The sequence below is a fragment of the Sciurus carolinensis genome, unplaced genomic scaffold, assembly GCF_902686445.1.
Source record: "Sciurus carolinensis unplaced genomic scaffold, mSciCar1.2, whole genome shotgun sequence".
NCBI classification, from domain to species: domain Eukaryota; kingdom Metazoa; phylum Chordata; class Mammalia; order Rodentia; family Sciuridae; genus Sciurus; species Sciurus carolinensis.
In genome coordinates, this window is record NW_025920167.1 from 819,127 (window position 1) to 891,215 (window position 72,089).

Below are 72,089 nucleotides of genomic sequence, written 5' to 3' on the forward strand. Positions count from 1 at the left end.
AGATCCCTGCTAAACATAAGAACAAAATATGCTTTCCCCACCTCTGTAGTGCATCAATGGAGGACATCCATCACAATTAACGAAAGTCTCTACAAGTGTTCCCTTCCTTTTTACACTGGAGCTCCAATGAGAGTTGGAGAGTAGGTGGTAAATTCCCCATTTCTCATGAACAGCTGTCAGCAAAATCTAACATGGATTCTGCCACAAATCCTACCATTTTTTATCATGTCATAAGCATAAACATAAGCATATCTCTGAACTCTCAATGATTCATTTGCCTTCAGTTACACTCAGGCAATGCCTCAAAATGTCTTCAAAGCCTTTGTAAACTCATGGCTCTCTCTTGTTGCTCTCAAGGGGCAGCTGATTAAACATATGCTGATTCATAGCTTTTCTGGCACAAGAACCATGAGACAAGGCATTCTTTAAACTGCAGCACATATACCCATGAACTACCATTTAAATGAGTTGAATTTGGAATATGCATCACTGAACCCAGCTCCTGAAACAAAGACTGCACCACAACATCAGGAATATAAGCAGAAACAGCTCTGCTGAAAGACAAACATGAAGACCCAACCTGAGCAAAATCTGAATATCAATACAGGAGTTTTTCAATAATATCTGAATGTGGGATTGGACTCACTGAGGAGCAAACTTGTTCCACAGGTGTTTGCAAATTTTCAAATGCTTTTCATTTCTTGACTTGCTTCTACTCACCACCAACCTGCAACATGCCTAATGTCTCTGTTTTTTTTTTTTTCAGTGTGAGTACTTGCAATGAATTTTTTTTCTCCTTCCTCTACAAAGCACATTCCAAGTTCCCAGATCCGTGGTAAACATGAGAACAATATACATTTTTCCCACATCCTACAGTGCATCTATTGATGACATTCTTCAAAATTAACAAGAGTTTTCACAAGTGCTTTGTTCCTTTTGATACTGGCACTCCAGTAATAGTGGGAGAGTAGGTGGTAAATTCCCCCATTTCTCCTGAATGCTATCAGTAGTAACTACTATGGATTCAACCCCAAATTCTATCATTTTTCATCAAGTCATATTCAAGCCAATGCACAGTAAACTGACTAAAAATATCAGGGCCAAGTTTGGCTGTCTTTTTTCTTCACATGTTGGTATTCCAGTTGACCTTGTTGTTCATATGGAAATTCCTCTGGTGTGGAAGTCACCTTCATTGGCAGTCTTGGACTTTTTTCCAAAAAGTCTCGAAACTAACAAGAGCCAGTAGGTGTCATTTTGAATTTCCTGCCACTGCAACCTTGTGCACATTGCCTATCAAGAAGAGTTACTGGAAAAAGATGGGTATAGCATACTCATGAGTGAGAAGTAACTTCTGTACTAATGTGATTTGAAAGATGTGAAGGAACACATACTCTTAAGCAATGCATGTGACTTGGGATGCACTGCTCCCTTTGAGGGCAGCTCCCGTCTAAAATGTGTCAATGGAAATTGCTTGCAGGTGAAACTGGTAGTTCTTAAACTGTGTTGATCATGATGAATAAAAGGTTAGTGTGATGGAAGGTAGGCTCTCTCAAAAGTGTGTTTTCTTGATTTTTTTTTTTAATCCATGGTGCTGGGGCTTTGAACCACATTCTTTCTGTTTGCAAAGCAAGCACCCTACCAAATGGGCTATATCATTAGCACTGGGATAGCTCCTTTAAGGTACTTGACTGATCCCCTCAGGTTCTGTGTCTGTGAAGTTCTATGCAGAGGAGCATCCCTTGACAAAGCCAATCAGTGACTAAGGTAATCTTAATTTTCCTTTTCAAAACAATCTTCCAAGTAACCATTTTTCCATGTCAAGAACCACAGTCTAGTCATGTGTCCTGAGGGAAAGAATTATCCTGTCTTTACTTAAGGAGGATACAGGTTGTAGCTGATCCTTGAGCAGAAAATTATATCAGTGATCCATGGAGAACAGGACACAAGGAGAAGCAGGACTATGTCGGTATTAGAATATGCTCAGGTTGTTAATATGAAAGGAGATTTTGGGGATCATTGTCCATTGCCTCCCCATCCATTACATTCACAATCTACTGACACCTTCCTTGATTTCTTTTTCTTATTTTTCTTTTTGGCATTTTACTTTGGAAAATTCTAACCAGCAGAGTGCTGTGCAAAATGTACAAGCCAGTGCTGTTTGTGGATTGTCCCTATCATCTCAGGTAGGGCTGAGGTAGAGAAAGGTGTTCCTTTGGGAAAAGCCAGTTTCTTTCAATGAGGGAATGCCTCATCAACTTAGCCAGATGATGTCAGAAAATATAAACAGGCAAAGGCAAGTGGTGAGGGCTCTCGGTGTCTCGGTTCCCAGGACCCATATTTGCTGGTAGAAAGGAAACATTCCTCATCTAATTTCAATCTTCATCTCAGTATGTTTATAGGTTTTACTCTCAATATTTGTTACAGTGAAATAAGGGCTGAAATTTATATCCTTGATCTCTCAATGATTCAGTTGTACCAGTTCCACTGAGGACAATGCCTCACTTGTTTACCAGTGCTCCTGTGACTTGAGAGCAAAAATTTGAGATCTTCTGTAATCCAGGTGCAAGGGACAGGCATCTGGCTGGTCAGGTGTGAATGACTAGGGGATTCCAGGCTCCTGTTGGAGAACAGTTGGTTTCTCTCTCCAGAGGGTTTTTCCGAGCTTGGGCAACATGGAGTTTGAGGAGTGGCTCTTGTGACCTGGAACCCACACTGCTGATTCTTCATGAGGTCACAGAGAAAAGGCCTGAAAGCACCATGGCATCATGGTTCCCATGACAAACAGAGAGTCTTCTGCCCTGCAGAGAAAAATGGAGTCTTGTTTAAGAGTGCTTTCAAAAAGTGAAATCAGAGTAAGGAGTAAACAACTTGGATGAGAAACCTAGTGGTCTGGCAGTGCCCCTGATCAAGAACAGATAAGCTCTCTGCCCAAAAACATAAAAAAAAAAAAAACTTAAAGACATCTGTTTTCTGCTTTCAAGGCCTGGTTCCTGGCCAGATCCAGATCTGGAGACCAAATGTACTGATGGCACTGAGCCCAGTGGCTCCAGACAATAACTTTATATGTTTACTCCAGTGTATTTAAGAGAGATGAGAAGAACCCAAAGGTGTCAAAACTAATTTCTTTGGTTATGTGTGCTGCGAAATACCCGTGATGTCTCTACAGTTCTGAGTTGGTATGCTACCTGGGATGATTCTTCTTTTGTATATACTTTATGTCTTAGTAAATACTATCTTTTCCTATACAGCTTGTGGTGATACATTCAGCAGATCAGTCCATATAAATTATGTCTGTGCACACCAACGGGAAATACGTTCCTAGACAAATTGGCATAGTCAGCAGGATCCGCTGGGGTACCAAAGCAATGCCATTGTTTAAGAAAAAGGACTGGTTAGATGTGTCATATGTGATATTCCCAGATGGGAAGATGCTCAGTTTAGCTCCTTCACTCTGGAATGGGCCATAGGGACTGGTTTGGGGGAACATTGGGATGTTAAATCATGAACAGCTGATCCCCCTCAAGTGATTGAGGTTTTGCAGACTGTGCCAGTAGATAAAGGCAAAAAAATTTACTGCTATTGCTCATTGAGGATGGGTTATGTTGTCTGCCTATCAGAAAAAGTGCTTGCAGACACAAGATTTATTGTGGGATAAACTAGCTATGGAAAAGTAGCTCTCTGAACTACAAAGTAAATTGACTATGCTGCAATGTCAGAATTTCATTTTGGGAGATCAGGCTCAAAAATTTCAGAATGTAGCTGAGAAGGCTACAGTGTGGTCTGCTAAATAGAAATATGAAAAACAGAAGGGTAAGGTTAAGGCGAATAAAGTAAATGCCATAATTGCTACTGCAAAGACTGATTGGGATCCTGATAAATGGGATGGGGACATTTGGGATGATACTGAGGATGATGATGATGTGAACTGGCATACTTTGGATAATGAGATTCATAAAGGTGATGAGCAGGAATATCCTCCAGTTTTGCAGGCAAAACCTTTATCTAGGAGACATGAAAAAGTTCAGTCCGATGGGAGGTGAGAGTTTTAAATTGTACATGAGGACTCTACACAGCAAGAAATAAATGATATCTTATCAAAGTTTACCCAGAGGTCTAATGAGAAATTGTTGGACTGGATGATTAGAATAACTGATGCTGGTGCTGGTAGTATTCAAATTGATCAAAAAGATGCTTTAAAATTTATAACTATATCTACTATCCATTTGTCCAGATGGCAATACTTGATCACCAGTATACTCAAATATGACCTCCTTATTAGCTTTAGCAGCTACAGGATGTATTACACAATATTCCTCTAATTTTCATGGCCCACTGAAACTAAACCATGGTACACTTTGAGAGATGGAATTTATAGATTCAAGGGAGAAACAGTGAAGACAGCTATTATGATAGGAGCTGCAGATTGTATTTGGCTGGACCTTTAACTGCCCCACAGTGTAAAGCTGTGGTTAGGGCTGCTCCCCCTGCTTAGAAAAATTTGATCATGACTTTACTTCTTGCTAAAATGGGCAACCCTACTGAACAGATTCTGGAAAAAAATGGCTGAGTTATGAGATATTGTGGAAAGGAATTCACCAAAGAAAAAAGATCCAGGAAAAAATGATTCAAAGAATAATGGAGGTAACTGTGTTTCTAGGAAAGAGATGTTTCAAGCATTTTTAAAAGTAGGAGTCAAACCTAAAATGTTAGATGGAATATCAATGAAGGATATGTGACAGATGTACAAGGACAGAGTAAAATGGTTTAATCAAGTAGAGGTAAAGAAAGAAAATGATTCTACTCTTGATCAAAAAATTAACACTTTCCTCTGAGATTCAGGACTGTACCCCTTTGCAGATTTGCAAAAACTGGAATAGAGATTGGGTCAACCTCCAGTATCCAGGATAAAAATAGTTTGAAAAGATTATAGACCTCATGTCCCTATAATAATGTTTTTGAAAAATGGATTCCTACCCATGCCAATGCTCTGGTGGATACTGGAGTGAGGTCTCCTTAATCTGTGGAAGTCCTAATAAATTTAAAGGGGCCCCCATAACAATATCAGGTTTGGGAGGAAGAGAAATTCATGCCAAACAAACTAAAATATGGATGAGTATTGGGAACTTACCTAAACAAAAATATTTTTTTGTAATAGTCTCCATCCCTGAATATGTAATTGGAATAGATATACTTCAAAGAATGTCATTAAAATTGACAAATGAAATATACAGCTTTGCTATTAGAACAATACTTAAAGTAAACTGTTCTGCTGTTATAGTGGGGAAGGTACAAATGCCTCCATTAAAACATTCTGAACCTACTAAAGTGATTACATGTAAACAATATCATATTCCAGGGGGACATAAAGAAATTGAGGATTATATACAAGAATATGTTCAGGCTGGTCATTGGTACTGATAACTAAAGAATGGAATAATCCTATTTGGCCAGTGTGCAAATCTGATGGAATTTGAAGGATAACTGTGGATTATACAGAGTTAAATAAAGTAACTCCTCCTTTACAAGCTGCTGTTCCAGATACCATTACCTTCATAGAATGTATACAATCACATCCTTACCAGGTATGCAACTACATATTATGCAGTTTTAGATTTAGCTAATGCTTTCTTCACTATTCCAATAGATTCTACTCAATGGGAATACTTTGCCTTTATGTGGAAAGGGAGACAATATACTTTTACCCATTTACCTCAAGGATATAAACATAGCCCTACCATTTGTCATAGAATTGTAGCTGAACATTTAGATGACTTTACTAAGGATTCTTCTATTTTTTTAACCCACTATATTGATGATATATTAATACAAGAACAGAATAAAAAACAAGTACAAACCTGCTTGGGACAATTATTAGATCATTTACAACAAAAGAGGTGGAAAATTAACCCAGATGAAATTCAGGGTCCCTCACAAACTGTTAAATTTTTAGGAATTATTTGAAAAATGGGACATCACTCAATATTACCCAAAGCATGTCAAGAAATACTAAATTTTCCAACTCCAACAAATAAAAAAGAAGCACAGAAATTTATTAAATTATTTGGTTTTGGAGAAATCATATCCCTCATTTAGGACAAATACTTCATCCATTATATAAAATAACATGGAAAAAGTATGAATTTGATTGAGGTAATGAACAAGAGCATGACTTTCAGGTAGCTAAGATTGTTATTCAAACAGCTATGGATCTTTGACCAGTGCAGGAAGGGTCCTTAGAATTAATGGTAACAGTAGATGATGACTATACAAATTGGAGTCACTGGCAAATGCAACAGAGGAGAAGAGTTTCTCTAGGATTCTGGTCAAGAAAATTGCCTGAAGCTGGAATACTATATACTCCTTCTGAGCAACAATTATTGGCTGTTATTGGACATTGGTGGATACTGAGCATTTAACAATAAATCATGATGTTGTTATATGACCTTGTATTCCTATCATGACTTGGATATTGAGTAACCCTATATGTCATAAAATTGGACATGCTCAGGAATCAAACAGTATAAAATGGAAATGGTACATACAAAATAAAGCCAAAGCAGTTCCTGCAGGTGTATTACAATTACATAAACTTATGGCAAATTTGCCTGATGCACAATTACATGAAGTGTCTAGTAAAAAACTTATAAAACAATCTCCTGTTAAATATAATAAAGGATATGATAAATTAACACCTACACAACAAGAACATGCATGGTTTACAGATGGATCAGCCAAATATATAGGAAATGAACATTATTGGAGGGCCACAGCTTTTAACCCATCTAATAAAAAGATATTAGAAAAACAGATAAGGGACAAAGTAGTCAATATGCTGAATTATATGCAGTATTCCTGGCTTTACAATATGAAGAGAAAAAGAAATGTCATTTGTTTACAGATTCCTAGGCTATAACAAATGGATTAACTACTTGGTTACCTAAATGGTATAAAAATGATTAAAAAATAAGGGATAAACAATTATGGGGAACAGAAATATAAAACATATTTTAAAATACTTAAATGTACTAAAGTATCTGTGTTTCATGTAGATGCTTATTCTCGGAGAGACACCCCAAATTGAGATGTGTTCCACATCTCCCTTTTTACCACAATAAACTAAATACTTCTACCATTAGCTTTATAGGAATTGCTTTTTTCAGAGCACTAGAGTGCATTATCCCATTTTGAATCACAGTTTATTTTGAAACTGAGTAGGAGTTGTTAAAATTAAAGTATCCAGGATGTAGGTGTTAAAAGCTGATTGAGTTATTTTTATAACTGGTAATTTGCCAGGGTATGCAGCCCCATTCTCTATAATACCTGCAACTTTACATAAAACCACCAAGTCCAATGCCACATTTAAAGGTACTGACCCAGATCAGATTGTTTTATAAGGGAGTAATTGCCTGTGTTTTTCTTGACATACTAGAATTTTATAATCAATCTATAAGCTTTAGTAGTATACAGGATACATCTATTTAAGCTGGTTTCTCTAATAAATGAACTATTACTATGAAAACAAAATTTTGTTATATTATAATATTTATTTTTATAGACACTGTTGACACAAATAATAGATACTTCAAATTGAACAATAAACTAAAATTGAGAAAACAACTCAAAATGGAAAAGGCATTGTCCTTAAAATGATATAATTTCTTTTTTTTTCTTTTACTATTCTAGGACAGTTGCTTTTCTACTTGCCATACTATGCTAATACCAAAGTATCTCTTGATATCTGTAAGACTAATTTTAATTATTTGCTTTAGTAGCTGTTTCTATACCAAATTCTACATGGGTTAATTATTGCAACAGAAGAATGGTGTTGCATCAAGACTTGAACCCACAGAACCTTCTCATTAATGAAAAAGGGGATTTAAAGCTAGCAGATTTGGTATGGAATAATTAAATATTTATAAATTCCTCCAGGTGGTTAGGTATAAAATAACCATTGCCACAATGTGTTATCACTTTCATATGAGTTAGGAAATTTTCTCTGAGCCCACTGAAAAATAATTGACAGAATTTTGTGGGTGGTTTACATTGGTTGGTAGCAACAAATACTAAAAGGTGTGGGTTCCCATGTGTGGCCCATGGACCCAAGTTTTGTATACCCTTTCAGGGAGTGTCCAGCGGTAAAAATATATTTTCAGAAATGCACTAAATGTGGGTTTTTCAAGATGGTGGACTAGAGGGCGGCTGCATTTCACTTTGCTCCAGGACGCATGATTCAAAAGAGGAGATAGTGAGAGACGTGGGACCAACTCAAAGCCGCCGGATGAGTCTCTCCCATTGGGGAGGTGTCCTGGATAGGGCGGTAGCCCCAGAACAAAGGGAACTTTGTGAAGTAGAGTTGCTCAGCGAGACGCCCCTCCCCTCGCTGGAGCGGTAAACACAGACAACTGGGATCATCATAGAGGAGGTAGCTCAGCACAGCGCTTGGACTCAGAGCAACCACTGGGGCTCCCGGAGGCTGCCTGAGGAGGAGCTGTGTGGTGAGCTGTTTGGACTCAGAATGACCGCTTCTGAACACCGGGGGGTTGCCCGGAGGAAGAGGAGGAGCACGGCAGGTCGCTTGGCCTAGGAGTGACTGCATCAGAGCCACAGGCAGTTGCCAGAGTAGGAGCTGTGTGGCGAGCTGTTTGAACTCAGAACGACGACTCCTGAACACCGGTGGCCTGCCTGGTTGCTTGGGCTAGGAGTGACTGCATCAGAGCTACAGGCGGTTGCCAGAGGAGAAGCTGCATGGCGAGCGTTTTGAACTCAGAATGACTGCTTCTGAACACTGGGGGGTTGCCCGGAGGAAGAGGAGAAGTGTGGCAGGTCGCTTGGTCTAGGAGTGACTGCATCAGAGCCACAGGTGGTTGCCAGTGGAGGAGGTGAGTGGTGAGTTGATTGGACTAAAAATGACCGCTCCTGAACACCGGTGGCCTGCCTGGAGGAGGAGCACGGTGGGTCCCTTGGTCTCAGAGGCACCGCTCCTGAACAGCTGGGGGGCTACCCCAAGGAGGAGGAGGAAGAACAGGGCGGGTCACTTGGACTTGGAGTGACTGCCTAGGGCTACAGGCGGTTGGTGGGAGGAGGAGACGTGAAGTGAGTTGCTTGGACTCCTAGTGACTGCGTCAGAAACCGGGCGGCTGTCCAGAGGAGGAGGTGTGTGGCGGGTCTCTGGGTCTCAGAACTATTGTACTGGGTTCCAGGTGGCGGCTCAGAGGGGGGCCGCATAGCCAGGCGAATAGGTGCAGAGCAGGGTCCCAGGACCAGCTTCTTGGGAGAAGAGCCGCACAGAGACACACCTAGCGGTGGAGTGAAGTTTCCAGGACTGTGGGCAGATTCTCTGAGAGAGGCAGCCTAAGGAGACTCCCCTGCGAAGGGTGAGGCTCCCAGGCCCAGGAGGTAGTTCCGGGCCCCTGGGAACATTACAGAGGAAGACAGCCCAGCCCAGGCAGCAGTTTTTGATTGAGGGGAACCTCTGGGAGGGGAACTGACCAGCGAGACGTCCCCACCGAGTGAGTCTTCCCTGCCGGGAGAGGTTTTCCCACAGGGACGGTAAAACCAGAGACACAGGCACAAACAGGCCTTGCCTCAGCCCGCAGTCTAGTTCCCCTTTGGATGACCATTGGTCAACAAGTGGAGACACCTCTGCCCACTATCAGGGAATATATCCCACCTGAGGGTCAACACCCCTAGAGAGGCAGCTTCTTCATGGAGCTCTGCATTATCAACTTCCTCCAAGACTGCAGGCTACTGAAGGACAAGAGGGTATATACTAGCAATCTTCAAGGACATTTTAAGTCAATAGAGGAAATCTGCAATAACTTAATGACCCACTGAAAACAATGGAAGAAAATGCCCCAAACAAATCTAGATGTTACATCAATAAAATCCAATGACAGCATGGCAGAAGAAATGACAGAAAGGCAGTTCAGAATGTACATAATTAAAATGATCAAGGAAGCAAACGATGAGATGAAAGATCAAATGCAGGCATTGAATGATAGCACCAATCGCCAGTTAAAAGAGCAAATTCAGGAAGCAAAAAGATCATTTCAATAAAGAGTTAGAGATATTGAAAAAAACAAACAAACAGAAATCCTTGAAATGAAGGAAACAATAAACCAAATTAAGAACTCCATAGAAAGCATAACCAATAGTATAGAACACCTGGAAGACAGAACTTCAGATACTGAAGACAAAATATTTAACCTCGAAAACAAAGTTGAACAAACAGAGAAGATGTTAATAAATCATGAACAGAATCTGTAAGAACTATGGGATATCATGAAAAGGCCAAATTTGAGAATTATTGGGATTGAGGAAGGCTTAGAGAAACAAACCAAAGGAATGAACAATCTATTCAATGAAATAATATCAGAAAATTTCCCAAATCTGAAGAATGAAATGGAAAATCAAGTCCAAGAGGCTTATAGGACTCCAAATACACAAAATTACAACAGACCCACACCAAGGCACATTATAATGAAAATACCTAACATACAAAATAAAGACAGAATTTTAAAGACTGTGAGAGAAAAGAACCAAATTACATTCAGGGGGAAGCCAATACGGATATCAGCAGATTTTTCAATCCAGACCCTAAAAGCTAGAAGGGCCTGGAACAACATTTTTCAAGCTCTGAAAGAAAATGGATGCCAACCAAAAATCTTATACCCAGCAAAACTTACCTTCAAATTTGACAATGAAATAAAATCATTCCATGATAAACAAAAGCTAAAAGAATTTACAAAAAGAAAGCCAGCATTACAGAACATTCTCAGCAAAATATTCCATTAGGAAGAAATAAAAAAACATAGAAGCAAATCAGCAAAGGGAGGAATTATCCTAAAGGAACTGTCAAATAAAGGAGGAACCAAGATGTGTCAATAAATAAATAAATAAATAAATAAATAAAATTGTAAATATGAATCAAATGACTGGGAATACAAATCATATCTCAATAATAACCCTGAATGTTAATGGCCTGAATTCATCAATCAAAAGACATAGACTGGCAGATTGGATTAAAAAGAAAGATCCAACAATATGTTGCCTGCAAGAGACTCACCTCATAGAAAGAGATACCCATAGACTAAAGGTAAAAGGATGGGGAAAATCATATTATGCACATGGACTCAGCAAAAAAGCTGGAGTATCTATCCTCATTTCAGATAATGTGGAATTCAAGCAAAAACTAATCAGAAGGGATAAAGAAGGACATTACATACTGCTTAAGGGAAGCATAAATCAACAAGATATAACAATCATAAACATGTATGCCCCAAACAGTGGCTCATCAATGTATGTTAAACAAATCCTTCTCAATTTTAGAAACCATATAGACCATAACACAATAATAATAGGTGATTTTAATATGCCTCTCTCTCCACTGGACAGATCTTCCAAAAAAAATTGAACAAAGAAACCATAGATCTCAATAAAAAAAATCAATAATTTAGACTTAACAGACATTTATAGAATATACCATCCAACCAAGAGCGAATACACTTTCTTCTCAGCAGCACATGGATCCTTCTCTAAAATAGACCATATATTATGCCACAAAGCTAATGTCAGCAAATACAAGAAGATAGAGACACTACCTTGTATTCTGCCAGATCATAATGGATTGAAGTTAGAAATAAATGAAAGAGTAAAAAACAGAATCTACTCCAACACCTGGAGATTAAACAATATGCTATTATATGATGAATGGATAACAGAAGATATTAGGAAGGAAATTAAAAGATTCTTAGAGGTATAGGAGAACAAAGAAACATCATATCAAAATCTCTGGGACACTGTGAAAGCAGTACTTAGAGGAAAATTTATCTCATGGAGCCCATTTAAAAAAAGAAGTAAAACTCAACAAATAAATGACCTAACACTATAGCTCAAAGCCCTAGAAAAAGAAGAACAGACCAACACCAAAAGTAGTAGAAGGCAGGAAATAGTTAACCTCAGAGCTGAAATCAACAAAATTGAAACAAAAGAAACAATACAAAAAATTGACAAAATAAATAGTTGGTTCTTCGAAAAAATAAACAAAATTGATAAAACTTTAGCCACACTAACAAAGAGAAGACGAGAGAAAACCCAAATCACTAAAATTCAGAATGAATAAGGAAATATCACAACAGACACAACTGAAATACAAAATATAATTAGAGGCTAGGTTGAAAATCTATACTCCAACAAAATAGAAAATTTCGAAGACACCAACAGGTTTCTAGAGACATATGAAATGCCTAAACTGAATGAGGAGGACATACACTATTTAAGTAGACCAATTTCAAGTAATGAAATAGAAGAAATCATCAAAAGCCTACCAACAAAGAAAAGTCCAGGACCAGATGGGTTCTCAGCCAAGTTCTACAAAACCTTAAAAATAAGAGCTCATTCCAATACTTCTGAAAGTATTCCATAAAATAAAAGAGGAGGGAACACTCCCAAACTCATTCTATGAAGCCAATATTACCCTGATACCTAAACTGAACAGAGACACATCAAGGAAAGAAAATTTCAGACCAATATCCTTAATGAACATCGATGCAAAAATTCTCAACAAAATTTTAGCAAATCGCATACAAAAACATATTAAAAAGATAGTGCACCATGATCAAGTGGGTTTCATCCCAGTGATGCAAGGTTGGTTCAACATCAGGAAATCAATAAATGTAATTCACCATATCAATAGACTTAAACTCAAGAATCACATGATTACTTCAATAGATGCAGAGAAAGCATTTCATAAAATACAGCATCCCTTCATGCTCAAATCACTAGAAAAAATAGGGATGGTGGGAACATTCCTTAACATTGTAAAGGCCATCTATGCTAAGCCCATGGCTAATATCATTCTAAATTGTGAAAAACTGAAAGCATTCCCCATAAAAACTTGAACAAGGCAGGGATGCCCTTTTTCACCACTTGTTTTAAATATCGTCCTTGAAAGTCTAGCCAGAGCAATTAGACAGACTAAAGAAATTAAAGGGATACGAATAGGAAAAGAAGAACTCAAACTATCCCTATTTGCTGATGATATGATTGTATACTTAGAGGAACCAGGAAATTCCACCAGAAAACTTTTTGATCTCATTAGTGAATTCAGTAAAGAAGTGGGATATAAGATCAATGCACATAAATCTAAGGCCTTTTTATACATAAGCGATGAATCTTCAGAAAGAGAAATTAGGAAAACCACCCTATTCACAATAGCATCAAAAAAAAAATACTTGGGAATCAGTCTCACAAAAGAGGTGAAAGACCTCTACAATGAGAACTACAGAACACTAAAGAAAGAAATTAAAGAAATCCTTAGAAGATGGAAAGATCTCCCATGTTCTTGGATAGAAAGAATTAATATTGTCAAAATGGCCATACTACCAAAAGTTCTATAAAGATTTAATGCAATTCCAATTAAAATCCCAATGATGTACCTTACAGAAATGGAGCAAGAAATTATGAAATTCATCTGGAAGAATAAAAAACCCAGAATAGCTAAAGCAATTTTGGCAGAAAGAGTGAAGCAGGGGATATCGCAATACCAGATCTTCAACTCTACTACAAAGCAATAGTAACAAAAACGGCATAGTATTGGCAACAAAATAGAAAGGTGGATCAATGGTACAGAATAGACACGGATACAAACCCAAATAAATACAATTTTCTCATACTAGACAAAGGGGCCAAAAATATGCAATGGAGAAAAGATAGTCTCTTCAACAAATGGTGCTGGGAGAATTGGAAATTCATATGCAACAGAATGAAACTAAACCCATATCTCTCACCATGCACGAAACAAAACTCAAAATGGATTAAGGATCTCTGAATCAGACCAGAGACCTTGCATCTTATAGAAGAAAAAGTAGGTCCAGAGCTTCACCATGTCGGCTTAGGACCAGACTTCCTCAACAGGACTCCTATAGCACAAGAAATAAAAGCAAGAATTAATAACTGGGATAGATTCAAGCTAGAAAGCTTTCTCTCAGCAAACGTAACTATCAGCAATGTGAAGAAAGAGCCTACAGAGTGAGAGAAAATCTTTGCCAATCATACTTCAGATAGAGCACTAATCTCCAGAATCTATAAAGAACTCAAAAAACTGTACACCAAGAATGCAAATAATCCAATCGACAAATGGGCTAAGGAAATGAATAGACACTTCACAGAAGAAGATCTACAAGCAATCAACAAACATATGGAAAAATGATCAACATCTCTAGTAATAAGAGAAATGCAAATCAAAACCACCCTGAGATTCCATCTCACTCCAATTAGAATGGCGATTATCAAGAATACAAGCAACAACACGTGTTGGCGAGGATGTGGGGAGAAAGGTACACTCATACATTGCTGGTGGGGCTGCAAATTAGTGCAGCCACTCTGGAAAGCTGTGTGGAGACTCCTTAGAAATCTTGGAATGGAACCACCATTTGACCCAGCTATCCCACTCCTTGGCCTATACCCAAAGGACTTAAAATCAGCATATTACAGAGATACAGCCACATCAATGTTCATAGCTGCTCAGTTCACAATAGCCAGATTGTGGAACCAACCTAGATGTCCTTCAATTGATGAATGGATAAAGAAAATGTGGTATATATGAATACAATGGAATATTATTCAGCCATAAAGAATGATAAAATTATGGCATTTGCTGGCAAATGGATGAAATTGGAGAGTATCATGCTAAGTGAGATAAGCCAATCTCAAATAACCAAAGGATGAATGATATCGCTAATAAGTGGATGTTGACACATAATGGGGTGTGGGAGGGGTTAGTGTTAGGGTTAGAGTTAGGGTTAGGAAGGGGGCCAGAATGGAGGAAGGAAGGACTGTATAGAGGGAAAAGCAGGGTGGAAGGGGTGGGGGGGAAGGGAAAAAATAACAGAATGAATCAAACAACATTACCTATGTAAATTTATGATACACAAATGGTATGCCTTTATGCCATGTACAAACAGAGAAACAACATGTATCCCATTTGTTTATAATAAAAAAAAGAATTGCACTAAATGTTATTTGCTTTTTTCCCTGTGTTGCACTGTTGATCAAGAAGCAATAAGGATAAAATTGCTGTTTCCTGGTATGCATTCAGGCAGTGCTACCAAAGTATATCATGGTATTCTTTACCACTGCATATTCTTAGAGAAAATGCCTCAGTTACTCTTAAAATATTTTGCCAAGCAGTAAAATGCATTAATTTAATTAAATTTCATCCTTGAGTAAATGACTAGTATTTTTGTGTTGTATATGTATGATGAAATGGAAATTATATAAAAATACATGGACTACACACAGAAATACTATAGTTATCTCAAGGAAAAGTTTTTGGGGGTGTTTATATGGCTACAACCTAAACTAGCCCCACCCTTTTTTTTTCAAGGAACATCATTTTTTTCTAGAAAAATTAACCAACAGACAAACTGGTTATTCAGACTTAGATATTTGGAAGATTTTTCTTGAAATTAATGAATAAATTTTGTCAATTCAAGGAAATCAATTGCAGGTATTTCTTGCCAATACTAAAATTCAGGTTTACAAATACAACTTAGATTTTGAATTTTTGTATCTGCTGCTTTGAGCTTAATATGTTCCACTACTTAGAAACTTTTCTGATGAGGTCAGTTGTGATATTAACAAATAGAGGGTTTTTCAAAAAAAATTTTGAATATATATATAAAAATTTCAACTTATAACTCAAGAATAAATATTTTTCCAGTTATCAACACCTCATATTATAGAATCATGCATGGTAAAAGATTCATTTAAAGTCTAAGATTGACCAGTAAATTTTAACAAACTTATGAATAGTTTATGAATATAATTTGTTATCATATATCCTTGAAGAATTAACTTAATCTAATTCTAATATATCAAAGAATACTATCTACAGTAATTAGGAAATACTACAAAAATGTTTCTCCTCTTTTCCAATTTCATGTCAGTGAGATTTGATTTTCTTCATATAGCTATATATATTATGATATATTGTTATATGGAGTAAATCAACATATCACAACAGAGAGAAAGTAAAAGCAAATATAGAATACAGCTGTCTTCTATCAAAATAAACTCTAAACAATTTATTAATGTGTGAAAAAAGACCATTCTTAACTAATTTTTTGGAAAAAATTCTCATAAAAATGTTATTCATGCTAACATGAGAGGTGTTTTCAATGCATAATTAAATGTTTTAATTTTTCTCATATTTTATGGCAAATATCAGCAGTAATTTATATAAGTAAAAATACTTGGGGCCATTAATTGTTTGTAAGAACTTAAAATGTGTTCCAAAACCCAAGAATTTCAAATCCACCTCTGAAAGGGATCCCTTTATATGCTTGCCACCATGACTGCATTTATTATGTGCTTAGTAATGTAATTGGTAGTTATTTACTTATATAATTTTAGGCAATCTGATTTTAAGGGACTTGAAAGTAAAACAAAATTAGATGTTCTTTATGTTTTGAGTAAATTGTTTCTACTAGAAGAAAAAACTTTGTAGATTAGCTGTGTAATTTTTGTTACTCTCAGAATACTTTGACAGAACTGTTTTTGAAAACCCATGCAGTTTTCCAAAATTGCATTGTTAATTTTTCACAAATTATTACAGTAGTTTCACTTTTGGAAAATTTCACTAAATTTTATAAGTATGAGTATTTCAGGTTATTACTCAGTAATAGATTAATAATTTACTTTTTAAATGGTGAATTTGTCTTTGGCAGTCTGTATACTTCTACTCTCTTAGTATTTTACTATTTGTTTGAAGTGTACATTCCTATTTGTATTTTCTTCCTTAAAAAGGAAATGAGTGGGCCAACTATGTTTAAACAAAAAGTGACAAGTTATTTACATATGCTGGCAATGATTATAGTCTTTTTTAAACAGCTTATGTTGTTATTTTCCTCTTAATTGTCCCCACCCCTCCTCTCTTTGTCAAATTGCATTTACCGCTCTTTGACATAATCACAAAATGAATGGCTATGACAGAAACATTCATGATTATTTGAAATGCAAAATGAATGTCAAGGAAAATTTAAAAATCCACTTTTGTCTGGGAATACTCTGAGTGTTTTAAATTTTGCCTTTAACTTATATAAAGGAAGCAAAGAAATTTTTATCTTCTAACAGGTAAGTAGGAAATTCTGATTACTGCCAGGTACATTGATGCATGCCTGCAATCCCAGTTGTTTGGGAGACAGAGACAGAATGATTGCAAATTCAAGAACAGCCTCAGCAAGGTAGCAAAGCTCTTAAACAATTTAGCAAGACCTTGACTCAAAATAATAGCTCATTTGTAAAGTTGCCCTGGGTTAAATCTCCAGTACCAAAAAAAAAAAAAAAGAAGAAGAAGAAAAGAAAGAAACAAAAGAGAGAGAAAAGAAATTTTGATTTTTCCAAGAGATAGTACAATCAGCTTTGTTGCTTTTGCTATTTATTTATTTTATTGCATAGTAAATACACTTGGGGCTTCAAGTAATTGAGGGTCAATTCTGTTTGAGTCTTTATATTGTAAGTTGTTCTTGATCCTTCTGAAAATTCTACCTTTCTTTCATGGCCAATGAAAATCAGAGGTCTAGGAATTACAATATAGTTATTTTCATTAATGATAAAAATTGGCTTACTTAGAATTATGTGATATTTAGTTAGTTGAGTTTGAGAGATTATTTCATTTCATACCAATACCAAAATTCTGACTGTATATCAGCAACTTACTTGGACAAGCATGCTAGTTCATGATCTTCTCAGGAGCAGGAGAGTAAAGTATTGGGGGAGCTACAACTGGCAACTTACAAAGCTATAGGATAAGCAAATTTATAGCTCTGTCCTTTACCAACTTATAACTCAGTCTTAGCATTTGAAAGATAAATCAGAAAGCTACCTTCCATCATATTAATTATCAAAAATTATAGAAAATAATTTATTGTACTTATTTCTTAATGTTGGGAGATTAATAGTAAAATTGATACTAAATAAAATGGTGTCAGCACTGTTCCAGTTACCATTAGCCATGATTTAACTTTCTGGAAATGCTTATGCAATATTTATCCAATGTAATAAAATATTGTTTTAAGTTTTTTGATATTTTTCATAATCAGAAATATGAAGTTATGTTATATAAAGTTATATGTAATAGTAATCTCAGCCTTAAAAAATTCTCATTTGAAATAAAATATATGATAAAAATAAATTTATTTTCTTAATCTACCTTTCAAAATTGCTCCTTCTTCAAGTGATTAGGATTTGAGGCTTAGAAATGATAATAACTCTAGTGTTAATGACAGATAAAATTGGGAACTCTAGTCTTCATTTCTGGATAATTAGTGTATTCCATATTAAATTGACAAAGGAATGGCAAATGTTTTGCATCATTTACAGCAATTAGTAATACTCAAAAGCAATGAAATCTCTCTTAGTCTAAACTTCTCCATGTAACAAAAAGAGTACAGAATACATTGTAATATCTATTCCATGGAGACCTTTCTTGAATTAATTTCTGCAAGGAAATTTTCAGTAAAACTTAACTGGATTGTAGAGTAATGACCTAAGAATATTTAATTAAAAAATGATATAGCAATTAAATGTTAGAATTAGGTTAAAGGTGATAGAAACTTATAATTGTGCCAAGTAAAATTGTTTATCTCAGTGTCAATGACCTATTTTGGATTAATTTAATTTCAGCTATAAAATAATTTTGGCACTATGGCTTATGGACAAAAGTAAAACATCTTTAGCTTTGATTAAGATATAATAAACATCTACACCTTAAACCAGGTACATTCAGCACATAAATGTAAGTAAAAATTTGTGATCTCAGAATTACTATATTTAGTTTAATCATATAATGATATGCTGGCCCAAGATCACATGAACTCAGCAGCATTCACAAAACCAATTTTGTTGAAGCTTCAATAAGCCATTGAGTAACCATCTCAGTATCCCTGTGAATGAAGTCATGATGAGGATAGGAAATAAGAAATCCTCTATATTCTTAATGGATTTTGGTATATTTAATTCTTTGTTTTCTTCTTATTATTAAGGACTAGTAAGATCCATGTCAGTTCCCACAAGACCTACACAAGTGATATTGTCACACAATGGTATCGGCCACCTAATGTGCTTCTTGGTTCTGCAGAGTAGTTAACACAGATAGACAAGTGGTAAATATATATACATAGAAAAGGACTACATTTATAATTTTGAAATCATGTACTGGTAACACCGGGCATACTAATAGTGATCTTAAAACAGTTGCTATTTTTTATTTATTTTTAAAATTTATTTTTATTGCAAACAAATTAAATATATGTTGTTTCTGTTTGTACACGAAGTAAGGGCATACCATTTGTGTAATCATACATTTACATATTGTAATGGTATTTGATTAATTCTGTTATTTTTTCTTTCCCCCCACCCCTCCCACCCCTCTTTGCCCTTTATACAGTCCCTCCTTCCTCCATTCTTGGCCCCCTCCCATCCCCCATTATGTGTCATCATACACTTATCAGTGAGATCATTCATCCTTTGGTTTTTTGAAATTGGGTTATCTCACTTAGCATGATATTCTCCAATGTAATCCATTTGCCTGCAAATGCCATAATTTTATTATTCTTTATAGCTGAGTAATATTCATTGTATATATATATACCACAGTTTCTTAGTGCTTTCATCAATTGAAGGACATCTAGGTTGGTTCCACAATCTGGCTATTGTGAATTGAGCAGCTATGAACATTGATGTGGCTGTATCTCTGTAGTATGCTGTTTTTATGTCCTTTGGATATAGGCCAAGGAGTGGGATAGAGGGTTCAAATGGTGGTTCCATTCCAGTTTCCAGAGGAATCTCCACACTGCTTTCCAGAGTGGCTGCACTAATTTGCAACCTCACCAGCAATGTATGAGTACCTTTTTCCCCACATCCTTGCCAACACCTATTGTTGCTTGTGTTCTTGATAATCGCCATTTTAATTGGGGTGAGATGAAATCTTAGTGTAGTTTTGATTTGCATTTCTCTTGTTACTAGAGATGTTGAAAATTTTTTCAGACATCTGTTGATTTTTTGTAGATCTTTTTCTGTGAAGTGTCTGCTCATTTACTTAGCCCATTTGTTGATTATGTTATTTGTACTCTTGGTGTAGAGTTTTTTAAGTTCTTTATATATCCTGGAACTTAGTGATCTATCTGAAGTATGAGTGGCAATGATTTTCTCCCACTCTGTAGTTCTCTCTTCACATTGTTGATAGTTTCTCTTGCTGAGAGAAACCATTTTAGTTTGAATCTATCCCAGTTACTGATTATTGCTTTTATTTCTTGTGCTATGGGTGTCCTGTTAAGGAAGTCTGATCCTAAGCTGACATGTTGAAGATTTAGACCTACTTTTTCTTCTATAAGATGAAGGGTCTCTGGTTTGATTCTGAGGTCCATAGTCCATTTTGACTTGAGTTTTGTGCAGGGTGAGAGAGAGGGTTTTTTTTTAAGGATTTATTTAAATTTTGACTCAAATAATTCAAATACATGTTCATCTAAATATGTAATTCAAACAATCATGATATTTACCCAACATATGTTGCCCTCTATCTATACAATTTTTTTGAATGCTGTCTATGTCCCAAAGAATTAATTATGACCCACAGATGAAAAAATTACATTGCAGAGCATTAAATGAACTTAAAACCACCAAAATGTCCAAAGAAACATTCTCTGTCTTATGCTTCCAGGAAACAAGTTCCCAAAATTGTGGCCACTCCAGAAGTACTCAATCTGTATGACTCACACCCTCCAACAATGCTTGAGGAATCTCATCATATCTGATCAACAAAATTTAAGCAACATCCAAAATGTTGGTGCAAAGAAGTCTGAGAAATACATGAAGGAATGTGCACTAACAGAAAGTTACAAGTTATGCTAATTCACATGATCAACTTGATATCTCAGTGAAATGCTTACATATATTTACTCAAGCTATGTACTTGAAATAGAAAAACTCAGTGACCCAAGTATGTACACCTATGCATCTATTTTATACCTATTAATATGCATATTTTCTTAAATGTAACTACTTTAGTGAAGGAAACTCAGCAATACAACTAGCAAAATTTTCTTAATAGGATGAAATTCAGAGGAACAAATCAACTATAAATTCTCAAGTGATATTTCACTTTGCAAACATAAATCCAGTCAACCCATAGCCATTTTACAAACCTCTGCCCAGTCAACCCAGAGACTACCTAAACTGAGAACTGAGAATTCTCTTCTTACCTTCACATATCATTTTAATATTAAAAAAATCTGAAATTGGTGTACATATAATTGGTTTTTAAAAAAAATTTGCATTAGATCACCACAAAGCAGATTTACACATTACCATAAACTGCAGAAAATACAGAAAAGTTTCTATATGATACTAACAGAGGAACTCTTTAGCATAAGAAAATACATTCTTAGAAGCTAAACCTAACTTTACAAACATGCAAAATACTAACACACTTTAAGCAGAAAGTCTTTAGTATTAAGAGAAAAGTAACATTTTCATTTTCTATACTTGACCTAAATTTTAATTCTGTCCAGTAGAAACAAAACCTCCTGAACCCCTTTCAGTGTCATTCAACACTTGAACTTCTTCTATATCTGGATAAAAAATCCGTTCAAAAATGAACTGTGCTATTTGATCACCCTTTTTTACTTCAAACTTTTCTTTGCCAAAAATAAATAGCACAACACCAACATTTCCTCTATAATCTTCATCTATGACACCAGCTCCTACATCTATGAAGTGTTTTGCAGCCAAACCAGAATGTGGAGATATTCTTCCATAGCACCCAGAAGGAAGAGCTATCTGAATGTCTGGTTTCACAAGGGTTTTCTCCATAGGTGATACTATATAATCATAGGCACTGTACAGGTCATAGCCCGCAGCCTGCTTGGACCCTTGAGTCAGGGCTGTGGTGTGCTCCGAGAGCCATACAAAGTGGAGCCACAAGCCGCCCTCCTCTGCGGGCTGGGCCCACTTGCTGGGGGAGACGGCAGTTACTTCTTCAGAACAAGGCATGGCAGCATCGGAAGGCGAAGCAAAGGCGAAGAGAGAGAGAGAGAGGGTTTTATTTTCATTCTGCTGCATATGGATTTCCAGCTTTCCCAGAAATATTTGTTGAAAAAAGCTATCTTTTCTCCATTGCATATTTTTGGCACCTTTGTCTAGTATGAGAAAATTGTATTTATTTGGGGGTGTGTCCGTGTCCTCTATTCTGTACCATTGATCTACCTGTCTATTTTGGTGCCAATACTATGCCATTTTTGTTGCTATAGCTTTGTAGGATAGTTGAAGATCTGGTATTATGATACCCCCTGCTTCCCTCTTCCTGTTAAGAATTGCTTTAGATATTCTGGGTTTCTTATTCTTCCAAACGAATTTCATGATTGCTTGCTCTATTTCTGTAAGGTATGTCATTGGGATTTTAATTGGAATTGCATTGAATCTGTATAGCACTTTTGGTAGTATGGCCATTTTGACAATACTGATTCTGTCTATTCAAGAACATGGAAGATCTTTCCATCTTCTAAGGTCTTCCTCAATTTCTTTCTTCAATATTTTGTAGTTTTGTAGAGATCTTTTACCTCTTTGGTTAGATCAATTCCCAAGTATTTTATTTTTTTGAGGCTATTGCAAATGGAGTTGTTTTCCTCATTACCCTTTCAAATGTTTCATTGCTGTGTATAAAAATGCTTTATATTTATCCATACTGATTTTACAGCCTGCTATTTTGCTGAATTCATTGATGAGGTCTAGAAGTTTTCTGGAGGAGATTTTTGGATCCTCTAAATATAGAATCATGTCATCAGCAAATAGTGACAGCTTAAGTTCCTCTTTTCCTATTTATATTCCTTTAATTTCTTTAGTCTGTCTAATTGGTCTGCCTAGTATTTTGAGTACAATGTTGAATAGAAGTGGTGATAAAGGCATCCCTGTCTTGTTTCCATTTTTAAAGGGAATGTTTTCAGTTTTTCTCCATTACAAATAATGTTGACCATGGACTTAGCATAAATAGTCTTTAAAATTTTCAGGTATGTTCCTACTATCCCTATTTTTTTCTATTGTATTGAGTATGAAGGGGTATTGTATTTTGTTGAACGCTTTTTCTGTGTCAATTGAAATATCATATGATTTTTATCCTTAAGTCTATTGACATGAGGGATTATGTTCATTGATTTACATTGATGTTAAACCATCCTTGCATTCCAGGGATGAACCCCACTTGATCATGGTACACAATTTTCTTTATATGTTTTTAGATACAGTTTGCCAGTATTTTGTTAAGGATATTTGCATGTATATTCATCAAGGATATTAGTCCAAAATTTTCTTTCCTTGATGTGTCTTTGCCTGGTTTGTTTATGAGTGTGATATTAGCTTCATAAAATGAGTTTGGTAGGGTGCCCTCATTTTCTGTTTCCTGGAATACTTTGCGAAGTATAGGAATGAGTTCTTCTTTGAAGGTCTTATAGAACTCAGCTGAGAATTCATCTGGTGTTGTACTCTTCTTGAATGGTAGGCTTTCAATGTCTTCTATTTTTTGGCTTGATATTGATCTGTTTAAATTGTGTATGTCTTCCTGGTTCAGTTTGAGAGGAGCATATGTCTCTAGAAATTTGTCAATGTCTTTGGTAGTTTCTATTTTGTTGGAATACAGATTTTTGAAGTAGCTTCTCATTACATTTTGCATCTCAGTGGTGTCTGTCATGATATTTCTTTTTTCATCATGAATTTTAGTAATCTGAGTTTTCTCTCTCCTTCTCTTTGTTAGTGTGGCTAAGGGTTTGCGTCTATTTTGTTTACTTTCTCAAAGAACCAACTTTTTGTTTTGTCATTTTTTGAATAGTTTCTTTTGTTTCAATTTCATTGATTTCAGCTCTGATTTTAATTATTTCCTGTCTTCTACTACTTTTGCTGTTATTCTGTTCTTGTTTTTCTAGGGTTTTGAGCTGTAATGTTAGGTCATTTAGTTTTTGACTTTACATTATTTTCTGGAATGTGCTCCATGCAATGAATTTTCTTCTTAGTGCTGCTTTCATAGTGTTCCAAATATTTTGATATGTTGTATCATCATTCTCATTGACCTCTAAGAATATTTTTTCTCCTCCCTGATGTTTTCTGTTATCCATGTTTTATTCAATAGCATATTATTTAGTCTCCACATGTGGGAGTAATTTTTGTTTTTTATTCTGTCATTGATTTCTACTCTCAGTCTTTATAATCTGATAGAATACAAGGCAGTATCTCTATTTTTTGCATATCCTAAGGGCTGCTTTGTGGCATAACATATTGTCTATTTTCGAGAAGCTTCCATGTGCTGCTGAGAAGAAAGTGAATTTGCTCACTGATGGATGGAATATTCTATATATGTCTATTATGTCTAGGTTATTGATTGTGTTATTGAGTTCCGTGGTTTCTTTGGTTGGTTTTTGTTTGGAAGATCTATCCAGTGGTAACAGAGGTGTGTTAAATTCACCCAGAATTTCTGTGTTGTGGTGTATTTGATTCCTGAAATTGAGAAGGATTTGTTTGATGTACAGGGAAGCCTTGTTGTTTGGGACATAAATATTTACGATCATTATGTCTTCCTGATTTGTGGTTCCCTTAAGGAGCATGAAATGCCCTTCTTTATCCCTTCTGACTAACTTTGGCCTGAAGTCCACTTTATCTGATATAAGGATGGAAATTCTCGCTGTTTTACTGAATTCATGTGTGTGGTAAGTTTTTTTCCCATCCTTTCGCCTTTAGTTTGTGGATGTTTTTTTCTATGAGATGATTCTCTTCCAGGCAGAATATTGTTGGGTCTTTCTTTTTAATCCATTCTGCCAGTCTATGTCTTTTGATTGATGAGTTTAGGCCATTAACATTCAGGGTTATTATTGAGATATTATTTATATTCCAAGTCATTTGGGCTTATTTTGGTTTTTAACTTGGTTTGTTTTCTCCCTTGAGGGGATTTTTCTCTAAGTTAGGTCCTTCCTTAGCTGACCTATATTGTTGTTTTTCATTTCCTCCTCATGGAATATTTTGTTGAGAACATTCTGTAGCACAGACTTTCTATTTGTAAATTCTTTTAACTTTTGTTTATCAGGGAAGAATTTTATTTCATCTTCAAATATGAAGGTTAGTTTTGCTGAGTATAGGATTCTAGGTTGGCAATCACATTCTTCCAGAGCTTGAATATATTGTTCCAGGCCCTTCTAGCTTTTAGAGTCTGGGTTGAGAAGTTTGCTGCTATCCATATGGTTTCCTCCTATATGTAATCTGAAGCTTTTCTCTCGAGCCTTCAAAATCCTATCTTTATTTTTAATGTTATGCATTTTCATTATAATGTGACTTGGTGTGGATCTGTTGTGATTTTGTGCATTTGGTGTTCTGTAGGCCTCTTGTATTTGATTTTTTATTTCATTCTTCAGGTGTTGGAAATTTTCTCATATTATTTTATTGAATAGGTTGTTCATTCCTTTGGTTTGTATCTCTGTGCCTTCCTCAAACTCAATAATTCTTAAATTTGGTCTTTTCATGATGGCCCATAGATCTTGGAGATTCTGTTCATGATTTCCTACCATCTTCTCTCTTTGGGCAATTTTATTTTCAAGATTAAATATTTTGTCCTCATTGCCTGAGGTTCTGTCTTCCAAGTGGACCACTCTTTTGATGATGCTTTCCATTGAGTTTTTTATTTGTTTTTTTGTCTCCTTCATTTCAAGGCTTTCCATTTTTTTTTTTTTGAGAATCTCTATCTCTTTGTTGAAATGATCTTTTGCTTCCTGCAGTTGCTGTTTCAACTGCTTATTGGTACTATCATTCATTGCCTGCCTTTGCTCTCTTATCTCATCCTTTGCTTTGTGAATCATATTAATCATGAATAATCTGAAGTCCTTTTCTGACATTTCTTCTACCATACTTTTGTTGGATTCTATTAATATAGAATCCAGATTTGTTTAAATCATTTTTTCCCTTGTTTTTTCATATTGTTCATGTATCTTCCCCTCTAGAAGTGCAGATCTGGGGCATTGCAGTTTCCAACCTATAGGCTTATAGTGGCCTTATAGGTTTACAAAAGCTTTTCTTTAAGGGGAAATCATTAATAGCAGTTCCCAATTCAGACAGTATGCATTCCTAGACCAAATAGCTCCTATGAGGACATTAACAATATTGTCATAATAAATAGAATGAGTTCAATTACTATCTTCAGTATAACAAACAGATTTGCAATAAGGTCTGCAGTTTCTAATGGAGGACAAAGAGGATGCAGAGGGATGTGGGAAGTAGCTGTTAATGGGATAAGAAAGGAATATATAGGAGTTCTAGATAATAGAAAGTGTGAGACTATAATCAAAAGATATTGGTTGTTAGCATGGAAAAGGGAGAAAGAGACTCTGAGGGAACATGTAAACAAAAGGAAAAGAGAGCAAGAAAAGTAAAGAAATTAAAAAAAATGTTCAATAAGGAGAAAAAAGAAAATTTACACTGTAGCAGTCACACAATATTCAAACCTCCCAGTCTTCAGTAGCCTGATGTATAAGAGGTCCCTGACAATGAACTTCAAGTCTCCAACAGGCGTCTCAGGATGGGATTTCCCCCACCTAAAGATCAGAACTACGGTTTCCAGGATTATCTAAGATGGCTGCTCTGGCTTCCAAATGTGTTGGCAAATGGGGAGTTGCAGCTCAGGGTGTGGGTGTGGTCAGCTGGAGGTACTGGAGGCAGGTTGCAGTTGGTCAGGCAGGAGTCCTGAAGGTTGGGTGTGTTTGGTCTGGTTGTGGGATCCTGGAGGTGGGGTGTAATCAGTTGGTATGGGGGTCCTGGTGATAGAGCACAGTCAGTCGATCTGTGGGCCCCAAAGGCAGTGAGTGATCAGTCAGGCTGAGGTATACTGGAGATGGGGCTCAGTCATTCTGGCAAGAGGTCTTAGAGAGCCTGGTTGTTGTCTCAAAAATTCACCATCATTTCTTCTTGAAAAAATTGCATTCATAAGTTTTGTAACCAAAATATTTTCATCTATTTTCATCTTAAAAATGAAAACAGAAATGCTAGTTCCTTGCTGTTTAATGGGGTCCCTGGAACTTTGCCTGCTGCCACACAAACTTTTCCAAAAAAATCTATAGAATTGTAGTAGTGGCACTGCTATGGGACTATGGAGACAAAGAAATGAGACTTTTGATAACTACATCTTATAAGTGAAATACCATACCTCTTGCTGATTTATTTTTCTTCAAAACCAGATACTGATGTGGATTCATTTAGATGGGGAAGCTACAGGCTTTGGAAAATAAGAATTCTCTGGTGCCAGTGATCTCTGGTAGTGTACCCATATCTTACAAAGAGAAGAAATATTGAAACAATTCTAAATTGCACAGGAAGCATTGGAAGATCTATGACACAGGGAGTCTATCTCTGAAAATCAGTCATGACAAACTTCCAGTGGTGCAGAATGGAAACAAGGACAAGGTAGAAGTTGATTTCCCCTGCTTCACTGTTGGAATCACATCATGTTAGAGCTGTATATCATCCCTTGTTCCTCTCCTTTCTGTGTTGTGTTTTCTGTATGTTGGTGCATTACAGGCACATGACTCAAACATTAGGGTTCCCAAGGAGTACATATATAAATGACCTTATACATTTGTATAAGATTGGAAGCACTGTATCACAAAAGCATACACTAGAATAATCACAGGGGAATAAATGGCAAAAGTGTTCAAGTCTTGTAAGGCATAATGACTTCTTCAGGACCACCCACATGGCCAGAGGAGAATTCAAAGTGTCTCTTTGAGCCAGATGAGCTGACTACACCTGGGACAGTCTGAAGATAAGATTCAGGGTGTGTTGGTGTAACCATGTCCACTTGTGTATATGTCAAGGGAAGATGTAGCTAGGCACCCACATTCCAGATAAACTCCCCATTATGCTCACTTGTGTTGAGACAGAAGTCCAGAGCCATGAGTTCTTGAACTACTCATCTGTGGATGCTTATTCCTCAGGGAAAGTCCCTAGTAGGGACTTTCCCATGATTGGAAGCACTGTATCAATGTTGGGACCAACAACTCTGGCAATATTTCCCAAGGAAGACCAGAGGCAAAACAGGACAGGCCATTGGAAGTGAGTAGAGTCTAGCCCTCCACTCAGATTTACATTTAGAAAGCACCAGAGCCTCAGAAGTCTTTGTCTGTGTGTATTTATTTTGTTTCTCATATTTGTAACTCATTGATTTGATGTTGATCAAGCTGTGATACTATCCTTTAAAAGAACACCACCTTACATCATTCCCTCCACACCTCAGAGAGACATAACTACATATTTGAGTGAGTACAAACTAGTACTTCACAAACCCTAGTAATTATACTTCTTAGCAAGTCTTCTCTAAACACCTGCCTTTCTGCTTACCTCAGAAAGCCTGCAATACACACCTCAGAGAAAACTTTTGACTCACCACAGAGAACTTTCCTATACACTGCAAATAGCCCTTTGATTACTTAAGTGAATATTTACACTCTCATCAATAAGTCTTCCTCCAAACCTCATAAAGCCCTCCTAAACACTTCAGAGGGGCCTCCCGACATGTCAGAGAGCCCACCCTACATAAAAATGAGAACCCACTTAACACCTCAGACAATCTTTCCTTCACACCTCAAACTCACTTCCCTACACATCTAAATAATGACTGCCTAGTAATACCAAGAGCTTTTTCTACACCTCAAATTCCCATTCATATACCCTGTGGGGATATTTTCTCCACACTTTATTGGACAACACTTATAAAACTCAGAAAGCCTTTCCTATACATCCAAGAGAGTACTCCTTATAAGTTCCAGTGAAATGTTAATTCAAACCTCAGAATTCCCATGGTACAAGCAACAACACATCCTACTACACAACTGGGATACAACTTACTACTCACTAAAATGCCCTCTTTACTCACCTCTGAGGGTTGGCCTGACACATCTCAGAGAAGATTCTGGATACACTTTTTAGTGTCCTTCCTAAACAATGTAAGTGTTCCCCCTATTATACTCAAAGAATACTCCCATTACATCTCATTGTGTTCTACCTAATCATATCAGATAGATTTCATTATTCATTTCTGAGGGCCCTAACTACACAACAGAGAGCACTCCTGTGCAGACAAAAGCCATTCTACACCCACCATAGATTCCTCCTGCACACTTAATAGAGGCCTCCCTACACACCTCAAATCATCTGTACTACAAATCTCAGAGAACCTTTCCTTCACACTTCAGTGAACACTTTCTACACACATAGCAGTCACCTCTTCACACAGTTCAGAGCTCTACCTACTCATATCAAGTGCCCTTTCTATAGAATTGAGAGAGCCATCCATACATACCTTAGACACATTTCCTACACTCATTATTTATCAATCACTGTATCAATGTTGGGACCAGAGAACTGTTGCTACACAGCACACACCATGACTCTACACCATGGCATAATTTTACTATTCAGAGGTCCCAGTTACACACCTCATAGAGTCCTCCTTTCAAACTTTAGTTTGTCCTCATTTATCTCAGAGATCTCTCCTTACTCTCCATAGACATCCACAAATACACACCTCAGCTAGTTCTTCATTTTTGCCAATGACCATCCCACCTAATACACCTCACTCAACAGTCCTCCCTACAAATCATAGAGAGAATCCTATACAATCCCCAGAATGCCCTTTTAACAAACCTTTATAAACCCTACCTATACAACTCTTGTAGCACTCAAAACTAACCAAAAAGTACTCCATATTTACCTCCAAGAGCCAAAACTATAAACCTAAAAGAACTCCCATGATACTTTTCTGAGTATTCTACAAAAACACCTCACAGTTTCTCTCTTCTACCCTCAAATATTTCTCTCTCCACACCTGAGTTTATTCTTGCTAGTCATATCAGAGATCTCAGTATTCACTCTAGGAGTCCCTCTCTACATAACTGAGATAGCATTTCTACTATGTCAAACATGACTCCTACACCCCTCATAGATCCCACTGCCCACATAACATACACCTCCCTACACAATTCTGAGAGCCCTCCAAACACACATCATAGTGCTATCCCTCTGAATTTCAATTAACCCTCATTACACACCTCAGTTAACCTACATGGGAAAACTCAGAGTCGAGCCTACTCATCTCCATGATTCCTAATTTCAGACCATATAGAGCCCCGTTCCAAACTTCCTGGGACCATCCCTTCTACATCACCTTGCCTCCTTACTCATCTAACAGAGCTTTCACTGCTCACATCAAAATACCATACAAACACAACTAACTGAACCCTTTCTACTCATGTCAGTGACCCTACTATACACCTGAGTGAGCCCTCCCAACTCAACTGAAAGGACCTTCACACACACTTCTTGTAGCTCTCTAACACACATCATAGAACCATCCTTCACACCTCTTAAAGTCCTCAAAGTTAGAGGCCACATGCTACCAACTTCAGAGAGACTTCTCTATACACCTCTGTTTAATCTTTGTACACAACAAAGTATACCCCCATTCTCAAATCTAGAGCATTTCCTACACACAACAGAGAAGTCCCTACATAACTCAGTGAGTAAAACCATATTTCTTTGCAAGAAGAAACAATGTTTCTTTGCAAGCCCTCTATAAATACCTCAAAGAGTCTATATATTCACCTCACAGAGGCCTCAATATACACACCTCAGAGAACAATTTTGACTCTCCATCATGGCCTTTTCTATACACCATAAATACTGACTCTTACTCTGATACTAACTCTAACCCTAAGTATAAACCTAAGTCCTCCCTACATGCCACAGAGTCCTCCCTGACACTGAAACTGACCATGACTTGACCCTGACACTAAATCCTAACCCTAGGCCTATCCTAACACTAACCTCATAGTGCTCTCTGTTGTACACCAGTTTTTTCTCCCTACTCATCTCGCCAAACTCTTACTACTCACCTCAAATGGCCCTCCAAACACAGATGACTGAGTTTTTTCTACAATTTCCATTGCACACACCTTGTGCAACTCTGTGAGCCATTCCAACTTTCTTCAGGGGGCCCTCTCACACACAAAAAAAGGAGCCCTAGGACAAGCATCATATAGCCCTCTTATGAAATTCATACACATCTACTTACAAAGCTCAGCGACTGCAAACTACCAATCCTAGAGACTCCTTTTGACACATATCATAGTATGCTCCACAAACATCAGTGAAAACCATCCTTATATCAACAGTAGTACCTACTTGTGTAGACAACCTCAGGTAAACATCCATATATACCTTACTGAATACAAATTATATTTCTATACAAGACCTTTGTACTAACTACACTTCTATGCAATGCTCTTTAAACACCTCAGAATTTCTACTCACCTCAGCTAGCCCTCACTATACATCTCAGAGAGCTCTGTCCACTCATCTCAGAGGCCTTTCCTATACACTGCAAACACCCTACTTATTTGGTTATTTGAGCCCTCCCTCTCATAGCAAGAAGTCCACTGACAAACCTTATAAATCCCCCTACACCTTTCAGAAGACCCTCCCTACATACATCAGAAAGACTTCTCTACACAAAGAGAACCTGTTTTAACACCCCAGAGAACATTCCCTACACACCACAAACTCATTTTCCTACACATCTAAGTAATCCTACCCTACTCACATCAAGAGTCCTTCCTACACACCTCAAAGTGCCATCCATACACAGCTTAGGCATGCTTCTTCCACACTTTATTGAACAACACCTGAACAACTCAGTTAGTCTTCCGTATACATCCCAGCAAACATTCCCTATAAATTCCAGACAGATTTTAATTCAAACCTCATAATGCCCATGCTACACACCTCAACCAGTGCTACAAGCACAGCACAGATAGATCGCACTTCTAACCAAAATCTCCCTATTCGTCTTTATGTGCTGCACATACAGAATTAAGAGAGCCCCTATTATACTCCATTGAAAGCCCTCACAAACACTTCAGATATTTCTTATACGATCCTCAAAAAGTCCTACCATTAAAACACAGTGTGTTCTCTGTACACATATCAGAGAGATCTCAGTATTCACTTCAGGGAGTCCTCCATCCACAACTGTGTTAATATCTCTACTCAGTCATAAGACCCACTTACACCCCCATATATCCTTTGGCATATCTAACAGAAAACTCCCTACACACCTGTGAGAGCCCTCATACACACTTCAGAATGCCATCCTTATGCATTTAAATGAGCCCTCATTATACACATCAGAGAACCTACACTACAAAGCACATAGTATCTTCCATACCCATCTCAGCAAGTCTGACCTACATGTGACAGAGGCCCCACTTCACACTTCATAAGGTCCTCCCTCATACATCAGTTTTTACTCCCTACTTCTCTTACAGAGCTCTCACTACTCAGCTAAAGAGGCTCTCCAGAAACAACTCACTGAGTCCTCTGTATTCATCTCAGTACACATTCTTTATACAGCTGAGTGATCCCTCCTGACTCATCTCAGAAGGACCACCCACAAATATTATAGAGACCTCTGACACACATCAAAGATCTCTTCTACAGACCTTATAGTACTTCCTCTAAACAGATCAGAGACTGCAAGCTACCCAGCTCAGAAAGTCCTCTCTACACACCTCAAAGTAACCTTCATTAACATCAAAGAAAGTCCTTCCTACTTACCTCAACAGCAGTCTCTACACACCTCAGAGAGACTTCCCTACACAGCTCCGCAAGTACAAATTAGATTCATATAAAAGCCCTCTTTCTACACTTCAAGTACTGTCTTAACTCTCAGAAAGCCCATCTACTCACCTCAGAAAGCCGTCAATACATGCCTAATGGAGCCCTTTCAATTTACAACAGAGGCCTTCCCTATGCATTGAAAATACTGGCCCCAAGCCACAACCCAACCCTAACTCTAACCATAACACTAAGTTCACCATAAATATCACAAAAATCCCTTGCTGATACTGACAGTGACCATAACCCTGATCATGACACATTAGTAATACTAACGCTAACCTTAACGTCATAGAACCTTCCCTTCTACATCAGTTTTTTCTCCCTATTCAAGTCACAGAGCTCTTGTGCCTTACCTTAAAAGGCCCACCAAACACTACTCATTAAGCCCTTTCTGCAATTCACAAAACACACTTCCTATGCACTTCTGTGAGCCCTCCAAGCTCACCTCAGGAAACCCTCCCACACACCACTAGGAGATCTCAAACACATTTTGAAGAGCACTCTTACACATGTCATAGTTCCCTCCATCCACAGTCATATACTACTAACCTAAAGCATCTCCCAAATAATGTCAGATTACCCTCCTTAGACATCAAAGAAATCTGGTTCTACTTACCTCAAATGCATTTCCTACACACTTCAGAGGAAGGTCCTTACATATCTCAGTTTGTACAAACTAGATTCCTTTGCAAGCAAGTTCTACTAATTAAACTTCTTTGCAAGTTCACTATAAACACCTCAGAGAATCTATCTATTGGTGATGGAAAGTCCTCAATACACATCTCATAGAGCCCTTTTGACTCACCACAGAGGCCTTCCCTATAAATTGCAAATACTGAACCTGACCCTAAGCTTGACACTACCCCTAATTTAAGCTGAAATTTCAACCTTCCTTACATACCAGGGAGGCTTCCCTGACACTAACACTGACCATGAACCTGAACCTGACCCTAAATCCTGACCCTAAACCTAACATAACAGTGCCTTTCTTCATTCATCAGTTTGTTATCCCTACTCATCTAACAAATCTCTAAATACTCACCTCAAATGGCCCTTGATGCACAATTCAGTGAGCTCTTTCTACACTTCACAGAGCTCCTCCCTGATTCACCTTTGTGAACCCTCTCAACTCATCTCAGGGAGCACTTCAACATATGTAAAGGAGCCCTCTGATACACATGGTGGTATCCTGCCTACACAGCTCAGAGGCCCCTACCTACAAACCTCAGAGGGCCCACTCTACACACATCTTAGTTTGCTGCTGACACATCAAAAATACCCTCACTACGCATTTGAAGACCTGTCCCTACACACCTCAGAGAGATATCCTTACAGACCTCAGTGAGTACTTACTATGTCTTTTTGGAAGCCTTCCCTAATCACCTCAGCAAGCCTCTGTACTCACCTCAGGGAACCCTCATAATACACAAGAGAGAGCCATTGAAACAATTCAGAAAGTCATTTCAACACACCACAGAGGCCTTTCTTACAACCCAAATACTCTTTTGAATCCTAAAACCGACACTGAACTGAACCTTAACCCTCTAACTCTAACACTAACCCCTAATTCTAATATGACCTAATTCTAAATATGACCCTAATCCAAGCCCTAACCTCAAAAACTAACCTTAAAACTAAGGATAACACTGCCTTCTCATCTCAGAATCATCTCCATACAAAAATTACAGAAGCCTTTCTACACATCTGAGTGACCTCCTGACACATTGAAAAATGTCCTCACTATATGTCTCAAGAGAAGTTCCTACACACCTGAAATAGACATAGCCCTATACAAGGGAGTACAAACAATACTCCTTTTCAAGCCCTTCTAAACACCTGAGTGAACCTTTCTATTAACTTCATGAAACCCTTACTATACCCTTCAGGAATTCCTATTGACTGGCCTTCCATATATACCAAACATACCCATACTTACTTAACTGAGCACTCACACTCATGTCAGTTAGCCCTCCTACACACTTCATAAAGCCCTCCTACACCCCTCAGAGACCCTTCCTACAATACTTCATAGAGCCCTCCTTACACAATGAAAAGAGTCCACTTTCACACCACAGAGAAATTTCCTACAAATTTCCTCAAACATACCTCCCTATACATCTAAGGGTTTTCTCCCTACTCACATTAAGAACCCTTCCTACACAACTCTAAATCCCATCCATACACACCTGAGGGATATGTTCTTCACACTTCATTGAGAAACCCTAAACAACTCAGAAAGCCCTCCTTATACACCCCAGAGAGTAATCCCTAAAAATGACAGAGAAATGTTAATTCAAAACTAGAATTCTCATGCTACATACCTCAGCAAATCCTACCCACACATCTCAGATAGAGTTCAATATTCATCAAAATCTTTCCCTATATACCTCCAAGTGCCTTACATACACACCTCAGAGATTCCATCTACTATCTTAAAAGAAACCTTCCACCACAGGGTGTTCTCCTTGCTTATATCAGATGGATCTCTGTATTTACTTCACAGGGCCCTCAATACACAACTGAGGTAGCACACCTGCATGGGCAAAAGCCATTTTTCACACCCCATAAATAGCTTCTGCACACCTAATGGAGATTTCTCTACACACCTCAGAGAGCCCACACAACAAAACTCAGAGAACACTTCCCTTTCTACACACTTCACAGTCACATTCCTCCACATCTCAGTAAGCTCTCCACATTCATACCATGCCACTTGTTACACAACTGAGGGCCATCCATTCACACCATAGAAGCCCATATTACACACATCATTTATCAATCCCTAAAGAACTCAGGGAGCAATTGCCAAATGCTGCACACCACCTCTCTTAAAAGTGGGTGATTTGAATATGGATAACATAGTAAAGTTTGAAGGGAAGATCCTCTGAAGATAGTATAGGGAATCTCTGAGGTGTTTTGGGAGGACACTCAATGGAGTATCAAGAGGACTCTCTGAGTTGTGTAGTTTTGGTCTTTGGCAGTGAATAGAGAGGTCTTTTTGGTGAGTAGTGCAGACTACCTGAGATGCACAGGTAGTTTTTTTTTTTGAGATTTGAGATTTGATAAAATGACATTCTGAGGTTTGAATAGAAACATCTCTGAGATTTGTAGAAAGAATAGTTGAATGGGGTGTTTAGGGAGTGTCCTCTTTGGTGAGAGGTATGTACCCTCTAAGGGGTGTAGATTTGTATTTCTAAGGTGAGTATGTGGAGAATTCTGACATGAATAAGGAGGACAAACTGAAGTTTGAAAGGAGGACTCTATGAGTGTGTAACAGAGTCCTCTGAAATGTAAAAGTAGTGTAGAGAGACGGTGTATAATATTTGGCAACTGCTCTCTAAGTTCTGTAGAAATTGATAAATAATGTGTGTAGTATGGGCTTTTATGGTGTGAATGAATGACCCTCTGTTGTGTATCAAGGGTGCTTCATATGAGTGTAGATGGCTTTCTGAGATGTGGAGTGACACTGTTCAGGGGAGTCAATTTGGCACAGGAGACAAATGGGCAGGGAGACTCTTCAATTTGAAGTAGTTTATTGATGATTCAGGAACCTGGAACCTGGAACCCGGAACCCAGAACCCAGAACGCCGGCGCTTGAGGAGAGCCAGCTTATATTCCCTCCAGGAGGCGGAGGGTAGGGCCATGCTAATTAAGTGAAGATCAGGTGAGGAGCCAGCTGTCCAATCACAGTAAAGGTCAAAAAATGAGCAGGTACGAGCAGGAGCACTTGGGAACACATGTGCATGCATTGTGTGCATGGACTCATTTGGATATGGTCAATGATAAAGCACCTGGATGTGTTTGTGTTAACCGACTTCCTCACTGCTGATGTGATCAAAACAATTTCTGGTTGGCTGCCAGGCGCCATCTTGGTGTAGTCCACATGGCTTAGCCCCCAACAGTGGAGGAAGGTCACTGTGAAAGGTGTAGGAATGGAAGGGTTCTCTGAGGTTTGTTGTGTGGGCTCTCTGAGGTGTGTAGATTAGTCTTCATTAAGTGTGCAAAAGCTATCTATGTGGTGTGAAAAATGACTTTTGCCCATGCAGGAGTGCTATCTCAGTTCTGTATTGAGGGCCCTGTGAAGTAAATATAGAGATCCCTTTGATATAAGCAAGGAGAACACCCTGTGACCGAAGGTTTCTTTTAGAATAGCAGCCAGAATCTCTCAGATGTGTAAGTAAGACACTTGGAGGTGTGTAGGGAGTGTTTTTGGTGAATATTGAGGTCTATCTGAGAATTGTGGCTAGAGTTTGCTGAGGTGTGTAGCACACACATTCTGAGGTTTGAATTAATATTTCTCGGCATTTTTAGGGATTACTCTCTGGGGTGTATAAGGAGGGAATTCTGAGTTGTTTAGGGTTTGCTCAATAAAGCGTGGATGTCATGTCCCTCAGATGTGTATGGATGGGACTGAGTTGTGTAGGAAGGGTTTTTAATGTGAGTAGGGAGGAAATCCTTAGATGTTTTGGGAGGTATACTTGAAGCATGTAGGAATTTTCTCTGAGGTCTGAAAGTGTATTCTTTTAATTGTGGAAGGAGGTGTTGTGGGAGGGGTCTCTGAGGGGTATAGGAGGGCTTTATGAGGTTCTTAGGAGGACTAATTGACATGAGTATGAGTGTTCAATTAAGGAATTAGGGGTATTTTTGGTGTATAAGGAAGGCCAGTCAAAAGGGATTTCTGAACATTGTAGTGAGGGTTTTTGAGGTTAATAGAAAGGTTCACTCAGGTGATTAAAGGGCTTGAAAAGGAATATCATATGTACTTATATATTTGTATAGGAATATGTCTATTTCAGATGTGTAGGGACTTCTCTTGAGACGTATAGTGATAACATTATTCATTGTGTCAGGAGGGCACTCAGATGTGTAGGGAGGCTTCTGTGATTTTTGTATGGAGATGATTCTGAGCTGAGAATGGAGGGTTACTGTTAGGTTTAAGGTTAGTTTTTGAGATTAGGGCTTGGATTAGGGTTATATTTAGAGTTAATATTAGAATTGGGGGGTTAGTGTTAGAATTAGATGGTTAAGGTTCAGTTCAGTGTTGGTGGTAGGATCCAAATCAGTATTTGGATTGTAATGGGAAGGTCTGTGTTGTGTGACTAAATGGCTCTCTGAATTGTTATAATGGCTCTCTGTGGTGTATTATGAGGGTTCCTTGAGGTGAGTACACAGGCTCTCTGAGGTGAGTAGGGAAGGCTTCCAAAAAAGCATAGTGAGTACACTGAGGTCTGTAAGGATGTCTCTCTGAGGTGTGTAGGGACAGTTCTTCAGAAGTGTAATGAGGGTATACTTTGATGTGTCAGCAAGAAACTAAGATGTGTATATAGAGGGCCCTCTGAGGTTTGTAGGGAGTGGCCTCTGAACTATGTAGGCAGGGTACTATTATGTGTGTCAGAGGGTTTCTTTACATATGTGGGAGTTCCCCCTGAAATGAATTGAGGGGGTTCACAAAGGTGAATCAGGAAGGTGCTTTGTACATTGTAGAAAGAGCTCAATGAATTGTGCTTCAAGGACCACTTGAGGTGAGTAGTTCAGAGATTTGTGAGATAAGTAGAGAGAACAAACTGATAAATGAGGAAGGGCACTATTATGTTAGGCTTAGGGTCAGGATTTAGGGTCAGGTTCAGGTTCATGGTCAGTGTCAGTGTCAGGGAGGGCTTCTTGGTATGTAAGGAGGGCTGAAGTTTAGGCTTAAATTAGGGTTGGTGTCAAGCTCAGGGTCAGGTTCAGTATTTGCAATTTATAGGGAAGGCCTTTGTGGTGAGTCAGAATTTCTCTATGATATGCACATTGAAGAAATGCTGTCATTAGTACCTAGGCTCTCTGAAGTGTTTATAGTGCACTTGAAAAGAAGTTTAATTAGTAGAACTGGCTTGTCAAGGAATCTAATTTGTACAAACTGAGATATGTAAGGATGTCCCTCTGAAGTGTGTAGGAAATGCATTTGAGGTAAGTAGAACCAAATTTCTTGTAGTCTAAGGAGGGTAATCTGAAAATATTTGGGAGGTGCTTTAGGTTGGTGTGGGTGGAGGAAACTATGACATGTGTAAGAGAGTTCTACAAGATGTGTTTGTGATCTCCTAGTTCTGTGTGGGAATGTTTACTGAGGTAGCTTGGTGGGCTCACAGAGGTGCATAGAGAGGGTGTTCTGTGAATTGTAGAAAGGGTTTGTTGAGTAGTGTTTGGTGGGCCTTTTAAGGTAAGAGCTCTGTGACATGAATAGGGAGAAAACACTGATGTAGAAGGGAAGGTTCTATGAGGTTAAGGTTAAGGTTAGCATTAGGATCAGTAATGTGTCAAGGTCAGGGTCATGGTCACTGTCAATGTCAGTAAGAGCTCTCTGTGGTATGTATGGTGGGTTTAGTGTTAGGTTTAGAGTTAGGGTTGGGTTGTGGCTTCCAATCAGTATTTTCAATGCATGGAGATGACTTCTGTTGTGAATTGAAAGAGCTCCCTTAGGCATGTATTCTGGGCTTTCTGAGGTGAGTAGATGGTCTTTCTGAGGGATTTAGAGAGTACTTGAAATGAAGTTTAGTTAATAAAGAGGGCTTTTAAAGGAATCTACTTTGTACTTGCTGAGGTGTATAGGGAAGTCTCTCTGAGGTGTGTAAAGACTGCTGTTGAGGTAAGTTGGAAGGGCTTTCTTTGATGTGAATGAAGGTTACTTTGAGGTGTGTAGAAAGAACTCTGAGGTTGGTAGCTTGCAGACTCTCATCTGTTTAGAGGAACTTCTATAAGGTCTGTAGAAGAGATCTTTGACATGTGTCAGTGGTCTCTACAATATTTGTGGGTGGTCCTTCTGAGATGAGTTGGGAGGGGTCACTCAGCTGTATAAAGAAATGGGTAGAGAGGACTCAGTCAGTTGTTTCTGGAGGGCCTCTTTAGCTTAGTAGTTAGAGCTTTGTAAGAGAAATAGGGAGAAAAAATGATGCAGAAGGGAGGACCTTATGAAGTGTGAAAGGGGGACCTGTCACATTTAGATCAGACTTGCTGAGATGTGTAGGGAAGACACTCTAAGCTTCATACTGTAGGTTCTCTGAGGTGCATAGTGAGGGCTTGTTTATATGTATAAGGAAGGCATTCTGATGTGTGTGTGAGGGTTCTCACATGTGTGTAGGGTATTTTCCATTAGACATGCTAAGAGATCTATGGGGGTGTAAGTGGGCCTTATGACTGAGTAGAGATGTTAACACAGTTGTGGAGGAAGGACCCCCTGAAGTGCATAGTGAGATCTCTCTGATATGTGTAGGGAGAAACACTGTTTTGATGGGAGGGTTTTCTGAGGATATTATAAGAAATCTCTGAAGTGTTTGTGAGGGCTTTCAATGGAGAATGATGGGGGCTCTCTTAGGTGTGTATATGCAGCACCCAGAGAAGAGTAGGGAGAGTTTTGAATAGAAGTGAGAATTATCTGTGTTGTGCTTGTAGCACAGGTTGAGGTGTGTAGCATGGGCATTCTGAGGTTTAAATTAACATCTCTCTCTAACTAATGTAACTAATGTATAACTAATAAGTGAAAAAGTATCTGGTTTATTGCAAAAATGTAAATAAATTAATTAATAAATTAGAATATTAAAATTAAACTTGTGAGAAAAACTTTTCTTCCTTTTGTATATCTCTAGCTTCATCTCCACTGCTGGTTTTTTGTAGGTTCTTTTGTGTCCCTGACAAAGGATTGCTTGTAATTCCTCTGGGAATTGTTTTTTTCTCTGCTTGAAATGCTAGCTGCACTTCTCAGCTAACTCTTCAAGTACTATAAGCATGATACTATATTTTTGTCTACAGGAATCATTCAGTGGCATTCAGTCTTTCTCTGACTTTATCACTGGTTTCTCATGGAGTTGGGTGTTTGCTTTTAGTTCACTACCAGATTGCTTACTAGAAGCACTGGCTATGTTCTGCTTAACAGTCTTAATTCCAACTAGCACCTTACCCTCTGAAATGTCCAAAACATGCTGTTAAATATTGTACTCTGATTATTGTACTCTGGCCAAATCCCAGGGGAAATTCATTTCATGATTATAATAAAGTCACTAGAAGTTTAGGAGTGGAAGAGGCATATTATTTGAATTGTCATTTACAAACAATAGCTGTGTTAAAAAATCAAGTTTTGTAAAAAGAAGTTAAACTTGGTTTTGAAAAGGTCTTGTTTTTAATTTTACATTTTACTTGAAAATTTTTAATTAAGCAATTGAAAATGCACTTATAGGTTGATCAGTAGTCAGAACTTACATGAGAAGATGTGTTGGTGATAGGGATTTGGAAGCCACCAGTATATGAATGGTGATGTATAAAAGTTTGTCTTATGAGAAATTAGAATGAGACAAGTAAAGGAATGAAGAAAAGTCCTATAGCATGTCAACATGAAAGAAGTTTGGAAGAGCAATCAGGAGTAAGAGGAGAAGCAGATGTTCTTGTACTGGAACATACAGAAAAGACATTGCATATGGAGGCATATTCTATTTGCAAGTATTTATGCTGTGGAGCAGACATGTCCCTTATGGGAGATTTGAATGTTTCACAATATATTTTGTTCAACATGGAAGCCAGTGTGTCTGTTGTGTCCTTTAAAATGGCTAGTGTGGTTTTGGACCTATATTTTTAAATTTTAATTGATTTTTGTTAATTTAAATTTGTATTTAAACAACATTTGTGGTCAGTTGAATTGCACAGTTGTGGAGTTACCACCATATGTGAGGCTACGATTTAGAATTTGGAAATCATGATCGTGAAATTATAGTGGATACTGAAGTGAAAGAAGTTCAACAGCTTAGAAAAGTGAGAATTGACTAAGAACACTGAAAAAGTTGTCTTTGAAAAAAAATGTAAGATTATATTGTAAGGGGTAAGAAGAAGGACCAAAATACAGAGGGGCTGAGAATGTAGGCTGGTGTTGAAACAATTGATTCAGAATGCCCCTGGAAAACCTCACATGGCAGGATGTGTTGGGTTAACCTCTGAATGTGATTTGGGTTGTAAATTTCTTACACTAAATTTAGGATAAACATTTTTTTACTTACTTCATGGTAGGAGAGGTTTGGAGGAGCTGCAGTAGTAGTGGGAGTGCTCATGTTCTTGTGGTTTAGGTGAGCTGAAGGACACTGGGCAGTTTTTACTGTTAGTTCCTATGATCTTCATCTGAAAACAGAGGTTGGAAGTGAGGATCACTAGTCTGTGATTTACTTTCCTCACTTATAAAAGGGAATTAAAATAATATTTATTACTACACAGAGTTTTGCCTATAAAACCTTAAAGTGCTTTTTGTTCTTTAAAACTCAACTATGCGATTGACTATATGCTTATTTGGGAGGTATGGGGATATGCAGTACGTCTAACTTTTGCTCAGTTTTGCCATGATCCTATAACCCCTCTAAAAGTAGCCTATAAGAAAAACTGGAAAGCATTGTATAAATATGAATTGTATCGAGGTGTTGTGGTTTCATCAGAGTGACTCAGATTTGGAGGGGCAGAAATTTGTTTTTTTCAGTTTCATATCTAGCTGCAGACTATTAACTGCCTCTTTCTGTTATGGGCAAAATAAAAAACCTTTCTAAAGTAAATACAAGCAACTACAATTCAATAGTAAAAAATAAACATGATTTACTTTTAATGAAATAAGAAACCAAATTATAAAGTTCTAAAATTTATTCACAAAAATATATATATAACTGTAGCCAAGTCAAAAATTTTTCAATTATAAGAACAAAAGGAGTATTTATCATTACCTGACATTCATGTATATTATGAAACTATACTATTTTAATAATCATTAAGGAATCACAATATAAACTAAATCCATATATGAATCCATATGTATGTAAAAATTATACACTTAATTGCAATAGAAAAATCTAAATAAATCAAACCATAATAAGGCCAATGTCACCAACTAACATAGAACCTGTCTCAAAATAAAAAATAAAAAGTACTAGGGATATATCTCAGTAGTAAAGTATCCTGAGGTTCAACTTCCAGCAAAAAAATAAAAAGAAATGGAAAGAAAAAAGAAAGTGAAAATGAAAATTGGCTAGGTCAGGAGGAAACAAGATTCCTATAGGCCACAGCTCCTCTCATGCCAGAAAATGGCATGTGAAGATTTGATCAAGACAATGGGCCCACATGTCAATCACTAGCTGCTGGGCTACAGGCACACACCTGCCAAATAGTATTAGAGGTAGAGGTTGAGGATGCCCTAAAAGGATAAGGAAGCAATAAGGGGTCTCTTATGGCCAGCAGGACTGAGGGTGCACTTCCCAACAGGAAGGCTCAGGCCTGCAGACTCCAGAGACTGTGGAGAATACAGGTCTGCCAGCTTCTGTTCCTGCACAGTCAGTCTCGCTATTCCAACAGCCTCCCTTTCCAGTCTCATGATGCCACTGCCCACTCACCATTTCCTGGTGCTCAGGAGCCAGTCCTTGTCCCTAGGGATCTTCAGCCCCTGCACAGCAGAGCAGCCTGGGACTCTGAAGTATGAGAGTGAAACCTAGAGTTAAATGACTGGTATGGTGATCTCAGGGGAAATAGGGAAGGAGGCGGAAGCCCACCCCCAACTCCCTGGAAGCAAACAGTATTGGACAGTATCTAAGTGTTCCTAATTTGAGAGGGTCTCAGATCTGCCCCTCGAGTCAGAGACCGTTCTCTGTGATTGACAGCAAATAATATCCAATCCAGGCATGAATAAGACCAGAATGACATGTTCTTGGTAGCAATTTTTTTTTTTTTTGAGGTTTGGGAATTGCTCCCCAAAACCTCAGGCTACTGCTATTTTAAGGCAATATTTCCTTACAAATGTGGGATCTAGTCGAAGCAGCAGAACACTTCCATTTAACATAATGTACAAGGTTATTTCAGTTTATGAATTTTATATGCCAGTATTTTGTTCATGAATAAAAATAATATGACAATTACTGTGAAATGTTTTTTAACTTTTCTGCTTTCTGTTCTCATTAGGAGACAGACTAAACTGTGAATGGGAACAACCTCTTAAAGCAACATTATCTACTGAAAACAACACCTAAGGCACAAATGTAGCTTAAATATTTCTAGTGTTCACATTAACAGCATAAAAAGAGTTGAAATGGATATTAATAACATAACACAACCTTTCCAGAATATTACCTTTATATGACTTATAAAATACTACAAATGAAGAACATGTTTAGGAACTACATGATCAAGTTTGACTTTCTCCATCATACCTCATTTCACAGTAGCCACATTCCAGGTTTGAGGGCTATAGGTCCCTTGATGTCAGGGACTTAAAGGACCTGATATATCTCTTTATATGCTAGTGTTGAGGGATACAATTCCTCAATAATATTTCTCCTCAGGCACAAATTCAGAAGAAACAAGATCCTGAGTGAGAGGAGGGAGCTCAATACAGGTAGAGTTCAAAAGTTTATCATTCTTTCTCACTTCAATATGACCACAGGTTTTTCACACTGCAGGTATTATATAGCAGGAAAAACAACTTGGGTTTCTTAGGTGTTAGGGATATAGACTGCATTCTTCATTGGGCTGACTATTTTTTACATACATAAAATACAAACTTATTTGGCAATTTGGGGTTAGACATAATGGTCAAGCTGTAATTTCTGTTTCCTTCTGTGGACCTGCTCCCACAATTAATAAGCAGGTGGGCTGGGACTCAGGATGAGCTGTGTCTGATTCCAAAGTCAAATTAGCTCCACTAGATCACAAGACTCTTGAAATATTTCTTATCTCATCAGACTTAGAAAGTGACAATTGTTAAAAACAGCAGGATTTGTGATATATGTACATGAAATCTAGTTTTGTGTATTACATAGCATAATAGAAAAAAAGAAAAGAAAAAAGTAGAAATAATATACATGAAGTTAACAAATTCTTTCTGTTGTAGTTCAAAAGATTCACAGCTTCTCTTATTAACAGTTTTATGCAGAGTCATGAGAAGCATGAAGTTTCACTCTCTGCACTGCTGGAGTGAGAAACATAATCCCATTGGCATAAATCTTGGAAATTATGTCTAGCATTAGGTGGGCTGTAGAATCTTCATTGAATGCCATTTTTTCTGAAGATTTTAAATCAGCACACCTCGAGGGACCAGTAATTACATGTTCATGCTTGAAAACTGTAGTGTAGGGAATCTCATGTGTATTCCACTCATGTGTCGAAAGAGCTAAATTTTAGTCCCCTGCATCATCTTTAGCCTTCACAATTTATGGTCCATGGTTTAAAATCCAAGCTCAATATCTCCTACCACTTCTCTTCTGTATTCCCTGCCAAAAACATCTTTCCAAGCCGGGGCTGCAAGTTCCAAATATGAGTTTGCTAGAAATCTGTTTCCTCAGCTACTGTCCTACATGCTGCAGGTGCAAAATTATACCTTCCTTTGTCCTCTGCATGCCACCTTAAGAGGTGGTTGATTTTTTCCTACACATGGTTAGTATGCAGCATGCATTTCAGCTTAGTAGGGTAATGTTTTTAAATACTCCATAATCAGACATGCCTCAGGCCTCCTAAAATGTGGAATATTTAGTGAACTTATCACTCCACTTTTCTAATGGACAGACCACCCATGCTTGTGTTTCTGCTTGCATGGCCATGGAAGTGAATGTGCTGCTGGAATTTTATTTCTTATTTTATTGTATCCAACATCTGAGTTCCTGATCTGCTCAGAAAATCCAGTTTTAATTCAAGTGAAGTCTGTCTTTTTGTTTTTGCTGTTGTTCACGCATTTTGCTGAGAACTGCCTGTCTGATTTCTTGTTTTTTCTCAACAGAGCAGGCAGAAAAGCAATCTCCTCTGTTTTGTCATCTTGAAATTTCTTTTTGAGTTTTAGAAGCACATTTTTCTTTGCTCTGTATTTTGAGATAAAAGCAAATATCTCTACAGACTGATGGTAAAACAATGGGAAAATTGTATCATTTGCATGGATCACATACAAAGTAGGGGTTTCTATCCTCATATCAGATGAAGTGGACATCAAGCCAAAGTTAATCAAAAGGTTCAAAGAATGTCTTTTTGTGTTTTTTAAGGGAAATTTATATCAATAGTAACAGTCATAAATATGTATGCCTCAAACAATGGAGCATCTACATACAACAAGAAAACCACTCTTAAATTCAATAATTAAATGGATCACAACACAATATCATAGGGTAAGCTTAATACACCTCTCTCATCACTGTATAGATCCTTCAAGCAAAAAGTAAAGAAAAGTTGTAGAAATGCAAATAATTTTGACTAACAAACATATATGGAATATTTCATGCATCAAAGATTGAATATATTTTCTTTCTTCTTAGCAACACATGGATTCTTCTCTTAAATTGACCACACAGCCTACAAAGCAATTCTTAGCAAATACAAATTAGAGATTTTTGCATTCTATTTGATTATAAGGTTATTAAATTGGAAATCAAAAATAAAATTGAGAGTAGAATCTAATGTGTCACCTGGAGATTAAATAATATGCTATGTATTGATTGATGTATAGAAGAAAATATTAGGGATAAAATTTTTAAAATTACTTAAAAATAAATAAAAATAACACCATATACAAAGTTTTCAAGGACACTATGTAGGCAGTACTAAGAGGAAAGTTCAATACATTGAGCTTTTTTATTAAAGAAGTAGAAAGTCACAAAACAAATATGATAATGTATCTCTCAAAGCCATTGGGAAAGAAGAAAATAACAAAAAAATCAGAAGATTGGAAATAATTACAATTATACCTAAATTCATTGAAAATAAATTATAAATTTGAAAATAACTAACTAACACAAAGTTGGTTCTTCAAAAAATAAGTAAAAGTGGTAGAGCTTTAGTAATGCTAATGAAGAAATATAAAAAACTCCATTTTCTAATATTTTGGTGAAAAAGGAAATATAAACATGAGCACTACTGAAATAGATTATAATCAAATACAATTTTGATACTCTATGCTGCAAAGAAATACATAATTCTCAAAAAATTTCTAGGGCTGGGGATATAGCTCAGTTGGTAGAGTGCTTGCCTCACAAGCATAAGGCCCTGGGTTTGATCCCCAGCATCACACACACACACACAAAAAAAATTATGTAGACCTATGACTTAATCATACTGAATTAGGAGGATATATAAAATTTACAAATATCAATTTTAGAAATAAACCTGAAGGTGTCTTCAAAACCTACCACAAAAGAAAAGCTCAACCCCGGACAGATTCTCATCTAAGTTCATTCAGACCTTTCAAAGTAGATAATACCAATACTTCTCAATTGTTTCACTACAGAAGAGAAGGTTGTCTTTCCAAATTCATTCCTTGAAGCTAGTATACACTCTGATACTAAAATGAAACAGACACAATGAAGAAAAGAAAATTTCAGGTCAAAATCCCTTTTGAAGATAGATACAAAACTTATTAATAAAATGCTGGCAAATCACATATAAAACTATAATTGAAAGAGTGCACCATAATTAAATGAAGTTCATTCCAGGGTTGCAAGGTTGGTTCAATATGTGAAATTACAAACTGTAATTCATCACATCAAATGATTTAAAGACAAGAATCACATGACTATCTCAAAAGATGAAGTAGAAGAATTTGGCAAAATTTTGCATCCACTTATTCTCAAAACATTACAAAATAAAAATGTTGGCATAGCAGAAACATGTATTCACATTGTAAAAGCTCCATTAGATGACGCCTAGACCAACCTAATTCTACGTGGAGAAAAATTGAAATCATTTTTGTTAAACACAGGAAAAGACCAGACATGCCCTTTTTCAACACTTCCATAAAAAATATTCCTAGAAAACCAGGACAGTGCAATTAGGTAAAATAAAGAAATTTTAAAATATGAACAGTTAAAAAAGAACTCAATCTGTTCCTATTGCCAACAAAACAGTCCATCCATAGAAGATTTCCACCAGAAATTTCAGGACTCATAAACATATTCTTCAATATAGCAGAATAAAAATTAATATACTCAAATCATTGTAATTTTATACACCAATACTTAACCATCCAACAGAGGAATTACAGAAACTGCCCCATTCCCAATAGCCTCAAAAAATAATTGGGAATCAATTTAACAAATAGTAAAGATGACAGTGAAAATTACAAAGCACTAAAGAAGAAATTTGAAAAAGACATGAGAACATGGAAATAACACCTATGTTTTTGAACAAGGAAAATTAATATTGTCATAATATGCATACTACCAGAAGCAATATGTAGATGTAATGCAATACTCATGGTCCAATGATATTCTTCATATAGAAATAGAAAAAAGTTGTCACTAATTTTATTAGAAAAATAAGAGGTTCAGAATACTCAAAGCAATCATCAAGAAAAATGAAGCCAGAGATAATCTTTTCAATTTACTGCAGATCTACATAACAAAAATTACATGGTGTTGACACAAAGACACACACACAAAAAAAAACAACAGAAAAAGACAGAGAAAGTCTCACATAATTGCAGTTATCTCAGAATGGACAAAGTTGTCATAAAAATATATTGTATAGAAATAGCTCTTTCAAACAATGGTTCTGGGAAATTTCATACATAATAGAAAAAAAATAAATGTATCTCTCACTCTGCACAAAAATGAACTGAAAATGGATCACAGACTTAGTCATCAAATCAGAGAAATTGCAACTACTGGAAAAAAATGTAGCCCAAACTCTAGAACATGCTGGCGTAGTAACTGACTTCAACAACTGAACTCCTGAAGCAGAAGACATAAAATAAATAATCAATAAATGAGATGGTATTGAAATTAAAAACCTCTTCATGGCAAAGTTAACAATCAAGAGCAATTAGAGAGTGTGTACAGATTTGGAGAATATATTTGACTACTGAACCTCAGAGCATTAATATTCAGGATTTACAAAAATCAAATAACACCAAAAATAACAATAAATAACTCAATCAATAAGTGGACAAAAGAAAGCAAAAGACACTTCAGAGAAGAAATACAAATGATTTTCAAATAAGTAAAGAAAATCAACATCTCTGTAATTTTATAAATTCAGTTTAAAACAATGCTGAGGTGTTTCTCACTCCAGTCAGAATGGCAGTTATCAAGGATAAAAGAAACAATAAATGTTGGTGTGCATATTGAGAAAAAGATAAACTCCTATTTTGCAGATGGGACTCAAAACTGGTGCAACTACTATGGATAACACTATGAAGCTATTTCAAAGAACATAGATTCGAACCACAATTTGATGTAGATATTTCACTCCTCAGTACATACCAAAAAGATGTGAAATTAGCATACTACAATGTTGTTTCCCCATTGATATTTATAGCAGCTCAATTTAGAACAACCAACTTACGGAACCAAAGTGGATGTCTTCAATGGATCAATGAATAAAGAAAAATGTTGTATATATGCATTATGGATTGCAACTTGGCCCAAAAGAAAAACGAACTTATGTCATTTGTTTGCAAAGCAGTAAAACTGGATACTATAATGTTGAGCAAAATAAGCCAAGCTAAAATAGGCAGATTCCAAATATTCTCTGATATGTTTATGTGGACACACAAAAGAAGGGGATAATAGAATGGATTAGACAAAAGGAAATGAGGAAAGTGTGGAGAAGGGGAATAGGAGAGACAATAGAATAAATCACACATAATTTCCTATGTTCATATATGAATATATTACCAGTGAAATGCCATATATAATATACAAGAATGAGATTCTTATTAGAATAAGACACACTACATGTTTGCATAATATATCAAAAAATAATCCACAGTCATGTTTTCTTATAATTACAAATAAAACAATTTTGCAATTAAAAATTTTTAAATCAAAAGTAGAATCCTACAAATTATTGATAGAAAAAAATGCAATATGTAGCACAATGAACAGATTACACTACTTTAATATATATTATATTATTATTATATTATTACATATATAATTTGAAAATGGATTGTTTAATTTTATTTATTCATTTATATTTGATTGTGATGGGTTCTCTAATGGATTCACAACTCCTGCCCTGATTAGACTAATTTGAATAAAATTTTTTTAAGGAATAAAAGACATACTCTATAATCATATATCTAAAGTTGACCATAAGTTAAAAATGTGAAGATACCATGAAAGAATATTCAAGAAACCATGTTGAAGAACCATTAGGGTTGATGAATACTCAAAAATACAAACTACCAGGATAAACAAAAATTCCAAATAAAGAACTTGAAAAATTGTCCAATTTTTATGAATGATATGTAAATTCAAAAGAAGATATCTTTAGGACTCCAAATCAACTGAATTATAATATATCTACTGCAATGCACATTATATTAAAAATGCTTTAATTATTGAATAAATGATTTTTGTGGTACAAGTACAAAATGAATGGTTACATTTTAAGGTAAACCAATTCAAATTCTAATGCTTCTTTTCAACACAGACTCTGAAAGACAAGAGGGTTTGGATTAACACATTAAAAAAATGCAAAAGAAATAACATGCAAATAAACACTACTGTACCCAGCAAAAATGTTTCCTACAGAGTTCAAAATGAAATTTAAGCACTCCATAATAAACAGAATTTAAATAAATTAATGTTGAGAAAATGAAAAGTGAAAAGTTTTATATTGCCTATGTGAGAGACTCTCATGCCTCAGCACTAAATTTAGATACTGTGGTTGGATCACAAACCACACTGAGCCCCATCACTATGGTAACCTAGCACCCCTTTTATCCTCAGCATGTTGTTTTCCTCTTTTTTTTCTGCCAGTGATTTTTAGTCCATTGGTTTTTATCCCTGCACATGTTGGAAAACCATTCAGCCTTCCAACACTCAGACATATTCTCTCCAGCAAATATTTAGCAATATAAGCCTGGCTATGTAAGAATAAAGTAAATTGAGACCTCTGAAACTGGTCTCTGGAGATAATTCTTTGACTCCATCACCACACCCTCCTCAGCTGTTCAGAGCATCCAGGTTGAACCAAGAGACTCCACATTTGGTGCCACAAACAGGAACCTGAGGAAAGCAGGTAGGTGTGGATGTAGGACACCCTAGAAATTAGGGGAAGTATGGGCAATTTACCAGCTGCATGAAGGACTTGCAGCTACAACTGCTTTATACCCTTCTTAGCATAGGAGGACTAACATTAAATAAAGGAAGCAAAAAAATGTTGAGATATAGTACTGAACATTAACCTAGGTTTAAAACTGTTGATGTATTAGATCCAGAGATGTGGGAGAGAATCACAGTTAATGCTAGCCAAGAATAGGTCAGACAAGGATGGTTCCTACCTCTAACTTTTTACCCATCATGACAGCCATCCAACAATCTTTGTACCACCATGGGTCCCATCCTTTTCATGTAATGGCCACAATACCAGTGGAAATAGGGAGTCAAGAGAGGGAACACAAGAAGAAAGAAAAAGAACTTACTGTAGCATCAAGGGCAGAGGCTCAACCTCTTGATGCACAATAGGAAAAGACAGAAATTAAAATAGGAATAGTTAAGTCAAAAAAGGTTTACTCCTCAATATTTAAACTCATGCAGCAATTACAGATAGATGAGGAGAAAATGGACAACCTTAACAGTCCCCAGCTGCCTTAGTCAGGTCCCCATCCATGATCATAGTCTAATCCTTTCTCTGAACTCTGCACATGGGAGCTGTTCTTACTACTGATTACAAGGTGTTTTATGAAGATATTGTAGACACAGAGTTAAACAATCTAAACTTGTGAGAGATGAAAGAAAAACAACCCCATTTCTAAGGGCCAGTGTTCAGGGTTCATTCAGTACCTCTTATTAAACTACAAAGGTATCATGAAGGACTTATCTGGATTGAACAGTGGCCTATAAAGACAAATTGTCACATTTAAAGTCTCTGATAAAGAAACTATTGAAAGCTGGACATATAGATCCCTCTGTCAGTCCATATAATACTTCCATTTTCATCATAGAAAAGAAAACAAAAGGAAAATTCAGGCTTCTCTATGATCTCAGGGGTATTAATGTTGTTATGAAAAAAAAAAATGGGCACTACACAGCCCAGTTTACCAAGAGCTACCAATTTACCCATGGGTCATCTTATTAGAATTTTAGACATTAAAGGCTGCTTTTTAAGTATTACACAACATCCACCAGATAGAGAAAATTTTGCCTTCACCGTTTCTATCACCAATAACATGGTACCAACACAAAGGTATCAGTGGACAGTCCTCCCTCAGGGTTTAAAAAATAGTCCAACCATATGACAACTGTATGTACTACAGGCTGATAAACCATTGTTAGGCTACATTTAACAGTAGCATATTACATGGATAATATTCTGCTAGCTGATACTAAGGAGCATGATATAGAACAAGCCTTAATGATCCTACAGAACAACTTAAAGTCTATCGGACTTTGTATAGCACTTGAAAAGGTACAAAAAAATCACACCTTGCACTCATTTGGCCACACTGGTGCTACCTAACACCATATGCCCCTAGTGGGCCCACTATTCACATTCCAGATTAATAAACTTTAAGTGATCTTTAGGTACAATTAGGACATTCTAACTAGGTAAGGCCCTTGCTTAAGATTGCTACAGCCCAACTTACTCCTTTATTCAATTGCTTTAAAGGTGACCCACAAATTCTTTGAGGATATTAACTCCTGAGACAATACAAGGAATCCAGTTGGTTAATGAGTCATTTGGGACATTATAATTATTCATATTTGACACAAATAAAGATCTGTATGCCATCAATTTGGCAACCCCAGGCCTTCCTACATGGGTATTGTGACAACCCAAACAACCTAAATTGGAATGAGTAAATTTGCCCTCCAACAATATGCCTAAGACCTGCAGCCCACTCAATGCCCTAACCACATTAGTACAAAGTCCAAGAATGCATAGTGTAGGCACTTATGGGTTAGAGCCTGATATATTGGTACTCCTGATCTCAAAAGAGTAATTAAACTTTCTACTACAAAATAATCTCTCTATACTATATATGTTAAAAAGGATGCTCAGGCATAACAGACAGTCATCTGACTCAAGATAAATTCCTCTAGACTCTGAATCAATTAACCTTACAGTATATAAACCCTGGGTCCACTCAGTCCATTACTGAAGCTATGTTAGTTTTCACTGATGCCACCTCCAATGGAACCATTGCCATTGTAATTTTGGATGTAATCTCCAATAAACAACAGATGTTTCAGGCAGACAAGCTATTGTTGTCCCCCAATATCTAGAACTTCTAGTTTTCTATCTGTTTTCAGATAGCCAATATTGTGTCCAGTTAACTCCCCAGCTTACTTAAGTTTGTTTCAAGCTAGATCTAACCAAACCACTAGATGTTTTGATTTCTAGCATCCACACTATGCTAGAAGTAAGAAGATGCCCTCTTTGTATCCAACTTATCAATCAGGGCACATTCTCATTTACCAGAACCATTAGTGAATCTCACTAAGACAGTGGATCAACTTACTTGGCCCATAAAGGCCATGAAAATAACTGACAAAGCCCACAAGTTACATACACATTTCCACTAATCCACCTAAAGCCTCCATAGGCTGTTCCCAGCCCTTCTTAAGGAATCTTGTAAACAATTAGCTAGGGATTGTAAAAGGTGCACTCCATTTTTTCCCATTGGACTCCTACAGCCCTCAGGAGTAAAACCTTCCTGGGCTGAAATCCAATGCTCTTTAGCAAATGGATGTCACCCATTTTTCTCCTTTTGGCAATCTTAAATACATACATGTAATCATTGATTCCTATTTAGGCTTTGTTGTAGCTATGCCTTCTCTGGAGAAACCATGAATAGGTTTATCTCTCATTTACTTAGTTGTTTTGGGATGATGGGAGTCACTTTTTCCATTAAAATTGATGATGACCAAGTCTATATAAACAATACCTATAAAAATTTTGCTTAGTTTGACAATAAATCTTGTGACTGAAATACCTTATAACCCCTAAGATCAAGGCACAGTTGATTTTCTTCATGAAAATACAATGCTTCAAAAACAGAGTGGGTAAAGCTGTACTAGCTCCCCACATAATGTCATACATTATGTTTTTTTTTTTTTAAGTTTCTCAGCACATCAAAATTTTCAAAAGAAACAGTAGCCCATAAGCCTTGGGCTCCCCTCATAGGGCCCTATTTTTTGCCTTTGGCTTTATAAAAGGACTCCCTAACCAACATTTGAAAGGTGCAGGACCCCTCTAACAATGGGTCAAGGGCTTGCTTGTGTCATTCCAGAGGATGAACCTCAACCTACCTGTGTACCTACTAGAAATTTCAAGCTCTGTATACCTCAAACCACCATCAAAGAAGATGAAAGAACTATCATTGGAAGAGAGACCCCTGAGGTGCTGAACACAACAAAACAGACAAGTCTCATGTAAAGTAACCTGGGGTGATCTTAAAGACAGAGTTGAGCAAGGTACCATAAATGGCTCCTCACCCAGTGGGGGCCTTATTCCAAGAATTATAATGGTAGTGTTGCTATATACATTTTCAACAGCAAGCAGTGAAGCTAATTATAAGGTAAATTAGGCCTAGATCACCAGACCACCAAATTTGGTAGTAGCAAATTGGGAAGGAGCATTGCTGAGATTCTTCTCTACTGACTCAGCTATCATTGACCCTGAACTAAATATGATGTTACCTACCATAAAATCAAATACTAGTATATCATTGTCTAATACATCTGTTTGTATCTTGGATATTACAAATGACACCTATAATCCAAACCAACCTCTTTTCTTCTCCCTTGCTGAAGGGAGAATTGTACATAAATATAACTACACCTATGTTGGCTTAACCTTTTTAGATCTAAGGATCAGAGCTAAAAAGATCAATGTTCATAAAATCCCAGTGTTATATGCTAAAAACCTTCATTGCTGAGCTTCCCAATCACTCTTTTTGGATTATCCTTCTCAGATAATAACTCCATACCTTGGAATTAATGCATTAATTCAATGCCTATCTCATAGATGGTAGAAACATTTCTGGATTATATCAACATTTGTGTGCCTGGTTGAGTGCAGCCCCCTGTAATATAACAGATATACCCAAAATGCACCAGGATATTGTGCAACATGCTACTGTGAACAATCTATAACTGACAATCATGCAGGGAATAAATTTGGCACAATGGATCTTATGCCCATATTACTTGCTATGAGGCCCATAAAAGGGGTGTCAGTTATATGAATATTAGTAATACAGGAACTACTTTTTCTATTATTTTTTTCCTAATTACACTCATACACATTTCAAACTTGTGTCACACCACACTTCACTATGCTGATAATTAATAAGATGGGAATTCCAAATATAACCTTTGAACAAGTCCCTTGTACGTATAACTTTTCATGCTGGCTTTTTAATTGCTTAAATCCTGCTATGAATTCCAACTCTGTGTTTATTCTTAGAATTCCTCTTGCCATATTATTTCTGGTGTACATGTCACAAGAATGGAAGAGTCCATGGGACATGGAGGTGAAGAATCTTCTGAATGAAATCCTGCACTGCACCAGGTGTGCCATTGGCCTCATTATTGCCCTGGTTACTGCCCTAGCCACCACAGCCATTGCCACTCTCTTGCCCACTCAAAACATTCAAACTGCAGAGACTGTAAACAATCTATCCAATTCCACATCAAAAGCATTTACCATCCAAAATGACTTAAATAAAATCTCACATGCAGCCTTACTATTTATCCAACAAGTCTTGGATCTCCATCAAGAGTAATTAGATATATTGTTTATGTTCCAAAGGTTTATCTGTGACCCTGATTTTAAGAGCATTTGTGTTACTCTCAGACATATTCTGCCCAGTGATTGCTTGACAATATAAGCCTGACTATGAAACAATAAAGTAGATTGAGTTCTCTGAAACTGGTCTCTGGAGGTCTCTCATCAACTCTTTTTGCTGAAGCTGTTTGGTGGTTCCTGGCTGGATGGAGAGACCCCACAATTTAATATTTGCAAAGCCTGTTTTAAAAAGTACTTAATGAAACATTATATGAACTTAATATAAAATGAAAGCTGGCATGCAGATTAATCACACTAGAAAAAGAGTTAAGTAAAGGAGAACCAATTTTGAATTCAACATTATAAATAAAACAAATGGCAGGAAATAAGTGTTACCACTATAACATAGAATGTAAATGGCTTCAATTCATCAAAACATAAGCAGTACCAGATTTGGTTAAAAAAAGTAAGAATAAACAATATGGTGTTTATGAAATACTCACCTTGACAAAAAACATGCACAACCTGAAGTTATGAGAATGGGAAAGATGTATCCTGAAAATAATGTCCATTATAATATTAGGGTTTATATTTCTGTATCAGTCAAGTGGAATTCAAGTAAAAATCATTCAGAATAGGGAAATAAAATGTCTTAATCCTTTTTAATAATTTTATCCAACACCAATATACAGCAAATGTAAATATTTATTCTCCGCAAAATGATTCAACCATGTAGATAGAATGTTTTGAACATTAAGAATCTAATAAACTACAATATTATACTACTAGGTGACTTGAACACATCTCTCTCATCACTGAATAGAATATTCAGACAAAAATTTAGTAATAATTATTTAGAACTAATTGATACTATTTATCAAATGAACCTAGCAGGTATCTATAGAATATGTCATTCACCAAAGTCTGCACTTATTTTCTCAGCAGTGCATAAAATATTTATGTCTTATTATAGGTCACAAATCATATCATAAACACCACAAAGCAACAAAGATAAATTCTTTCATCTTATCAGAAATTCATGCAAATTAGAAATCAACGAATGGTAAAAACTGAATTTATCACTAATACCTGGAGACTAATTTATTTTGATTTATGAATAGATCAGAAACAAAATTTGGAAAAAAACATAAAGCCTTTACAATTAGTGAAACCAACTATACAACATAACAAAATGTATGAGAAAGTGTGAACTCTGTAATAACAGCAAAGTTAATGGCCCTAAGTGGAAATATTAAAAAAACATAGTTATATGAAATAGATTACCTAACAATACACCTCAGGCACAAAAATAAGAACAAAATCATATTAAAATCAATGGAAGAAGGGAAATAAATGGAGTCAGAGTAAAAATCAATGAAATTGGGAGTAAAAAGCAATACAAATGATTAATGAGTCAGTTTGTTTTTAAAACATACACAAGATTGATAAACCCTCAGGAAAACTCACCATGGTAAAGATAAAAAACACTAAAAAATTGTATTGAAAATGAAAATATAACTACACAAAGTAATAAATTTCAGTGGCTCATAAAAAAGACTTTCATTTATTCTCCATTTATAATTATTTTGGCCTTTGATTTTGCATGTATGGCTGTTATGATGTTGAGGTATTTTCCTATTATCCCTACTTCTTTTAGTGTTTTGAACTTCAAGAGGTGCAGAATTTTGTCAAATGCTTTTTATGCATTTATTGAGATGATCATATTATTATTGTTTTTTAGGCTATTGATATTATGAATAATGATTATTGTTTTCTGTATATTGAACCAAACCTTCATCTCTGGGATGAACCCTCATTTGATCATGGTCCACTCTCTGTTTAACATGTTTTTGGATTTGATATGTATGATTTTATTGGGAATTTTTTAATCTATGTTTATACACAAAGGAATTAAAACCAATTTACAACAGTGATGCAGCCACATCAATATTTATAGCAGCTCAATTCCCCAGACCTAAATTTTGGAACCAAACTAGATGCCTTTCAACAGATGAATGAATGAAGAAAATGCAATATATATATATATATATATATATATATATATATATATATATATATATATATTTATATATGTTTATATACAACAAGAATATTACTCAGTTTAAAAAAATAATAAAATATTAACATTGTTTGTTGTAAATTGATGGAGTTAGAGAATATCATTTTAAGCAAAATAAGCCAAACCCCAAAAACCAAAGGCTGAATGTTTTCCCTGATATGTGGATGCTAACTCACAATAAGGTGGGCTAGGTAAGAATATAATTACTTTAAATTTTATACAGGATAATGAGGAGAGGGGAAGGGGTATGGGGGTTAGAATAATATAGTAAAACAGTCATTATTACCTCATGTACCTACATGACTTTATGACTGATATGATCGTGCTATATGTATAATCAGAAAAATGAAAGATTACACTCCATTTATGTATGATCTATCAAAACATATAAATGCATTGTACTGTCATGTACACCTAGCTAGAACAATATAAAAAGTTTAAAAAGTTTAAGAAAAGAACATTAAAATTATAATTTTATCAAAAAATTAGAATCAATTACAAGATATAAAATTAAGTTATCTCTAACACCTGGAGACTAATTTAATTTCAACTGAAAAATGGATAAGAAAAGAAATCAGAGGAAAACAAATAATCTTTAAAATGAATGAAAGTAGTTATACAACATAACAAAATATGTGATGAAGCAGAAAATCAGTAATAACAGAAAAACTAATGGCACTAAGTGCAAATGTTAGAGAGGATTATACCTAATAAATTATCTAAAATTACAACTTAGAAACTAAATAAAAGAACAAGCCATCTTTAAACTCAACTGAAGAAGGGAAATAAAAAAAATCAGTCAAGAAATATAAAATTGAGAATATAAACACTACAAGTGGATAAGTGAAAAAGTGTGTTTTCAAGATAAACACAAGACTAATAAATACTCAGAAAAACTAACCAAGATAAAGACTAAACTAAGAAAATGGAATTGAAGGGAAAATTAAATCACAGACACTACTAAATACAAGTGGATCAAAAAATATTTTAAATTTTATATGCAAATAAGCAACAGAATGTTGAAGATATTGACAAATTCCTAGAGACATTTGACCTACACAAGCTAAATCTTTAGGATATAGGCAATATGAACAGAATAAGGTCACATAATGTTATTGATCAAGCTACCAAAAGCCTTACAACAAATAAATGTTAGGTCTGGATGGCCTCAGTTGTACCAGATGGAAAAAAAAAAACCTAATCCGAATTTTTAATTAAACATTTCCAAACTAAATACAAGATCATTTTTTTAAAGTGCAATATGATCAAGCAGTTTTCATTGCGGGGATATAAGTTTGAACATTTTAAAATCAATAAACTATCTACATAAATAGTGTTAAGGGCAAGAATCATTGTTATCTCAATAGATGCAGAACAAGAATTTGAAAAAATATAGTTCCAGGTCTTGTTTAAAGTACTAGAAAATCTACAGATACAAGAAAATTACTACAATATTGTAAAGCTTACACAGACAAATCCAAGAACAACATCATGCTGAAATCAAAAAACCTGAAGTCATTTATTCTAAAAACAAGAACAAGGCAAGTATCTGCACTCCCATTAACCCTATTCAAATTAGTTGTTATAATTCTATCCATAGCAATTACTCAGATGAAGGAAATTAAGTGCTATGAATAGGATATAAGGAATTCAAATTATGTGCTGATGACAAGATTATACATTTAAAGGATTCAAAAGACTCTATCAGAATTCATAAAATAATAAGTTTAGAAAAAAGGAGACAAATCACATAAATGAAGCCAATACTTTAATAATAAATTTCATAATAAATTTTCAAAAGTAGATCTCCCATAAAAAATAAATCTCCCATAATAACATGTTAATATTCAGAATGCATAAAGAACTCAAAAATTTGACAGGCAACTAATAAGCCAAATAACAAATGGGAAAAGAAAAAGACACTACTCAAAACAATATAGAGTCAACAGATCTATGAAAAAATGTTAAACATCTCTAGCAATTGGGCAATGACAAATCATAGGCTCCATTGATATTTCTTCTCACTTCTGTAGTAATAGAAATAAATGAAAATACAAATAATACCTGGAGGCAAGAATGTGTGAAAAAGGAAACATATTTTGGGTGGGGTTGTAAACTGATGCCACAACTCTGGATTGTATTGTGATGATGCCTCAATTAAAAAAAAATTGAACCTACTTATTTTTCCATAAGATGCAGGGTCTCTGGTCTGATTCCAAGTTCCTTGATACATCTTGAGTTGAGTTTTGCAGGGTGAGAGATAGAAGTTTTTTTTCATTCTGCTACATATGGATTTCCAATTTTCCCAGCACCATTTGTTGAATAGGCTGTCTTTCTCCATTGTATGTTTTTGGCACCTTTGTCTAGTATGAGAGAACTGTATTTATTTGAGTTTATCTTCATGTCCTCTATTCTGTACCATTGATCTACCTGTCTATTTTGATGCCAGTCCCATTCTGTTTTTGTTACTATTGCTCTGTATTATAGTTGAAGTTCTGGTATTGTGATACCCCTGCTTCACTCTTCCTGCTAAGGATTGCTTTAGCTCTTCTGGGTCTCTTGTATTTCCAAATGAATTTAATGATTGCTTGGTCTATTTCTATGAGGTTCAACATCTCTAGATTTAAGATAAATACAAATCAAAACTACCCTAAGATTTCACCTCACCCCAATTAGAATGGCGATTATCAAGAATGCAAGCAATAATAGGTGTTGACAAGGATGTGGAGAAAAAGGTATTCTCTTATACTGCATAGTGTTACAAATTAGTGTAGCCACTCTGAAAAGCAGTGTAGAGATTCCTTAGAAAACTTGGAATAGAACCACCATTTGACCTAGCTCTCCCACTCCTTAGCTTATATCCAAAGGACATAAAATCAGCATACTACAGTGATGCAACCACATCAATGTTCATGGTTGCTCAATTCACAAGAGCTATATTGTGGAACCAACATAGATACCCTTCAATTGCTGAATGGATAAAGAAACTGTGGAAATATTGCTCAGCCATAAAGAAGAATAAAATGATGCTATTTGCAGGCAAATGGATGAAGTTGGAGAACTTCATGCTAAGTGAGATAAGATAATCTCAAAAAAAGCAAAGGAGGAATGATTTATCTGATAAGTGAATGATACATAATGGGTGGTGCAACAGAGGCAAGAATGGGGGAAGGATGGATTTTATAGAAAAAAAGAGGGGTGGAAGGGGTGGGAGAAGGAAAAATAATATATCAAGCAAACATCATTTCCCTAGGTCTATGTATGAATGCACAAATTGTATGACTCTGCTTCATGTACAACCAGAGAAATAAATTTTACCCCATTTGTGTTTAATCAATCAAAATAAATAAATTATTTAAAAATATTAAAAGATAATGATGAACTTTAAAAAAGCAAAAAGGTATAAAATCGTTCTGTGACACTCTACCACTATTTGAATATATAGCAAGTATTTAAATACAGCATACAAAAAATAGGCAGTCACATTTATGTTTATAACAACACAATTCAAAATTACCAAGCTATGGAATCAAATTAGTTGTCCTTCAATAGATGAGTTGATAAAGAAAATCTGGTATATATGTACAATGGTATATTATTCAATCATAAAAATGAATGGAACTATGGCATTTGTTGGTAAATATGTGCTTTAATAGACTGTTATTCTATGTGAAATAGCACAGACATGAAGCCAAAGTTCAAATATTTTTTTGGATATGGAAAATCTATTTTAAAAAGGGGGAAAATGGAGAGACAAAGAAAAAAAGTAGGTGAAAAATCTCATGAAAATAGAAAAAATTTATTGGAACATATTAAGGTCAATGAGAGAGAAAAGTGATGTGATAATGTAAAAACATTAGAATGAATGTGACTTAACTTTCTCTTACACATATATAAATGCATGAAATTCATTCTCCCTATCATATATATCCACAAAAGAGTTATTAAAAAATATATAGGTAAATACCAGAAAGCTCAGAAAAAGAATACAGGACAAGGTAAATTAGATGGAGGAAGGGAGGAGAAAAAGTAGTAGAGGAAACTGGATTAGAGTAAATTGTAGTCCAATTTCTAAACTGCCAAAATGAATTCTAATGTGATGTATAAAAAATAGAACCACTAAAATAATGCTTTCCTGAAGGAATGATGAACCCAATCATTATGTATCACTGTAATGCTCTAATTCAAAATAAGAAAAGGAAGTTAAACACTGAGTTAAAATACAAAGCATAGAAATAACAACTTAGAGTAAAAGGAAATCACAAATATAACATATTTGTTGGATGGAACTTCACATTAAGCTCTGAACTTCCTAGAATACATGGAAAAATAGAAAACATTTAAATTCATATGGTATAAATGCAATTTTTCTGATAGCAACATTGGCACTTGTGATTGTCAATATTTAAGAATATTTGTAAAAATAATTTGCATGAGTTTAATAATTTTTTGCTATTATTTTGCATTTTTATTGAGACTTTTTATTTTGTGACAGACTTACATAATGCAAGTTATTTAACTTATTACATTTTTTAGCTTTTTAAAATATAATTTAAAACTATTTTTTACCAGTACAATATATTAATTTTACAAATGTAAAATTTTATCAGCTGTTAAAGCATTTTGCAAAAACCACACATTCTACTTCAGCTTTATTGCACAATATCTATAAGAAAATATTAATTTTTAACTTAGGAAATATAAAAATGCTTTCAATATAGAAGAGACAATCTGATTTTAAAGACAATGCTCTATAAGAATGTCTACCCAGAAAATAACAAACTTTCACAGGATACCAAACTGGACAGATGCTTCGGCAAATCTGGTACAAAGCTCTGATTAAAACCATTCCAAGATACTTATCATCATTCTTCATTAAAAATCTAGACACCACTCAAGGTGGTTTCTTATATTTTAAAAAAGTTGAGGAATTTTTCAAATGTGAGCATTTTGAACATCTCTTACACATCAAAAACAATACTTCCAACTTAATAGCCATTTGCAGGATTTTTTTTCCTTCATGTAGATTATTTCTGACTGTTTTTAATGACTACTGATGATCCATTTTAATTTATGCTGATAGAAAACATAAGTTAAATACATTTTTAAAACCTCATCCTTTACAAAATCAGTTTATAAATTTGCATCATAAAAATTAGTGTCGAAACCATCCAGATGGCCTTCATTTATATGGTTGTATATTAGTTGGTTTTCCCAGAGTTGGGGTGGCAGATGTCCCACTTTTCTATGTAGTGTAATCAGTAAATAAAATGGAGCACTAAGTTGGAAACCCAAGACAGGTTAGTTAGTAAGACTGTGTGATGAATTTTAGTGGGATAGAACCCTGGACCTATAAAGCAATGTGGCTGTTAAAATACTGACAGCAAACTTTGGTGTGAACTTAATTCACCTCAAAAAATAAACATAATCTGAAGATCCAAAAGGAAAATGATTCACATATTCATTATTTGATGGGACTGTGTGTGTCACAAATGAGGAAAAAATTCTCATTTATTGGAGCAAGGACTCACCAAATAGATAGATGTATCAACTACACATCTTTTCCTATTAAAGCACATTGATTTGTTCTCAAGTGTTTTCAAGTGTATCCTTTTGTGGTCTAGGAAATAACCTTTTGGGACTTATGGCCTGCATAAGCTAAGTGAAACATGATGTTACATTTTTATGTAGAGAAAAGGGTTATTAAAATAGTGGTTATGCACTCACAAATTTGTTGTAGGTACACAATTATCAAAATTCCAGATGCTTACAAAAAGTTTCCATTATTTAGAATTTGTTCCTTAGGAATCAAAGCAGGTGGTTTTTGTGAAACTGCATTTTTCAGAACTGCTCAAAGCACCTCATCTAGATGAGTGTTTTAATATATATATATATATATATATATATATATATATATATAAAGTCTACAACGAGATTTCAAACATCACATATTTCACCTTTTATGGGCTCTTTATCATGTATCCCTTCCTTAAAGTCCTTCAGAATAAAATAAAAATAAACTCTCACATTCCATTAGAAAAAAATGGAAACATTCATGGTCTGAAAATTTTCTATATTCCCCCAAATTTTGGTACTATGTGCAATTTCCTCACATACAGGTTTTGAGGAAACCCCTGATCATCTATCAAGGAATAGTTGGCTAATGGACATGCCATAGAAAATTTACATAATAGTAGTAAACAGATTAAAATCTATTCCACAAAATAAAAATGTTCTATGACTTCAATTTAAACACATATCTGAAAGCTAAAAGGAAGTTTTCTTGTTTTTCAAAAGTGCTAATTGTTACATTTACAAGTCTCTTCAACACATCATCCAATTCTTTAAAAAACTAAACCACCTTGCTTTAGGCACACTGCTCAATGAGTTTCTAAGAAGCAGAGGGAAAAGAAATCACTTGCCAATTAATCCAGCTTCCTTAATTTTACTGAAGCAGAATTTCTCCAGGATATTGGCACATTTGTAGTATTCACTCTCAGGGGGGTTGTACTCTTTGCAATTGGTAAAGACTCGCTGTAAGTCTGCCATGAATAATTTCTTAGACACGTAGTACCTACTCTTGAGGTGTTCACTCATGGTTTTCAGATCCATGGGGAACCTTATAACTTCATAATATTCCAGAGCTTCTGTTCTCTTCACAGGTTCCATGAAGGGCCAAGCACTTTGATGGCTCTTCATCTGCTGGAGGATGCTCTTGAGTGTGGTGTACAGTTGGTCAGGATCTTTGGGCTCTTTACTTTTCTCTTTTCCACTTGGTTTTCAGCCTGTCTCTCTAATTCCAGGAATGCTTTCTATAGGAATCTGTCGAACTCCATCTTTAAAACATGAAAGTCCAGGGTAGACTTTATGAATCTGGGCCTGTTTTCATTCTATTAGCTATTTAATTATCTCCTTCTGCTTTTTAATAGTGACAGAAAATTCTGTGTTTGGAATTCCAGGATTTAGTTCACATCCCATCAAAGTGGCACCTTCGTAATCCTTGATATAGCCCACGTATTTGGTTTTAGGTATTTTAATTTCTTTGGAGAAACCCTGTTTCTTGAAGTATCCGATTGCATATTCATCTGCATATGTGAGGAAGTTCAGGATGTCATGTTTTATATGATATTCTTTCAAATGATTCATCAGGTGTGTTCCATAGCCCTTGACTTGCTCATTTGAGGTTACAGCACAGAAAACAATCTCTGCAAATCCTTGGGATGGGAACATATGGAAACAGATGCCACCAATAACACGGTCATCTTTAAATAAAGCAAGGTTTTGTGTTTCGGGTCAAAGACAAGCCCATGTGATATATTCTTTTGGCATTCGGGGCAGCTGATGGGAGAACACGTTTTGTAAGCCAACCAGCCACATCAGGATCTTCTTGATTGGTTTCTGGTTCAAGGAATTGCCAATCACATGAAATTCAATTACACCCCTCTGTTCTTCCAGCCTTGCTGCCTTGATCCTGGCTGAATGTGCCGACAGAAAATTGGTCTCTGTTCCGAGCATTGCTGCAGGGTCTGTGATGGCAGCGCTGCGGGCGGAGGGGGCAGCGCCCCGGGACGGCCCCTGCCCCGGCTCCCACCCCGCAGCCGCCTGGCCTGGCCCCGCCAGCCTCGGACATGCCGCCCCAGAGCTCGGCAGGAGGCGCGAGTGTCAGGAGCTACCACCGCCAGGGCCTCCCGCTTGGGTTCTGGTCGTCGGGAGCGCGAGACCCTCCCCCACGCCCTACCGCCCCCCGCGCCCACCCCCTTCCCGCCCCCGCCCGCCCCAGCGCGCCGCTCGCCCGCCCGCCCGCTCTGGAGGCGGCCAGCGTGCTGAGGGTGGCGGCGGCGTGAGCTGCTCCCGGAGGAGGGAGGGGACTAGCGGCTCCGCGGCCGCCGCCGCCACCACTGCACACGCCCTCCCCCAGTCCTCCTCCCCGGGGCTCTGCTCCGCGCCCTGGCCTCGGACATGTTCCTCAGGGCTGCGGACCGGTGGTGCGCAAGTGCCCAACTTATTACATTTATGAGAAAAAATATTACTATTTACCATCCATGCACCCAATAAAAACAGAAAGTCAAAAACAAAATAACTGGACTTTGAACAAGCAAGCTTGTGGCGTTAAGTCCCTCACTGTCTCTAAGTGCCCCACACTGTCATTGTGAGTTGGCTGTGTTGCCTTGATAATGGAGAAAATAGTACTTATAAGGATGATCATTTGATAATAGTAAGATAGAAAAATTATCCAATATTCTGTGAGTCATAGTGATTTTTTAATGCATTTTTTTTACTTTGAGACATTTTACCTTTGATTTCTAGTATAATTTGGAGTGTAAATTTTATTTCAATTTTTAAAGTCAAACTTGAGATTTCCTCAGGTTTTAAATAATATTAATTTCTTTAGGAAAAACTTACATATAATTGGAAATAAATCCAGGGTACTACTATGTAGCCATTACCTAACTTCACCAATATAATCCTAGATATAATACCTGTGAAGAACAACAAAAGGAACAAAATGGTATCTTCACTGATCATTTTCTATGTCAAAGTACATGATCACATGACTCCAGATTTCTGGGTCTGCAATGAGCATACCACTATAATGAAACAAAATGGCACAGGACATTTCTTCACTAGTCAGGAACCAGATATTGGGAGAATCCAGGAACAAACTAAAATCTAACTCCATTCTACCAGTGACCTCACTTTATCAACCCATGTCTAACTGCTTACTGTTAACACTCTCTTTTTCATTCTAGTTATACTTTCAACAAATGGATTATTCCAGAGTTAATGTTACAGTTTCCATAGTCCAGTATTCTCATCTTTGAATGATGCTACATTGCCTGATGAATGAGCTTTTCAGGGAACATTCTGAGACCCACACCATAATAGTCAACAATCTTGTAGAACATTATTCCATTTCTTGAATATTTTTGTTGTTATTCTTAAAATCACATGCTAATTAGTTAATAATGACATTTTGTCTTGTGTTAATAAGAGGACAGGAAAACACTTTACTTGTCAACACACTTCTGACTTGAAACATCAGAAAATTTGGAATTTTATTAAATATTCTATAGCAAAATGCTTACAAAAGAAGGCATTTGAAAGAACTTGCTAAATTATTCAAAAACATCCAAATACTTTCCCAGATTTATATCATTTTAACCATTAAAATAATATAGTGATTTTGTATCACTGCTACATAATAAGTTGAAACTCAAAATTTAAAAAAAAACTATGAAATTATAAATGATTTCAGAGTTTTCTATGTGAAAATCAAAATTCTGATGAAATAAATGTTTTCCCAAAGAAATAGCAAATCTGTCCCAATATGTAAATAGAAGGCAAAATGGGTAGCTGAATCAGACTCATTCTTTTGTATACCCAAAATAAGCTGCTTTGATAAATAGTAATCATACATCAATAAAGCTCTTAAAATGAATGTAGGAGTGAAGAAAGGATGATGGAATCCAATAAACAAAATAAATCATACTATTTTCAATTACATATTATTTTTTAAAAATCTTGCATTTGTTGAAAATAATATGTCTGGTAAATGTGTTTTTGCAATTTCAATGAATCAAAAGCATGATATTAAGATTTGAAATCCACCCTCGAATTTAAAGGAAATTTTAAAATATTGTGTGATTATGAAATGACTTTAATCCTGTGATAAGTTATAAATTTATTAGCACATTTTATTCACTTACTCTGTGAATATATCCTGATTTTGTACCTATTTTTGCATTTTATAGACTCAAAAATATTGTCTTTTCTTCTCTAATCGCAATGTCTACATCTGCACCATATTTTACATATAAGTGTGTTTTAATTTATACCTGAGATTAGTAATTAAGAGCTAAACATGATACTACCTTTCTCCTGCTTTTTGTAGTTATTTTTACTTTTTAAAATTCTTTGTATACTTACATTCTTTTCTTTAATCACAATTTCTGTGTCTCCAATCAATTTTGTATATAAATGGATCACTGGTCCTCTCACTATTTTTACCCTTCTTGTATAAGGTATTTTCTGTAATTTCTTTTTTTGCTGGATTTCATGGTAAAGCTGGATGCAATTTCAAATTAGGTTCACTAAACATTAATTATTAAAATTTGTGTTGGCTCTTAAAATCTTATAATTATGTATGTCTTTTTTGTAGAAAAGTACACCAAGAGTGGCGTGGTCTGTTTTTCAGTGGTAAAATGCTTGCCTACCAGGAGTAAGGCTCTGAGTTCTATCCTCAGCATCACACAAATATAAATGCATAAAGCAAAGTTATTGTGTCTATCAACAACTAAAACATATGCATTGGGAAATATGTACCATGTCAGATCAAGTATGCAGAGATATATTCCTCCAAATTTCTGACCATAAACATTTTTATGTTGACAAAAAAATACATTGCACCCAATTTATCAAAAGATCTAGTGTGAGTTTTCTAAAAAGGAGATACAGATGGGACAAAGCAGAGAGGGATCATGTATAGATATCATGGAATTGAGACATGAGTATAGCACCTGTTAAGAGAGATGAAGATGGAAAAATAGTTGGCAGCAATATTCAAATTCTAGTATTTAAGAAAGTTGAAGACAAAATATTATTCCTAGAAAATTGTATTATGCAATTGAATCCATCAATTCCCACCCTGGTTCACACCAATCCTCATTCTAGGATGATTCTGGTCAAGGTTTTTTTGTCACAGCAGTGAAAGTTTGGCTCACGTTCTATCTTAACATTTTCCTTTACTTTTGAATTGGCTATATCACAGACTTAAGGTGTTAACATATTTAACTCAGAAGCCATAATTATTACTTTGTTGCATCCTTTAATTTTTTCTATTTAAAAATGTTTTCATTGATGGTCACAGTGGCACATGCCCCCTGTCATCCCTGCCACTTGGGAGACGGGGCAAGAGAATCACAATTTCAAGCCAACCTCAGAAACTGAGAAAGGCTACAAGCATCTTAGTGAAATAGTATCTCTAAATAAAATATGTTAAATACTGGGGATGTGACTCAGTGGTGAAACACATCTGGATTCAATTTCCCATACAAAACCTCCACATATTTTAGATTTTATATTTGGTACTTTTCTTTACCTTTCTATATTTATTTATGAACATTAGAATTTGTGTTTTCTTATATTTCTTTCAGATTCTAATTGGGTTATTTATTCTGATATAAATTTGCTTAACATCTCAATTTTAAAGAACTCCATAACCTCAAATTATGTTATTTATATTGATCTGTCATCCTGACATGAAGTTATTTATTGTTTCATTTGTTTTCCTTAGTTCTATAACATGAAATGTTTTTCTTTCTGGAATGCTATTTTATTACTTTTGTAAATATTTAGTTTCAAGTGATATCTAATTTATTTAATTCTGCTTGTATTATTCTATATGTTTACATAATGATTTTAAACTTATTACAATCTTTTTCTCAATTCCAGGTTTCTACTCTTATAATACTATATTTTACTATAGGTAAATTCTTCTAAATATTTCTGATTTTATTTTGGTATAGAATGATAAGGAACAAAACATTTTCTCTGACAGCATCTTTCACCTCCTAAATATAAGCCCTTGAATACCATGAATTCATAAATATGTGAACTTTTATAGAAAAGGTAACTATGCAGATGAGAAGTCAAATATTTTGAATGTGAAGATAGTTCTACTTAATCTGGTCATAGTCAAGTTTACCACAATGGCTTTTATGAGAATTAGCTAAGAACATAGTGGTCAGAGTGGAAATGTGATCATGGATATAGGTGTTTGACTGATAATTGATAAATAGTAAAAACATGAAAAAGAGGTAATGATTGTAGGAAGCTCTGGAAACTGGAGGAAGAAAATGGAGTTACCTTAAGTTTAACCTCCACATAGGAGAAGGTCTGCTGAAACCTTGACCTTAAATTTCAAGTCACATAATGTGCTTTGATCCCCAAAAGAAAAATAATACACTATATTTTAAATAATAAATATTTGGTAATTTTTTATGAACTCAGTAAGAAACCAATACAACAAAAACAATCCTCTCCCATTGTTCAGGTGCTGTATGTATGGGTAAGATTTTCTCATACTCAACCCACATTTCAACATTCATCTCAATCAGTTCTACATATTATAAATAGCACTTATGTATATAGCCATTACTTTTCTAAGTCAAGCATGATTCTTAGCCTGACCTTCTCTGGTACTGTCTGTTAGTTAGATGTAAAGGGGGAAGTTTTGGTTCGTAGATAACTACCAGAAAAGATGCTCCGCAGAAACAGGTCTCACACGAGGAACTTTTATTCAAGCGGACAAAGCGTGTCCACTTGGGGGAAAGGGGAAAGGGAAAGAGAGAAGAAGAAGATGGCACATGGTTCTTTGTGTTGGAATTTCATGGGCTGGGAGGAACCAATCACGGAGGAGAATTATTACAGACTGACTGATGGACCAATGACATATTGGAACATAATGTGGGGGGTGCAGGAAGGTTACGGCAACGTAAGCCGGAAATTCCTGTAACAGGAGAGGCGGGCTTAACACAGATTGACAGGTGATGCCTGTAGCGGGAGAGAAAAAGGTGGCTTTATACCTAACACTGTCATATCCTTACACTGTGTAATCAAATGTCTATAGACTTATATACAGATTACCTTGTTTAATCTATATGTATCTCTAACTTTGGTATCAATTGCAGTGAATGAATATTTAATTTAATGATAGAACATTCAATGCAAAATGGGCTTCTACTTATCTGATGCATATTAGCAATGCTGAAATACTGTAAATATAGTGTGAATCCCTGGATTCTGTCATGTCATCAGTAAGTCATAATTCACTGCTGAGGTCTTAGTGATAGTTGATCTCTGAACAATCATGATGTTATACTAAGCACATCTAAGGATATTGATTAAATGAACAGATAATCTAAGTTCATTTTATGTTGTTTCTCCAGTTATGGATTTCATTCTTACTCATCATCACCTAATTTTTGGAGAGTTGAGATTCTGAGAGGATCTTACCTGACATGAGTAACCTTATGAAGTGTATCACCATGATGAGGAGGCAAAAGAGGAACTACCTGGAAAATTCCTTCATCCCTCAGTCTGTGAAGAAATCAAGTGGTATGTGTTTTCTTCTTCTCTGAGCCTAAGAGAACAAAAACAGTCTTATAAAAGGAAGAAAGGGGGTGTTTTTCTAGTTAGTGGAAGATGAGTGAAGGAGTGAGAGATAAGAAGATCAATGCAAGTGACAATGGATGAAACAAAGGAGAACGGGGTACTTTTATTGTTCTTGAGGTCTTCCTTTTGGCTCAAGTTGAGAGTAAAACAAACATGTAAATGATCCAGCTTTTATTTCTCTGGGTATGTGCATAGGCCACCTGCACAATGCCATTGTGTATCACTCAATTTCATTTCAATAAACTTCTTCATTTATAATTTGGCAAAATATTATTATAAATATTCTAATAGTGATTTTCCCTTTTGTTGAAAAGAAAAGTGACTCTGTGAAATGAAGAAAATAATAGAAAGAGAATAGAATGTTCAAACAAATTCTACAAGGATGTTATAGGTCATGGAATATAAACCTGGGTATAATAACTGTTTATTTTTCAGACTCTAAGATATAAATGTAGAGAACCGTATGTGGAATTCAAAGAAAACAAAGGATATAAAAACACAAAAAGTCTTAAACATCAAGGCTAAATTTACATAAGTTTTGGTTCTTTAGAGAATATAAGATAGTGGTAGAAACATATAGATTCACAGTAAACAAAAGATTACTGAGATAGGCCTATTTTTCTTTGGTGGTAGTTGACAAATTGGAGGCATCAGCAAAATTTCAAAGTCTGGTTCATATTTCTTTGTACACTCTGGTAGTTCAAACAAAAATTTCTAACAATTATCCAATATAGTCAATGATGATTGTGGCTCATTTGTTTCCCACTAGTCAACTAGAGAGACCTGGTGGGAGAAATCATTTCATAAACCTTCAAATTTAAAAATATTGAAGATTCTAGTGAGTATAAGCTGAGCTATGGTAAGTATATACAGCTATTCATATCCATGTTGACACACATACCTCAAACACATAAATAGTCCAGGAAAAGATACACATTTAAACTCATTGTTTTTTACTTATTTATATCAAGTGCAATTATTTTCATCCAAAAAAAATTACTCTATGCATTTGTAGAAACAGTGTAGGCAATAGTAATTATCCTGAGAAATCTCATTCTCTTTTAAGTAACAATTCATAACAGAGAAGAAGGTGGAAAGAACATGTGTCCCTCATGGTATAATTTATATTCTTGGACTGAAGTGGTAGATACTTTATCTGTATAAGCATCCCACTCCATGCAAATATGGATGTCAACATCACAGACAGTTAGAAAAGGAGACAGCATGGAGGACTGTGAAATTTGTATGGCCATACCAGGAATTGGCATATATCACTTCCACTCTTTTTCACTTATAGAGAGCCTAATAACATGATCACAGTTAACTACAAGGAAGTTTTACAAATGTAACTCAATAGTATACCCAGGTTGAAATAAAA

General features: G+C 36.0%; 1 protein-coding gene and 1 pseudogene across 1 annotated transcript; both read right to left on the minus strand.

The window, feature by feature from the left end:
* Window positions 1-21,555: 21,555 nt before the first annotated feature.
* Window positions 21,556-22,050, minus strand: LOC124974681 (deoxyuridine 5'-triphosphate nucleotidohydrolase, mitochondrial-like). The gene has a single exon (XM_047537775.1). It carries the CDS (start codon window positions 22,048-22,050, stop codon window positions 21,556-21,558), a length of 495 nt encoding a protein of 164 aa, XP_047393731.1.
* Window positions 22,051-63,933: 41,883 nt separating this feature from the next.
* Window positions 63,934-65,578, minus strand: LOC124974679 (histone acetyltransferase KAT2B-like; annotated as a pseudogene).
* Window positions 65,579-72,089: the final 6,511 nt, after the last annotated feature.

Excerpts from the sequence above, each read along its gene's own strand:
- LOC124974681 (XM_047537775.1), bottom strand. The coding sequence starts at position 22,050 with ATGCCTTGTTCTGAAGAAGTAACTGCCGTCTCCCCCAGCAAGTGGGCC.